A 59287-nucleotide genomic window follows, 5' to 3' on the forward strand; every position below is an offset into this window, starting at 1 on the left:
ACATTGGTCTATTTCTACTTCGTTACTATACAACACTGTCACCTACGAATACAAAAGATACTCATTAAATTAAAGGACCGTGACAACATGAAATAACACAATAATAGGCTAATATCAGGGAAGTCATACAAGCTACAAACAGACCTTATTAGGAGAAATCAATTCAAAGAATTCCCACACGGGTGACGACTTTCTCTTCCTAACTGGCTCCATATCTCAATCTCAAATAGTCTATACTACTAACAACAGCAAACAATCTAAATCTCCAACTACCGCTAAATCTCCGACCACGAACAACAAACCCACGAGTATGAAATGGGAATTGGTCTTATAGTCGAAGCGTCCCGCCAAAAGTGAACGAACGAACCACTTCGCGAAGCACTTGACTCAAATGAGGCTTCGGATGTCACCAGTGATACAAGCCTCGATACAAGCTCCGTCTGGAAGTGCTTCACTTTCGCGACACAAGCTTCGAGGCCTCGGAGTCATTTGTAACATCACTAGTTGTGGAGGCTATCCTATAAGCCTCAGTGTGGACGGCAAAGTGTTCCCAACGCGTAGCGAATGATCCTTGTCCAGGCATGAGCTCTCTTTGGGTGGTGTTCCCGTTTAATATAAAGATAAAAAGTTATACATAAAATTGGTCTTATCACCCAGTGGTGGTTGCTTATAAAACAAGATTCTGTCGGTGAAGTGGGTTTCACGGCTACGGTAAGAACCGTGTGTTCCCTGCCATCCACACATTTCCCTAATTGAGTAATCACACCTGTAGATATACCCAATTCCCAGTGACGTGCCACACCCAGTGCAATACTCCCCCAAGTGGCTAAAATAAGTAACACTAAAATAAACCTAACTAAAGGTGGATAGAAATGGCTCCTACACTAGTATTAGTTCTGGTACCACGCTCCCGCGCCGTCAGGTCCAGTGTTTTTGTGTTTTCCATAACTCCTAGGTCATTATAGTTTCATTTCTATTATCCCCAGTCGAACTTTTGAGTGTTATAGTTTTTGGACAGTATCCCCTGCATTATTACTTTCATGTTTTTTTCCCTGTGCCCCCGGTTCTGGCTGTTCTCAATAAACTTCATCTCCCTGCAATCTCTGTGTCGACTCCCGCTCCGTAACACCTCCCTTGCTTCAAAATCTCTCATCAGATTCCATTTTCTCCTGAGGTGACTTTTCTTGTATGATGCAGATCGCGTCCTTGTATGATGCAGATCACCTCCTTGTATGATGCAGATAATATCCTTGTGGCATTTGGAGGCTTTGTGGTCCTTGATAGCCTCTAAGTTTAAGTTTAGTGCCCACAATAAAGCTGTTTGTCTTGCTGTTGGTGAAGCCTCCACTCTTCCACGCTTCTCATTGAAAAATCACCTTTTAACTTTTGGTTCATGGACTTGAGTTGTCTCCTCTTGCGTAGGCCTACTGATATCAGCCTCTGTCTTTACACCTACGATAAAGCCACATTGATATTAAAATAGTCTGTTAGATTAGGCTATTCATCTTTAAATGAATGAACGTTTGACTGACAAGGAAGTGCGCTCTGGCTTTGAATATCATCCAATCAAATTGGCGGTTAGTCGCCCGAACCGTACTCTGATTGGTTGAGATGCAGGAGGAGAGATAACTTTTACCTAACAGATAGTAAGTAACAACACTATTTAGGTAGGCTGCCTGACAGCTGAGTTGATTCAATCGCTTCAATTATGTGTAGTTATTTTTTGGTCCAGGATGGACCACCCTGCAAAAATTTAAGAAAAGCTTTCGCAGCATGACATGGCCAACTATATTGTAAAGAGACACTAATTAGCATGCTAGCAAGATTTCCTCAGTGCCAACAGTGCTGTTTGTGTTTTAAAGAGTTTTGCATGCCTTTTAGGTTAGCTTGCTAGTTTACTTCTTACTGCTGCTTTAGCCTAATATTACATAATCTATATTCCCTAAAGAACTACAGCTGAGTAAATGAATGTGCCAATCATGTCCTTTTAATAATTGATGCAATAACTTATTTTCCATCAACTGCTTATCTAGTGTTCTTATAAAAATATTTGAATCTAAAATTGTCAATCCACCAAAAAACTGATCATCAGATAATTATTCCATTGGAAGATTCTGTTAAAAATAAAGATGATAAAGTATTTAAAAAAATAAACTTAGGAAACAGGCCATACACCAATCACTCAGCTACAGGGACAGGTCTCTTCACCTACTTGTACCTCTACCATTCCACATACTGTATGCTAAAAGAATGAAGGCTCTCTCTCTGAATAACAACCTGACTGATGACCAAATTCCAAAATAGTCAACAGAAGTTTCCCCAGATGGTCTGATGGTACCATTGTGACACACCTGTGTACAGAGTCCTTGTTGCCCCATGGGGAACAAGTTAATGTTGTGTGAAGTGTGATCTAACATCTCGTTCCATTATTCATCAAAGAACAAAACAATAACAATGTATTCATCTATTTAACCAGTAACACTGATGTCAAATACAACAACTCCACAACCAACTACGGCAACAACATTTCCAGAGACACCACCTGACACCCAACCTTCTCCAGGAGCAACAGAAAGCCCAACATCTTCAATTCTTTCAACAAGGGAAGCAACAACTTCAGTATCAACAGCAGTAACAGCAGCAACAGCAGCAGCATCTCCACCGACCACAACACCAACACCAGGTAAATCAACATTTACACCCAATGGCGTACATAGGCAAAATAGTAACTATGATTCCAAAACAGGTCCCTTGGTTGAGAATGCAAATGTATTATCTATTTGTAAATTTTTTACAAGTTATTTTAAGAAGCATTTAATACTGCTAGTTTTACTGCAACTTTGTTATTTATCACAGGCAGCTCTCGTGGTATAAAGTACAAACAATCTTTTATTTTGCTTATAAAATTGATCTAAATTAAAGTTCAGAATTTAAGTTCCACAGTAGTGCAAAATTGATGCAAGTCATCTATAGAAGATGATGTGCTGTAGGACTATGGATCTCTAACTTTCCACAACTCCTCCAGGTGTATTTTACCAGCGGGCAAGAGGGAAAGATACATAAAGTTTCATAGAAATGAAGCATACCTGTCATTTTGCTTAGGGATCAGTTTGGCACATTTCATAGTGATTTGTGTACTCCAGGGATACATGGCTTTCAGAAAAATAGTGAGCATCCCCCTCAGTGGCCACCCTATTTTGGGGCCCTTGGCACAAACACTGCTACCTAAAAATGGTAAACATGCATAATAGGTCTCTAAGATGGGAAAAAGGATTACAATTCTAAATTATAACACTGATCTTCATTCCACCTCTCAGCTTGAGATTTTCTTTTTTTAACAGAAACTTTATTAACATCATAGTTGCCATTTTAGTTAATATCTGTCTTTTCCTGCCTTTGGACTAATACCTCTAATTGGTTTAATATATTTAAACGATAAATTAAAAACATTTATTGAAATAATTATACATTTGATCAAAGTTTGGAGGGTAAAATTACACTTGTTAGCTATATGGCCATAAAATTCACACATGTTGAAGTGTAACCTACTGCGATATTATGGCACACAGGCACACCAAGCTCATAAAACACTATAATTGTAAATACATTTGTTTAGACATGATAAAGAATTATCAATTGAAAGCAACAGAATGCAACATTTTGCCATTTTATGAGGTATGTTTTTATAGACAATTAGTTTTGGTATCACCTTTAAATCAATTTTGTTGGTCTTTGATCAAGTGAGGGAAAGAGACACACCTGTCGTTCCCACCAGCCACCCAGGCTGTGCACTTTGTAGTTCTTAGGTCCAGGATGGACCACCCTGCAAAAATGTAAGAAAAGCTTTCACAGCAAGACATGTCCAACTATATTGTGAAAAGACACCAATTAGTGTGCTAGCAAGATTTCCCCAGTGCCAACAGTGTTGTTGTTTGTGTTTTAAAGGGTTTTGCCTTTTAGGTTAGCATGCTAGTTTACCTCTTACTGCTGCTTTAGCCTAATATTACATATTTTATGTAATATTTAAAAGAATGAAGGCTCTCTCTCTGAATAACAACCTGACTGATGACCAAATTCCAAAATAGTCAAATGAAGTTTCCCCAGATGATCTGATGGTAACGTGGTCACACACCTGTGTACAGAGTCCTTGTTGCCCAATGGGGAACAAGTTAATGTTGAGTGAAGTGTAATCTAACATGTAGTTCCATTATTCTTCAAGGAACAAAACAATAACAATGTATTCATCTATTTAACCAGTAACACTGATGTCAAATACAACAACTCCACAACCAACTACGGCACCAACATCTCCAGAGGGAACACCTGACACCCCAACTTCTCCAGGAGCAACAGAAAGTCCAACATCTTCAATTCTTTCAACAACTGAAGCAACAACTTCAGTATCAACAGCAGCAACAACTGCAGCATCTCCACCGACCACAACACCAACACCAACACCAGGTAAATCAACATTTACACCCAATGGCGTACATAGGCAAAATGGTAACTATGATTCCAAAACAGGTCCCTTGGTTGAGAATGCAAATGTATTCACATCTAGTTGTAAATGATTTACAAGTTATTTTAAGAAGCATTTAATACTGCTAGTTTTACTGCAACTTTGTTATTTATCACAGGCAGCTCTCGTGGTATAAAGTACAAACTATTTTTTATTTTGCTTATAAAATTGATCGGCCATTTCATAGGGATTTGTGTACTCCAGGGATACATGGTTTTCAGAAAAATACTGAGAATCCCCCTCAGTGGTAGTGACAACCCTATTTTGGGGCCCTTGGCCCAAACACTGCTACCTTAAAATGGTAAACATGCATAATATGTCTCTAAAATGGGAAAAAGGCTTACAATTTTAAATGATAACACTGATCTTCTTTCCACCTCTCAGTTTGAATTTTTATTTTTTTACAGAAACTTTATCAACATCATAGTTGCCATTTTTAGTTAATGTCTGTCGTTTCCTGCCTTTGGACTAATACCTCTAATTTATTTAATACATTCAAACAATAAATAAAAAAAACATTTTGGCACTTTGTGAGGTATGTTTTTATAGACAATCAGTTTTGGTATCGCCTTTGATTTCATTTTGTTGGTCTACGATCAAGTGAGGGACAGAGACACACCTGTCGTTCCCACTAGTCACCCAGGCTGTGCACTTTGTAGTCCAGGATGGACCACCCTGCAAAAATTTAAGAAAAGCTTTCACAGCACCACATGTCCAACTATATTGTAAAAAGACACCAGTTAGCGTGCTAGCAAGATTTTCGCAGTGCCAACAGTGCTGTTGTGTTAAAAATGCATGCCTTTTAAGTTAGGTTGCTAGTTTACTTCTTACAGCTGCTTTAGCCTAATATTACATATTCTATATTCCCTAAAGAACCACAGCTGAGTAAATGAATGTGCCAATCATGTCCTCTCAATAATTGTGGCAATAACTGCTTTTCATCGACTGCTTATCTGGACTTATTAAAAATGTGTTCATCTCATACATCTAAAGTTGTCAATCCACCCAAAAACTGATCAAAGAAAATCACATAGGACCTCTTCTCATTAAACAAAGTAAACATTCCACTGGAAGATTCTGTTAATTATAATGATGGAAAAAGTATTTTAAAAAACTAAAACAAACTGATGAATCAGGCCATACACCAATCACTCAGCTTCAGGGACAGGTCTTTTCACCTTCTTGTACCTCTACCATTCCACATATTGTATGTTAAAAGAATGAAGGCTTTCTCCCTGAATAACAACCTGACCCAGGACCATTAAAATTCCAAAATATTCAAATGAAGTTTCCCCAGATGAAGTGATGGTACCATAGTGACACACTTGTGTACAGAGTCCTTGTTGCCCCATGGGGAACATGTTAATTATGTGTGAAGTGTGATCTAACATCTCGTTCCATTATTCGTAACAAAACAATAACAATGTATTCATCTATTTAACCAGTAACACTGATGTCAAATACAAGAACTCCTGAACCATCTACGGCAACAACATCTCCAGAGGCACCAACTGACACCCAGCCTTCTCCAGAAGCAACAGGAGTACCAGCATTCCCAGATTCAACAACAACAGAGAGCCCAACATCTTCAATTCTTACAACAACTGAAGCAACAACTACAGTATCAACAGCAGCAACGACTGCAGCATCTTCACCGACCACAACACCAACAACAACACCAGCAAAATCAACATTTACACCCAATGGCGTATACAGGCAAACTGGTAACTATGATTCCAAAACAGGTCTTCCCTTGGTTGAGAATGCAAATGTATTCACATGTATTTGTATATGATTTACAAGTTATTTTAAGGAGCATTTAATACTGCTAGTTTTACTGCAACTTTGTTATTCATTACTGGCAGCTCTAGTGGTATAAAGTACAAACAAATCTTTCTTTTGCTTATAAAACTAATCTAAATTACTGGATATGAATATTTCAAACACAGGTTCTGTGGCTACCAGCCCTGCGTTTGACCCTTGTCACAGGTACTCTGTGCTAGATGACGCATGGAGGGCTGCCAACAACACAATCCATGACAACTACAACATCTTAAAGTGTGACACTAACGTCTACTGGCAAGGCTGGTACCGGATGTTTTACCAGGGAACAGATGCCCATATGCCAGAGTACTGCGTGAGAATGAACCGCTGTGGAGCCCATGCTCCTTTGTGGCTGAATGGAACACACCCGCGAGTGGGGGAGGGTATCGTGACGCGCCAGGTCTGTGGGCACTGGAAGTGGGGATCGTCCAATGCAGAGGACTGCTGCAACTTTGCAAACCCACCTGTTAGAATCAAAGCGTGCCCTGGAAACTACTATGTGTATGAGTTTGAGAGACCATTTTACTGCTATCTGGCCTACTGTACAGGTGAGTGAGTGAAGTCCTTAACCCTTGATGTAGTCAAAGTCTACATTTTACTAAGTCTACATACAAGTCATTTTTATTCAGATTTATGTTCAACTTTGACCTTTTCCAGATGTGGGTGATATTGCTTTTAACATGAAAGCCCCAGAACCAACTGATGGACCAACACCACAACCCAACATTGGAACGACAGCAAGTCTCCCTTCAAGTGAGTCACATTAAGTAACAGACAGTGTTGATAAGAGGTGGAAAAGTGGACACAAATTAATTATCCTATTAAGTTACAGAATATAAGTATATGATTTACAAGTTATTTTAAGGTTTATTTAATACTGCTAGTTTTACTGAAACTTTGTTATTTATCACTGGCAGCTCTAGTGGTATAAAGTACAAACAAATCTTTCTTTGTTTATAAAACTAATCTAAATGACAGAATTAAAGTTCCACACTACTGCAAAAGTGATGCAAGTCATCATGCATATCTGTACAAGATGATGTGCTGTAGGACTATGGATCAATAAGTTTCCATCTCTTCCAGGTGTATTTTACCCCTTCGGACCAGGGGATTCATATTCCAGTCGTGTCGATGATGGCTCGACATCCATTAACACAGCGCAATCATTTCGCTATTTCAGGCAGGCATTAACCCGGATATACGTAAGTAAATGTGTTCACTTATTACAACTCAGATTAGCAACTCCAGGAAAGAGCAGACCCAAAGAAATAATGAGTCTGTATGTGACAATTAAGGTGTCAATATCTGATGAAAATATCCAGAAAAGGCTATGGAAAAATCCAATAAACATTTACCATTTACAGACAACTTACAACTTTTCTATCTAGTACCTCATTTGAGTTTTCCTTCACAATGAGTCAATTGGTGTTGCAGGTTAACAACAACGGATTTCTCACTTTTGACAATGGATGGCGAGGATGGAGTCCATACCAGTTTCCTGCTTATGCACACCGCAACATCATTGCCCCGTTCTGGACAGACATTGACAATCGACGTAGAGGCACCATATCCTACCGCCAGTACACCAGTGGCAGTGTCCTCCAGCAAGCTTCAACAGACATCAACCAGTACTTCCCTGGAATAAGCTTCTCAGCCTCCTGGGTCTTTGTTGCAACATGGGACAAAGTGGAATATTACTCGCACTCAGGAACAGTAAATCATTTTTTTGCCCATATTATGGTTCTGAAGCTTCATCAGTGTAATCATTTAACTACTGTCTGGGACAGAAGAGACATAACTTGTAATGGAACTGGCTTTGACATTATTATTAAGTAGAACTATTCAATTTTACTCCAATCACTACTTTAACATCCTACTCTTGTCTCATTATCCAAGGAAACATCATTTCAAGTGGTCCTGATCTCAGGGGCTCAAGTCTCATTTGCACTGATGAATTATGGTGCCATTGGTGCGACACGCCATCATGTGCAGGTAAGCAGACCATACAGGCTAAATGTCATGAGGTTCTAAAACCCCCCCCATCAAGAATGAGAGATAAACTTTTATTAATCCCGTCAGGGAAATTCAGGTGTGGGCAAGACCTATAACATTACAGTATAGAAAGAAATGTATGTACTTTTCGATTCAACTCTCACATTCTTGTTTGGCAGGCTGGCTATGACACCATCAACTCAGCACATCATTTCTCAATCCCTGGCTCCTTCATGAGCAACATCGGCAATTTAAGGCACACTAGCAACGTCAACAGACCAGGTCGCTGGGCCTTCCGGGTTGATGATGGACCACAAGGCTGCCAATATAATGGTGATTTAAAAATCGATTATAGCACCCTTACATTCTTTATTCGACCAGTGTGGGAATTCACCAATTCAATAAAACGGTCATACCTTACTGCAAATATTACACCAAAGCTATAACTAAACAAAACTAATGCAGACAACACGCTTAGGTTTACCTGTGCAGGTTGGAGACTCTTTCTGGACAGATGCCACCTGTCAGCAAAGATGCACCTGCATCAGTGGAGGCCTCCTCCAGTGCCAGCAACAGTCCTGTACCTTTTCCCAGGTGTGTCGTCCAGCGGCCTTCCAGTACTCCTGCCAGAATATTCAGCGACGCACCTGCACCATCTCTGGTGACCCCCACTACTACACCTTTGACAGGAAAGTCTTTCATTTCCAGGGAACCTGCACGTACATACTCTCCGAGGTATGATTCAGTTATTACCTTTAAAAAGATGGGATAATTGGGTCTTAGTTTGGGAGCTTTAATTATTTTCACTTATACGTCTACCAGGCTTGTGGCAATGGACTGCCATACTATCGTATTGAAGGGAAGAATGAGCATCGGGGCAGCACACGTGTGTCGTGGACCCGTCTTGTAAGAGTGTGGGTTTACGGTGAGGAAATTGAGCTGGTCAAAGGCCATCATTACCAAGCATTGGTAAGTACAGTATACATACCAGATAACCTGAATACATATCAAACTTTTCCAGACACCAAATACACAAATTTAAGCTCAAACTGTTCTTCTCCATTTAGCCCAGTGTTAATGGTAGCATTCTCCTTCAGGTGAACGGTAGTTTTGTGACGACCCCATTTACCCTACGGAATGGGGCCATCCAGGTCTACCAATCAGGTTTCTCTGTGGCTGTCAGTACAGACTTTGGCCTGCTGGTCACCTACGATGCCTATCACTATGTCAGAATCTCAGTGCCCTACGAGTACCAGAACGCTACCTGTGGCCTGTGTGGCAACTTCAACCAACACCGTCATGATGACTTCCGAACCCGTGATGGGCAACTTGTGAGTTCAGACGTGGAGTTTGCCAACAGCTGGAAGGCCCCAGGGGACACTGACCCAGGCTGCCAGGACGTGCAATGTGCAGGGCTGGCTTGTGCTGCTTGCACCGATAACCAAAGGACTCTTTACGGAAACACTGCCCACTGTGGAATCCTCAGCAATAATGTCGGCCCGTTTGTTTCCTGTCACTCAATGCTGTCTCCACAGAGCTTTGTAGAAAACTGTGTGTATGATCTGTGTGTGGGTGACGGCTACCAGCCCATCCTCTGCCAAGCACTCAATGTGTATGCTGCCCAGTGTCAACAAGAGGGCATTCAGTTGGGTCAGTGGAGGAGAGAGGGATTCTGTGGTGAGTACTGCTTCTCTCAGGTACAATATGATGAATCCAGTAAACAAGTCAGTTTGGAAAAGTTGTCTGACACAAGCATTGAACACACCCATTTTTTCCTTCCGTAGAAATCCCCTGTCCAGCCAACAGCCACTTTGAGTCTCAAGGAACTGGATGCCCTGCAACCTGCAGCAACCCCAATGCTACCCAGAATTGCCCACTGCCCAACCTGGAGAGCTGCATCTGTAATGCTGGCTATGTCCTAAGCGGCGGGCAGTGTGTTCTGGAGAGTGACTGTGGTTGCACCTTTGAGGGGCGGTACTATACAGCTGGGGAGAAAGTGGTGCTAGACCAGGACTGTGGGAGGCGCTGCCACTGTACTCATGGGACAATGAGCTGCCAGACACACAGCTGCAGTGAGCTGGAGGTGTGTGGGGCCCAAGGTGGTGTGCGGAGCTGCAGACCTCTCAGCTACGCCACCTGCTGGGTGGAGGGTTACGGTTCGTATCGCACCTTTGATGGAAAGACCTTCCATTACCCAGGTGCCTGTAGTCTGACATTGGCGAGGGTCAGGGGACAATCAGAATTACCTCATTTTCAAGTAAGTGTCGAGAAAGTTCCCACAGGCCTAAGAGATTTTGCCAGACACCTGAAGTTTGAAGCAGAAGGAACACGAGTTTCTGTGGAGATGGGGGAGGGAGCCAGAACAAAGGTAAGTTGTTTACATACTTAGACACAGAGATGTCTAACTAGCGAGCCTAACACATAAGACAGTTCTCATTTTGAATACCGTGATACACATCTCTAAGCATAAACCTAATGTTCTCTCATTAGGTGGATGGGCAAACAGTGGGCATTCCTTTCAGTGTCAGCTCAGGTCATATTCACATCTACCACAGCAGTGTAAAAGGTGTTGTCATAGAGACCAACTTCGGAGTGATGGTGAGAGCTGACTGGCCTCATGTCATCCGCATTACCGCTCCTGGCAACTACAATGGCACTCTAGGAGGCCTGTGTGGAGATCTGAATGGAGACCTTCGTGACGACTTCCTCTCCCCCACTGGAGTTCCCCTCTACGACTCACAGCAGTTTGGGGACAGCTGGAGAGATGGCTCCCTGTCAGCATTCTGCGTGGAACCTCAGGTCTTAGAACCCGGACACTACCAGAACACAAGCCAGTTCAGGGAGCTGTGTGGCATCATGGGATGGGCACAGGGGCCTTTTAGCCAGTGCCAAGCAAGGCTGGACCCCCGGGGACGGATTGAAGACTGTGTCCAGGCTCTAGTGAGAACACATGGTACTCGAGAGGCACTGTGCGAGGCACTGCGTGGCTACACCCTTCTTTGCCAACAGAGTGGCATCACAGTAGGGGAATGGAGGAACATCACTAACTGTGGTAAGAGAACGACAGTTCTTTTCAATCACCTCTGTAAATCCTGACTTTGTAAATGACAATATGTAAATAGCAAAAGGAATCTTTTGAAATTGAACTGACCTTTGATTCCTCTTTATAGAGGTAACCTGCCCACCCAACAGCCATTATGAGCCATGTGGAACATCCTGCCCAGCTTCCTGCCCAAGCCTGTCTTTCCCCTTCCTGTGTACTCAGCAGTGTCAGGAGGGGTGCCAGTGTAATGACGGGTTCCTCCTGAGTGGGGATCGTTGTGTGCCACCCACGGGTTGTGGCTGCCACCATGGTGGGCGCTATAGACAGAGTGGAGAGCGCTACTGGTATGGTGAGGAGTGCCAGTTCCTGTGCCAGTGTAATGGCATCACCGGACAGTCGAATTGCATGGCCTCTTCTTGTGGTGCTCAGGACTCTTGTCGAGTCGTGGATGGACAGTACGGTTGCCATCCTAAACCTGAAGCCACCTGCTCGGCCTCTGGAGACCCACACTACACCTCCTTTGACAGACGCACCTTTGACTTCCAGGGTACATGTCGTTATGTCCTGGCATCAGTTTGCAATGGAACACAAGGCCTACCTCACTTTCAGGTGGAGGCCAGGAATGAGGCATGGAATGGTCTTCACGTCTCCATCACTGTGGCAGTTTACGTCAATGTGTCTGGACATCTGGTGTACATCTCAAAAGAAAATCGGGGGACTGTACAGGTAAAGGTTAAGTTCAAATTATTGTTGAAGTCATCTTCATTCTCATTCCATCATGGTGGAAGCAGTTTCTCATCCTGTCATCTTTTCTCAAATGACTGGTTACCATGCTTGAAGTCACTTTTAAAAGATCTGTCAAAAACTAGTTTGTTAAGCAATAAAAAAAAAAAAAGGATAAGTAATTATATTTCCTCACCCTTTATTATTTGTTGTGATAACATTAGTTATTAATGCTGAAGAAACATTAGTTAGTTATTAGATGAGATTAGACTCTGCTTGTCATATAATCCTATTCAAATGCAATTATACACAAACACATGAAATCCTCTCACAAAAAAGTAACTCTGACTTCAGGTGAATGGGGAGACAAGAAACCTGCCAGTCCTTCTTGATGGGGGCAGAGTGTCTGTCTATGCCAACGGACTGCACACGTTTGTGAAAACAGACTTTGGTCTGACTGTCAGTTATGATGGCCGGTGGGTGTTGGACATCACAGTGCCATCCAACTACAGTGGTGCCACATGTGGCCTGTGTGGAAACTTCAACGGCATCCAGGGTGATGACTTTACTGTCCAGGATGGGAGTTCTGGCTCTGTGGCCCTCTCTGCTTCTGATTTTGGAGACTACTGGAAGGTTGATGACGGCATGCCCTGTACTGGAGGATGTGGAAACTCCTGCCCAGTGTGCCAAGATGACTGGAGAGCCCGTGCCCAGTGTGAGCTACTCAGAGCTAGCAATGGACCACTGAGCTTCTGCCATGCCCACGTGGACCCCCAGCCATTCTTGAACGACTGTGTCTTTGACGTGTGTCTGTCTGGGGGCAGAAACGATGTCCTCTGCCGTGAGATGGAAGCATATGTCAGCGCATGCCAAACTGCAAATGTCATCATTTACCCTTGGCGGCAAAATAGCACCTGCCGTAAGTTTCCAGGACCTGGCTCAAACTCAAGGCACTTTTTGCTGTTTCAATCATTTGCATCTTACCAGAATCAATCAAAACAATGTATTTAAAATATCTATTCAAGCTACAGTCTGTGATTCTGGCAAAAATGGTTGTTGAGTTTATCATACTGAACCCCTCCCTTCCATGTACCTGACGCCACATGTTGATTAGTTGAAATGGTTTATTGCTTGGTCTGAGCCACTAGGTTTGTTCCCAGTTTACACAGTCAGGACTGTGTGTGAACTCCAGAGTTGTTTTGAGTGACACACCGAACGGCCTGGTAGAGGGCAGTGAGGAACAATATGCGGAATTTGACTCAATGTGAATTGGATATGAATCAGCTACTGCACCTTTCAGCTTTACTGCTGCAGTGTTGGTTAGAATCATGTACTTCACCTTTCAGCTTTAAAGCTGCAATGTTGATTATTATGTCAAAAAAGTAACAAAGTCATTACCCACGTCAACAGAAATGGAGTGTCCAGAAAATAGCCACTACGACCTGTGTGGCACAGAGTGTGGGCACACCTGTGCCAGCAGCATTGATGCCAGCTGTGACAGGACCTGTGCTGAGGGCTGTTTCTGTGATGATGGATTTGTGAGGAGCGGGGGGCGCTGTGTCCCTGTGGAACAGTGTGGCTGTCTTTATGACGGCTTCTACTTTGAGGTAATTACAAAATGACCAAGGGTCAAGGTCAAATTATGCAGTAATTTTAAGGAGCACATAACAATATAACATTATGTCTTCTAGCAAGTATTTTTCATGTCAGTGTTGCTCTCTTGTGTTGTCAGATCGGGGAACAGTTCTGGACACAAGCCTGCTCTCAGCGCTGTGAGTGTTTTGCCCAAAATGACCTCCGCTGCACCCAGTCCTTTTGCCCCCCAACTCAGGAGTGCTCTGTCAGAGATGGCCGCCGGGGTTGCTATGGTCATCTGTCGACCTGCACAGTCTGGGGAGACCCTCACTACATCACCTTCGATGGGGCTGTGGCTCACTTTCAGGTAGGATAGAGTAAAGAATTATAAATGTCAAACCGAAAGAGAGGTCCTAATTTTAAGAGACTTTTTTTTTCCAGATGAGTGTGTTTGAACTTCGTACATAATCATGCTTTTTCATTCCCATCTCCAGGGCACCTGTGCTTATGAGATTACCCACACCTGTGGCAACATGAGTGATGACGCATTGACCTTCCGTGTAGTAGCCGCTAATAGTCACCGTGGCAACTTAATTGTGTCTTTTGTGTCCACTGTGGATGTGTGGCTCTCTCATGGAGGAGTACAAAGCCACATCACTATTGGGCAGAACAGGAGAGTCAAGGTACCTCTCACAGAAGTGCACATGAAGGGTCTTCTGAACGAGGATGTTCTTGTAGTTCAGTACATAATGCAAACACTTCTGTCCCACCTCACTGTAGCCGTCTCCCGCTTTGTTTTCAGGTTGATGGTCAAGACAACAATGCAAACAGCATTCAGGTTGGCTCCCTGGCGCAGTTGACTCGAGAGTCTGGATTTGTGGTTGTGAATGCCTCAGGGGAGCTGGTGGTCCAGTTTGATGGTCGTAGTAGACTTCTAGTCAGACTGAGTCCAAATTATCATCAATCTGTGTGTGGGATGTGTGGGAATCACAATAACAACCCAGCAGACGACAAGGTTCTGCCCAATGGCACTCTGGCCCAGACTGACAGGCAATTTGGCCAAAGTTGGAAATCAGATGCAAGCAGTCCTGGGTGAGTATGATTTGTGTGAGAAGTTAAAAAATGTATTGGGCAAGACTTTCAAACTCGGGGATTAAATGGTAGACAATATGTAAACTGCATGCTCAAAAATATCCAGACTATATCAAAGACCATTCTATTTAGTTTTCCAGTTCACTATTAATTAAAAAGTGAAAAAATCCTAGTTATCAAATGAAAGTTATTGTGTCCTGACAACGCTGCCATTTGCACCTTTAACATTCCAACTTGCAACATGTCTGATACTGATTTCTTTCAGTATCTCCTGAACTGCATTGTGGATCATGTTCTTCTCCTGATCTTCCCTAGATGTGGAGCCAGTGACCGGATTGGAGACGGGATGTGTCTCTTCAGAGCAGAATACACAGATCTGTGCAGCCTCATCACCAACAGCAGCGGCCCGTTCCGGCAATGCCACCTGCATGTTGACCCACAGGCGTACTTCACCTCCTGCGTGTATGATCTCTGTGCCTACACACCAGCCAATGGCATGCTGTGCTCAGCGGTGGAGGCCTATGAGACAGCTTGCACTGTGCTGGGGCTCCAAACAACAGAATGGCGTTCTGCACTGCATTGCTGTGAGTACAGCAAGTGGACATTATTTTCATTGCCTGCCTTGCCTACCTCATTGATATTTTAATTTCCTACATTTTTGTTGGAACTTAAGAAATAAGAAAGAAATAGATGTGTGTCAATTAAATTAGTATCAGCCCCAGGAGGTCTTACAGCATGATAAAGCTGTGGAGGTACTATGGCAGGGGTACTCAATAGGCGGACCGCGAACCGGATCCGGACCCAGACGCAATCAAATTTGGACCGAAGCCAAAATCAGCATTCTAATTTAATCATGATCCAAGTGAGTTTTCATTGGTGCGTGAATTCGCGCTATATATTTTTTCCTACTCGATGTGGTTTTTATCTTCCGTGTCCAATTCAGAGGTCCAATCAGGAGCTGTAATAACAACATCACTATGACAACTCACTCACTCAATGTTGGCCGCGAGCTCTGTGGGTCACGCAGGTTGTGTGTGTCATTGGCAACAACGCGGGCAGATAGATTTGTGAACGGTATCTTTTTCTCAGCAAACGAAAATCATGGCGTGCTTTAAACCCGACAAAAACCGAAAAGTTGATTCCAAAAATCGCGAATTTAAGACAGAGTGGACTGACAAGTATGCATTTGTGCTGCCTGTGGGGAGCACAAAACCGATGTGTTTAATCTGCAACGAGACGGTTGCCCTTGTCAAAAGTGGTAACGTGGAACGTCACTATGAAACAAAGCATGCACACTTCGAACAAAAATACCCGCAGAACTCTGAGGTGAGGGGCAGAAAAATAAATCATCTGCAATCATACCAAGCAACATGCAGTGTAATAGTTAGACCAGCCACACAACAAGAGCGTGCATACCTCAACATACTGTTGTGAGTCTGCCTTTTTAACCATGAATATGGTGAAAAACAAATACAGGAGCACACTCACTAATGAACACTTACATCAGTGCCTCTGCCTGGCCTTCACACCTTTTTATGCCCAAGTTTAAACCACAAAAAAAGTGTCACCTTTCACACAAATAAGGCCACATCACCTTTTGTGCATAGTTCGATCGTTTTTGTTGGAGTTATGTTTTTGGATTTTGACCGTCACTGTCCCGGACCCTGGACTGAATGGAAATTTGGCGAGCGGACCTTTTGGGTTTCTAATTGAGTACCCCTGTACTATGGACACCTGCAGAGAGTGATGAATTACTAATGCCATTAATGTAAGCATTCATTAAGGCAGCATCATTTATTTCCTCTTCTGGGGCACTGAAAGTGGTAGCTACTTCACTTACACACTGTGATCTACATAATAGAATATAGTTAGAATATCTGCTATGAACCAATACATAGATTGCTGATAAGAAGTGCCATAATGCAAAGAAATAGTACAAAAAGGTTTGTGATTATTCTGCAAATTTCAGAAGAACCACGTATCGTTTCCAGTAGAAACAGTGGTGGTCTATAGGGCTGAACGATTTGGGAAAATAATCTAATTGTGATTTTTTTTTACCAAAATATTGCGATTGCGATTCGATATGCGATTTTTTTTTTTTTAATCCTTTTTTTCCCAACAAGACGTAATGAATGATTTAAATATGACCAACACAATATTAGATACATTCAGTGTAAAATATTCTTTCCCACATTTTACATTTTCATTTAACTGCTCATTACAGAAACAAGAACAACAAATCGGTGGCTTTGCCACTGTGCATTTAAGTAATTTAAAAAAAAAGTAATTTTAAGTATAAACACTAGGCATGCACTTTTTAAACACTGTGTGCAAAATGTACCATCTTAAAAAAAAAAAAAAAAATATTATTTAAATTATTATTATTTTTTTTTTTTTTTGTGACCACGTTTTTTAATCGCGAACGTTGCGGTTAGAAAATCGCGTTCTATCATATCGCGATTAAATCGCAAATGCATTTAATCGTTCAGCCCTAGTGGTCTATCTGTCTGGCGCTTACTGGTAGAAAACTGGTGGATGCATTAGCACAAGCTACCACATCCACTAAGTGTTTTATCGTACCACACGGGGGAGACAGACACTTATTTTACCGTTACAAACTACAGATCAGACGAAAGTGGAACAGATCTTCCTGATACCCCTCGCTCAGTGAACAACTATGGTCCAAGAAACGGTAGACAATAAAACAAAACGACAAAGCCCGAGCATCCAGTATTTTGGAGGCGGGGATTAAGGACATTTTTCAAAAAATATGCAGCGAACTATTCAAGCCCAACGTTTCTCACGAGGTCACAGACTCAATACAAGTTAACTAAATGGCCTACAGACAATCTGAATTCATAACGGAAAGTACAAACTTCAATATGGTACAAACCTAACTTTAGCATACTCGCCCAAACCAAAACACCACACATTTACCAAACCTATGACGTTGTAAGACCACTCCAGCAGTTAGCATATAGGCTAGTTACATTGAAACTTATGGAAATAATCACGGGTAAAGATAGCTAGCTATCAAAGTTTTTTTTTTTAAGTGTATATTTCTGGCTACCTACCCATGTTAGCGTGTAAAGAGTCAAAGTTTGTCATATTCAGCTAGTTATGAATTGACTGTTGTGCTTAGGAAATCATAGGCGGAGATCCTGGGGGGGACGTGTCCCCCCCTACCATAAAGTTGTCCCCCCCAACAATCATTGAATTTTTTTTTTAATTTTTTTAATTTTTTGAATACGACGACACAAGCGGTGCTAATTATAGATGTAAAACAATGTGTTTTTTAAGTGTTGAAAAAATCATGTTCCCCCTATTCCTCAAAGTGGTTTGGTTCACATGCTGTTTCCAACGGGCAGGGCTACCGGCAGCTCCGTGTTTCAGTTAATCAGCCCAGTAGCCTACACGGTCGGATTGTCAGACTGTTTCCTACTTTGTCCCCTGTCGCTGCCGCTATGATACACGATATGTAAAGAGATTTACCTCATTCTCGAACGCAGTAAGTTTTTTTTCTAAACTCCATTTACGAAGTTCCAATCGATATGCACAAGTATACATAAGTGTATTAATGGATTGGCATGACAACGTGAACGTTTGCCGATAACACACGCATGCCGGTAATTAACACAGTTAAGATAGCTAGCTAGACAGTCTAGGACACTGTCCTGTCAGGGGCAGGTTCATGCTAGTTAATAAACGTAGGTCTACATCTCAGTGCCTCTCCAGATTTGTTAAATTATCTGAAGTTAAATGAATGTCATCTTTTTCTGCGGTCCATCAACTATGCTGGTACTGTAATATGGAGTGACAGTGGCGCAGGAGGTAGAGAAGTCGTATTATAATCAAAAGGTTGCTAGTTCGATTCCCTGTCGAGCTGTTTTATAACTTATTTTGAGCATCAAGTTCTCTTGAACTTTGGACATTATTTGTCTGTGAATAGATATTTCGTGTTAGTACATTTAATGCTGTTTAGATAATTCTAAAATGACTTCGAATTTCTGTTTGTAAATGTGATAAGAGAATTCGGTATTTAGCAGTTTATGCTAGCTCTCGTGAAAGCAATTTTTTCATGCCCCCCCCCCCCCCCCCGGAATTACACTCTGAAATTTGACCATGTATTGTCCCCCCCTACAATGAAATGGGATCTCCGCCCCTGTAGGAAATACAAATCAAAATATATCTTACCTTAGTAGAGAAATTATGCCGTTAGATTTTGAATCAATGGTCAAACCTACCAAACCCTGCACGCGCAACAGCCTCGAGTTCTGTGACTGTCCAGCCGTGTTTGGAATCCTCTTTGATTTGTGACGGACAGACTTCTATGCAGAAAAACTTCCATGGCATCAGATGTCTGCAGTAGTTCAGCCAGCAAATAACGATGCAAATGTTGTGAATGCCTAATTTCATGGGTAGTCTTCGCAGGTAAACCACGTAGCAGATAGGAATATATATATTATTTTGTAATAAAGCAAGTGAAGGGAGCGCTTTGTATTGTGATGAAAACCAGTCATAAATCAAAATCTACCACAGAAAGTTACTGCACCAACTGTTTGCTTAGCCTGAGCCATAACAATATCTGCATGACCTGCAGTACAGTACTTTGTGCATATTAGGTTTATTCTGCCTATCAGATTGACTTTCCTACTTTAGTGTTACAATTAGTGGTCTACTGATACATCCAGGTTTGTTCTATGATCATATTTTACCCTGCTTGTTTCGGCCTATGCCTATTTGAATTCATTCTACTAATACGTCTGGATTTGTCATGTTTTTGAGCAGCTCTTGATGACCCCTGTGAAGAACTGGACTGCGCTGAGGACGAGTGGTGTGGCCAGAAAGATGGAGTCTACGGCTGCTTCTGCAATGAGGATCACCCGAGACCTCATGCTGAGTCCTTTGGTAAGGTCTAATATGACTACCGACATTGGCCCTCATTCTCGAACATTTTCTGAAGTTTCTTCTGAAATGTTTCTTACGGGCTTCGGAAAACCAACGTAAGCAAAAGACATCCGCCAAATTCATGCACGCTTGAAAATGTGGTCCTACGCAGCAGAAGTTTTCTGGGCTGTGCTCCCCTGGAAGAGTTTTCTTAAATTGAAAGCGCGTTCTCGTGCTCCTGAATTTGCATACATACACGCCCTGCCAGCTCCTTATAAGGGCACGCAACCGTAGTGACGTGTGCAGTCGGAATCGACCGAATCTACACGAAGGCAACAGCAGTGTTCGTGTACATTACATTTAGTCATTTAGCAGACATTTTTGTCCAAAGCGACGTACAAGGGATAGAACAGTCAAGCTACGAGCAATAGAGACCTAGTGTAACAATAAATACTACTTTACATAAGAAATAGAAAAACGAAATAGGAAATAAAAACGAAGTGCAGGAATGTAACTGCTATAAGTGCAAGTTAAGCACTAGTCGAAGTGCCAGTTAGGAAGGGAGGTGCTCTCTGAAGAGTTGGGTCTTCAAAAGCTTCTTAAAGGTAGAATGGGACGCGCCTGCTCTGGTAGTGCTAGGCAGTTCGTTCCACCAACGTGGAACTACTTGAAAATTCTGGATTGCCGTACTTGCACAGACGGCAGTGCCAAACGACGCTCGCAGCATTCCGGTGTAGTGCTTTTATTTATTTTATGACATTACGGTGCCTCGTAGAATCATGACTATAGGCCTACATGTGAAACGTAATTGTTAATGATACTTTAATCCGAGGATCTGTAGAGTTGATGTGAACGCAATCACCAACGATTTCTCACAAATTCATTAACACGGAGAGTTTTCTTAAATGCGATTCCTCAAAAAACCACAAGATGGCCAAATGTTGTCCTAAATCCAATTCAGAAGAAATTCCTCTTAAATTCTTCTTAAATTCTTCTTAACTGCGTTCGAGAATGAGGCCCATTGTTATTACTAATGGTACTGCTGCTAATATTAATAGATGTTGGATAGAAGTGTATTATATTCCTCCTTCTTTATTTTCCCATATCACTCTTCCCCTCACCTTATTCGACTCTTTCTACCTTTTTCTCTCCTCCCCTTTTTCTCAGACTCTGTGGAATACTGTTCCAGCAGCACAGGCACCATGTCTCTGTCTCGCTGCCAGCTGTTTGAAGCAGGCTTCTCGGCTGACACCCTCCACCTCAACGACCCCAGCTGCAACGGCACACTCCAAGATGGCAGAGTGGAGTTCCTCTTCGACAATGAGAATCACACTTGTGGAACCACTCTAAGGGTACAACAGCTTCTCCACCAAATATTTACAAAATAAGCTATTCTTTAGAGTACTATTGTCTTGAAGTGTTAATCTTTGAGCAAAGCCAAAATACCTGGCAAAAATGGCAAGGCACCCAACAGTTTAAATATGTTTACTCAGAATTCACAGCAGAATATGGATTAAGGGCCATTGCTCTGCCCTGGAAAAAAGGGGCAACACGTACATTTTTGTCCCCGCCGCCGCCACGCCCCCGTCCCCTGGACGCATATTTTGCCTCACTTGAAACTGTCACCAACCGCTGCCGCCACGCCCCCGTCCCCTGGACGCATATTTTGCCTATATCACTTGAAACTCTCACTAACCGCTGCCGCCACGCCCCCGTCCCCTGGACGCATATTTTGCCTATATCACTTGAAACTCTCACTAACCGCCGCTGCCACGCCCCCGTCCCCTGGATGCCTTTTCCGCGATTATTTTATCTAGGCCTACATGAAGTTCTGTAGCCGTAATACTGTTTAAAAAAAATATATATATTTCCTTCGGAGGGGCAACTTCGGTCGAGGAGGGCAAACGGGCAGTTGCCCGAGCAACCTTAGCCCCCTCCTGTGCACGTCCCTGGATGAAACCATTGTTGGTTTCTACCAAAGACATTGACCCCTGTATGTGCTGTCTGTTGCCCAACAGAGCAACAGCACCCACTTCATCTATGAGAACTTAATCCAGGGGGAGGCCAACTCAGCCGGTGGCCCCATCAGCAGAGAGAGACGGATACAACTGCTCTTTTGCTGTGTCTACCCTCTCACTCAGGCACTCTCCATGGACATGGACATCAATCCCCTGGAGAGGTTGGTTTTGCCATTATGTCCGCACTTTTGTCTCACTTTTTCTTGGTTAGTTTGCAGTGCCTTTCTCCAGTGACCAAACACAATAAATTGTGTATAAACCAGTGATTAGTTCATGGAGACTGAATTCTCCTATTCCTCACTCATTAAAAACAGTGCCCCCATCCAGATAGTAGTCTACTATTCCTCACTCATAAAACACAGTGCCCCCATCCGGATAGGAGTCTTTCACAATATTAAAAACAAAACACAATCACAGTTCATCAACTACTCCCCCCGAATAATGCCCCTCACAGAGGAACTATCACTCTCATCAAAGCCTTCTCATCAAAGATTTCTGCCTGTCTGAAAATGAACTGGAAAAAATATTTTGTGTTTATTTCTAGTGTTGTGACTAAGAAGTTACCAGGAGGTCAAGGAGCCTACCGTGTCCGAATGATTCCCTATGAAGATGCAGGATTCTCCCATGCCTTCTCTGGGAGGGTGACTGTGGCGGTGAACCAGCGGATGTACGTGGCTGTCCGCCTGGACGGAGTGGACAACCGCCAGATCGCCATGGTGATGGACTCCTGCTGGGCCACTCCTGTCAATCAGGCAGACTACCACATCCGATGGGACCTCATCAGAAACGAGTAATTTGTACCAACGCACCAATACACCCACTCTTCCCTCTTACATACCTTACTACCACACTATCACACATGCCTAAATGAATAAGGGACGTAGAGCTCCTACAACATATTAAACACATGCTATTTACCCTACCACACTATCACACATGCTTAACACCATCATAATTTGAGTCCTTATTTGTTCAACCTTTTTCTGTTGCTCATCTTGTGGGTTTATACCCTTCTTCATAAGTACCTATTGTCTTCACTGTCTCTTTTGCCATATGTTATTCCCCCTCTAGGTGCCCCAACCCCAATGACAACACAGTGGAGATGCTTCAGAATGGCGTCAGCACATCAGGTCGTTTCTCCTTCAGGATGTTCACCTTCACTGCAAACACCTCCAAGGTTTACCTGCACTGCAGCATCCACCTGTGCTTGGTGGCGGGCAGCGACTGCACCGCCGTAAGTTCACCACATCTAGTGCACACCTGACTAGCAGAGTAATGGCAAGGTTTGGCTATAGTTCTGGCCTATTATGTTTGTCACAGATGTTTTAATAAAATACAACTTTGCTGAATGTTTGTCAGATTAGGAGCAAATGTTAAAAAGAAAAATATCTTGTTCCTTTTCTCTTCCTGTTTACAGCACTGTTACCCAGGTTACCCCCAGAGGCAGCGCCGCTCTGTTGATTTCCATGACAGCGCCTCCATCTCACTGGGGCCTCTGGTTTGGGCCAGTGGCAGAGCAGGTAAACATGGATAATTCAACACTGACTACACACGGCTAGTTGTCAAATGTCTGTTTGTGTGTGCAGGCTATTTGATCCTTTGTATATATTTAGTGCTATTAGGGGTTGTTACCTACCTGACCCTAGATTGGAAATCTGCCCATCCCACATTCACTTGTTGTGGTCTGAAATTGTTCCCTTGAATCCAAATGAATTCTGTCATCTCATTTGTGTTTTTTTCCAGATGAGAGAGACATGATTGTCCCGAACCCTGTGAGGCCTCGGGTCTGACTGCATCTCTGATAGTCTTGTTCCTCTCTGCTCTCACTCTCACGCCTCTCATCTAGAACAGAAAACAGCTACACAATCACCTGGCTCTGAAACCAACATTCACAGCATTCATAGAACACAGCTACACAATCACCTGGCTCTGCCAAACCAACATTCACAGCATTCATAGAACACAGCTACACAATCACCTGGCTTTGACAAACCCACACAAAGCATTCATAGCACAGAACACAGCCAGACAATCACTGCAAAAAAAACTTCCAGCCATACTGGCTACATCTGAACCTATACTTGCAAATATGGCCTATTTCTATAAATATTAACTATTTGCCTCAATGACGGTCATCTCTGAGATGATCTGACAGTGCTGCACCATTTCCCTTCTGTGGTAACATACAGGAGAGCATGGTGTCCTGCTGATTGATATTCATGTGAGAACATAGCTAGACAATCACCTGGGTCTGGGAAAGACCTACATTAACTGTGTTCATATCAGAAAACACTTTTAGCCATACCAGCTACATCTGAAATGATCTGCACTTGCAAATATATTTCTTTAATATTAACAATGTTCCTTGCTGAGCTATAGAGGTATACTATTTCCTTGCTGAGCATGGTGTGTTGCTGATTGAAATGCATCCTTTTATGGTGTTTTGGGGGAAATTTCAAATAAATAAAGTGGAAAATAGAAAATGTTGCATGTCACGGATGTACATTATGGCTCTATGTGTGTAGAGAAAATATCATGTTTGATTCGACAGTTTTCTTACAGGAGACATGTGAAGTATGACCGCTTGGATTCAGTGTCTTTATGGCGTAATGTGGTGCGGGGCGACAGTGGTACAGGAGGTAGAGAAGTCGTTTAGTAATCAGAAGGTTGCTAGTTCGATTCCCTGTCGAAGCGTCCTTGAGCAAGACACTGAACCCCTAATTGCTCCTGATGTGCAGTGTGCCATCAGTGTAAATGTAAAATGTGTATACATTGTAAGTCGCTTTGGATGAAAGCGTCTGCTAAATGACTAAATGTAAATGTAATGTAGTGACACCCAGTGAAGTGTCATTAGGGTTGCAAAATTCCGGGAATATTCAAAGCTGGAAACTTTCCATGGGAATTAACGGGAATATACGAGGAATTAACAGGAATATATGGGAATTAACGGGAAATTTTGGAGTTATTTATACTAACTGTATTTACCTTGTCATATGGCAGACAATGGGCCTCATTCTCGAACATTTTCTTAAGTGTCTTCTGAAATATCTTCTTCGAAAGACCAACCTAAGATAAGATCTCCGCCGGATTCATGAACGCCTGGATTTTTTTTCTTAAACCGCCAGTGGTCTTATCAGTGCACTGATTCTTAAGTTAAACATATGTTCTCGTACACCTGAATTTGCATATATAAATGCCCTGCCAGCTCCTTATAAGGGCATAGCGACGTGTACAGAATCCACAGGCAACGAGAAAGAAACTTGGGACTGATCAAAATAATGTCAAAGCGGAAAGCGAACACCAGTCTGTTATGCTGTGTAGTGCATGATGGGTTTTGCGCGAACTTTACTGGAGCGACTTTCAACATGTAACCATCACGTCTACAGCTTGTATGCCTAGTGCATTCTGGGTAATGCAGTTCACTTAATCTTTACATAACAACACACGGTCCAGTGAACGCATACCTAAATTCAATGGTGCAGAGGTGGAGGTACTGTTGCAGAATATAGATGTGTCCATTCTATTCCACAATGGCTATATCCACGCGATTGAGTTTAGTCTTTATTTATTTATCCACTGCCATTTGCAGTGTTCGTGTAGTGATTTTATTTGACATCACAATGCTTCGTAGAATCATGACTATAAATGTGAAACGTAATTGATTATGATAAATGACCGAACGGTCGAGGTTAGTAAGTTGTTTATTTTATGGCATTTTTTGCTCCTTACATTTTGTAATTGAAAAGAAATGGTAATTGTGAATAGAAACATGTCGTTTTGTTCAGCTCTCAGTCTTCTCACGACGCAGTTTGTTTCAGACGTTGCCTAGCAACCAATTACTTGCTAACTTCAAGTTACAATGATAAATAGAAAACGGTTCGGCTAAAATTATTGAGTAGACTAGAGGAAGAATCTAGAGCAGGGGTACTCAATTAGAAACCCAAAAGGTCCGCTCGCCAAATTTCCATTCAGTCCAGGGTCCGGAACACTGACGGTCAAAATCCCAAAACATAACTCCAACAAAAACGATCGAACTATGCACAAAAGGTGATGTGGCCTTATTTGTGTGAAAGGTTACACTTTTTTTGTGGTTTAAACTTGGGCATAAAAGGTGTGAAGGCCAGGCAGAGGCACTGATGTAAGTGTTCATTAGTGAGTGTGCTCCTGTATTTGTTTTTCACCATATTCATGGTTAAAAAGGCAGACTCACAACAGTATGTTGAGGTATGCACGCTCTTGTTGTGTGGCTGGTCTAACTATTACACTGCATGTTGCTTGGTATGATTGCAGATGATTTATTTTTCTGCCCCTCACCTCAGAGTTCTGCGGGTATTTTTGTTCGAAGTGTGCATGCTTTGTTTCATAGTGACGTTCCACGTTACCACTTTTGACAAGGGCAACCGTCTCGTTGCAGATTAAACACATCGGTTTTGTGCTCCCCACAGGCAGCACAAATGCATACTTGTCAGTCCACTCTGTCTTAAATAAGCGATTTTTGGAATCAACTTTTCGGGTTTAAAGCACGCCATGATTTTCGTTTGCTGAGAAAAAGATACCGTTCACAAATCTATCTGCCCGCGTTGTTGCCAATGACACACACAACCTGCGTGACCCACAGAGCTCGCGGCCAACATTGAGTGAGTGAGTTGTCATAGTGATGTTGTTATTACAGCTCCTGATTGGACCTCTGGATTGGACACGGAAGATAGAAACCACATTGAGTAGGAAAAAATATATAGCGCGAATTCACGCACCAATGAAAACTCACTTGGATCATGATTAAATTAGAATGCTGATTTTGGCTTCGGTCCAAATTTGATTACGTCTGGGTCCGGATCCGGACCGCGGTCCGCCTATTGAGTACCCCTGATCTAGAGTCTAGAGGAAGAATGTTGCGCATAACCCCTATTTACAGTAAAGTAACAACACAAGTGATTCAAACTATAGTAGTCTAGTCTTCATCATCACTTTCAATAACATATTTTCGCTGCTTCTGAATTCCCTCATGGCTTTTGATGTCTTTTTTTTTATTATTTTTTTTTTTTTTTACATTTCCGCTGCCTCTGAATTTCCTTAGGCTTTTTTTTTATGTCTATCAATATCGCTAATTTTTAAAGATGACGTCAGAGGAGGGCAATAAGAATACTTATCAGACTGGCAGACCGGCGAGGAGGTCAATACGCGGCTGGCATGACTACCCATTAGCCAATCAGAATGCTCGTTCTGTCGTTGTTGCCATATAATAAATAGCATTATAGGCTAACTTTTGCATTTTTTTTTTTTTTTTTAAAATTTTCTAAATTCCCCGAGCTTAACTTCCCATGGAAATTTACCGGAAACTTTCCGCCCCTTTGCAACCCTAAGTGTCATTAATGGGAATAGTGGAAGGTCAGACGGATGGATGGACAGATAGAAAACCGGTCAGACCAGCTGACTGATTGGTTGGTTTATTTAATGAGACACATTATTCACACATTGTGAAATATGATTGCTGAGGGGTTTCTGCCTTTCTGAATTAAATAGATAAAAGGGGGATTTATTTCAAACTTTTAAAAATGGCTCCATTGGGATGATCTAATGTGGGAAAATCCAAAGGAAAAGGTGGGAAATAGCAGAGATGAGAAAGAGGCATAACACAGAGTAATAATGGGATGAACAATGGATAGACTGCAGAAGCACCAAATAACTACTTACCGAGTGCTCATGTAATGATTTCGTTAAGATGCTGTTGGCCGTGGGCCAGGTCAGGGGAAGAGCTGTCTCTATAATAAAAGAATGTGGATCTGTGTGTGGGTGATGGGAATTGCTGCAAAGCATCTGCCTCCTGCCATGAGACAAGTCGAGTTTCAAGTTCTTGGTATTATCAACTACAAATAAACAAGCAGCTGCTCACGTGACTTCAGGTAACTCAAAAAGGTGTGTTCAGTGACATTTTTTAAAAGTATTACTTTCAAAATGTAAAATCTTTGAGCTCAACTTTCTAAAAAGAATATGGATGTTTGTCATACAAAAGAACATGGCAATGATCAATGGCAATTTACAGGCCTGACATACATTACACATCTGCAGACAAGCATGGGGATTTGTGTCTTAAATGTGAGGGGGGGGCAATCATACCGTGAACTAAGTTTTAGATGTCTAATCCAGTGCAATGCCTTTAAGTGATTTAAAGTCCTGGTTGTGCACTATGCAGTGCCCTGAGAAACAGATCCACGAGAGGCTGGCTCACACTAGAATCATTCAGACTGCATAGCAGCTTCATAACTATAGATGTTTATATGTACCTTGCTACAGCTTGGTCTTCTCCAGCTAATCACAAGGGAGACAGCTGATATCCAGCTACAGACACAAAAGTACACCATAGATGTCCACTGAACCACCCCCTTATGTGCCCTTGTCGCCATTGTGCCCTAAGGGGGTTCAGGCCCTGGGCTCGTGTGCGTGGAGCAAAAGGTTTAGTGCAGATTAGAATACTGTGTGGGAAATCCCATTTCAAACAGAAATGTGACAGTGGAATGATGTTTGACTACTTTGCCACTACAGGTCGTATGCAACCTGATACACATACAGTTCATTCTGCAGATGACAGTACTAAGAACTTCTCACATAGGTTTTCAATGATTACCGCGTGTCACACACAGATCTGCAGTCACACCACATTTTTTCATGATGCAATAACAGCTTTACCTCTGTGACACTGCCACTCCTAAACCCAAAGCAAGGTTCAATAAATGTAGACCATTTCATTTCATTCATTATTTAGCCTATTAACGTATTTCCTCACAATCACCCTTGACATCTTCCACACCCTCAAAGTCTTTCTCTTGCTCGGGCAGCATGCCACTCACTGTAGGACACTTGCAAGTGGCAAAGAGCGGGCTTATGTTGGACGGCTTGAGTAGGCTTAATATGTTGACACATCGTGCAACAAACAAATCTGAAATAATCGTTATTTGTGTGTTTTTTTTCCGCTTTCAAGTTCATTAACATTGCAGGTCCTATGAGTTTAAAAGGCAGCAGTGATGTCACCTGATATTACTAAATTAGGGTATGTTTCAGCAGTGTGTACATGGACAGGGTTAGTTAAGTACTACTTAAGAGCAGTGTGTACATGAACAGTGTTAGTTAAGTACTACTTAAGAGCAGTGTGTACATGGACAGTGTTAGTTAAGTACTACTTAAGAGCAGTGTGTACATGGATAGTGTTAGTTAAGTACTACTTAAGAGCAGTGTGTACATGGACAGTGTTAGTTAAGTAGTAGTTAAGGGCAGTGCACATGAGTTTTAGAAGCGTGTGTAAGTTTCAGTGACACATGCCCTCTTCAGCACTCCCTGCAGCAGTCTTTCTCTGAGTGGAGAGCTGGGACTTGTGCCTGCGTCAGTCAGGCTTCACCTCATGGCCCTCCTCATCAACAGACTTCTGATTTCATGATTTCATAATTCATGGCACTCCTCATTAACAGATTTCTGCATTGCTCACTGCCATAATGCAGGTCAATCATACTGAAATGAGTCCTATGAAGGCAGGAGAAAGTGTCAAAATGTCTGCAACTTTCCGCATGTCATGGCATAATCAACCGCTTAATCAATCAGCAGTGTAATAGCCTTTATTATTGTCTGTGCACTGGTTCCAGGGCTTAATATGGTTATTCACAACTCTTGACACCTGTCAAAGCATCAAGGAAGAGATGTGAATATTTCATACGAGATTACGGGAAGCCGTACAATACAGTAAGAATGTTTTTTTTTGTTAACCGGTTTGTAGGTTACATACCTGAGCTAAGTGATTCCCCACCTCCAGGCTGTTTTCGGTACCAAGCCATCTATAAAAGAGATGGGGAGAATCGTACCTCAGAGATCCAGGGGAAACTCAGAGCGCTAGTCACATTCTGCACAACCTCAGCCTGAATACTGGTAAGGTGTATTTGAGCAAATTCTTTAATTATACATCTGATAACTATAGAGGTGAAATTGTTGGTGACAATATCTCATAATTTGAATGTGCTTATAATACTATAAATAGATAAGAATGCCTTAGCAAGTCAGCATCGAGTACTAAACAAATGGTTCATAAAGAGTTTTTATAGGAGTTGGAGGAGATAAAAGTAGAGATATATACAGAAAAAGAGCAGGAATACAGAGATAATTGATGCTTAGTTATACTAAAGTCTTTATGCTTACCTGGGTCTGCCAGTACTCTGTCAGTAAGTGGAATTATCTCATTATTTTACTTGAGCAAGAGACACTTGTTTACTTGCAGAGCATTTTAAATTGGCAACTGCCCAAAAGATTCAATAACAATAATATAACTATGCCACGCAGATAAGAAAAAGTAAATATAGCCTTTAGGGAACAAACTGTATACTAGTTCATGTGTATTTTAACACCTTGATAAATGCTTTGTTAGTTTAGACAATTCCACATGTTAATGTACATGCCTCCAAGCTAAGAGTGGGTCCTTGTTAGCGTTCCTAGCCTAAAGTAGTGTATGGCTACTCTAAGCATGCTTTTGTGTTTGTGGATGTGATGCTGCATGATGTTTAGAAATCAGCAGCTGAAAGGAGTGGGTCCTGTCCTGCTTGTGAGAGAGACCAGGTGCAGCAGTCACCATGAGCTTTGCCATCTGTGTGTGTGCGCTATCCGCAGCGATGCTGATGATGGGTAAGACCTCTTAAAGCCGGTTCAGGCAGATTCCTGCACACACACTGGATGTAATATCACGATCACTGCTTTGTGCCATTCTACTGAAACTAATATTCTATTCTTTTTCTTTGACAGGTGAATTCACAATGGCACAAGGTAGGCAATTTATTCAGAATTATTCAGCAATGAATGGAATGAAGCCACATCTTCAACTTTTTAATGTTTGCTGACTTAGGCCTAAGACATCAACCATGAACCATGCATTTTATAACAAATAATAATACAGTAAGTACATAGACATGTGAACAGTCTTGTAATCACTCTACACAGATAATGTTATCCTTTAAACTAGAAAGTATTTCGAAAGAACAATCTGATAGTGTGAAAACTCTATTGGCATTTCAGGGGTAATTTTCTTCTGACAGACTTCATTGCCCCTCCTCACAATCAGGAAAGGTAGTTTTAAATGAAGAAAAGTATCTCATATGAACTGGCCATCAATAATTCTTTCTAGATGAACTTGTATTGTGGGATAGATGCAGTCCAAACGGTAAACTGCCTTTGAAAGTGTTAATCATAAGTCACTGTTTGCTGCAAAATGATCTTGCACTGTGTGTCGCCTCCTTTGTTCTCTGAGGACAAACACAGAACAGAAATACTCACCTGCTGTGACTACGTTCACTATGAAGCCATACAGAGGGAGACAGGAAGCATGACCCGTGTTCAAATCTGATTAAGAAGTTGCACCTTTGGACACTAATACTGTTACAATATAATACTAATAGTGTCCTTAAATAGTTACAATAGAAGTTACAAATATTCACACGATAAAATGTCCATGTCGCCTTTCAATCGTTTCCTCTTTTAAAGGAACTAAACTGTAACATAACAAACACCATCATAATGTACACAAATCTGTAGTTTAGTTACGACTACCTGCTGAATAGTCTGGGCAGCTAGTCGGATTGACAGGTGTGTTTATCTGTCCTTCAGATGACCATGACCAGAGATGGAAATTAGTTTTTTATTTTCTAATTATTATAATCACACTTTTGTGTTTAAAAAATTATTATGTCACGTCTGAACTCAGCTCCGGTTACGCCCCCTTTCTTGACTTTGAACTCACACACCTCCGCTACAGCCAGTCACATTCACACACCTCCGCTACAGCCAGTCACATTCACACTCCCAGCTCCACTTCATCCACAATCACAATCAGCACTGATCCCACACACCTGGCACTCACCGTCCCAATCACCTGATTACTGATCCCACACACCTGTCACTCACTCAATATAACCTCCTCACTCCCTCCACTCCACTCCGGATCCCCGACCGCCACGCCTTTTAGTATTAGTTCTGGTCCGCGCTTCTGCGCCGTCAGGTCCAGTGTCAAAGGGTTCGCCACGACTTCAAGGTCGTTTAGAATTAGTTCTGGTCCTGCGCTCTCGCGCTGTCAGGTCCAGTGTTTTTGTGTTTTCCACGACTCCTAGGTCGTTATAGTTAAATTTGTATTATCCCCACTCAAACTTTTGAGTGTTCGACTGTATCCCCTGTGCGTTCCCCTTTGGAGTTTGTTGTCTCCTGTGCTTTTGTATCCTGCATTATTACTTTTGTGTTTTTTCCCCTGTGCCCCCGGTTCTGGCTGTTCTCAATAAACTCTACCTCCCTGCAATCTCTGTCGACCGCCGCTCCGTAAAACCTTCCTTGCTTCAAAATCCCTCCTCGTCAAAATCTGAATCAGATTATCTCCTGAGGTGACTTTCCTTGTATGATGCAGATCGCCTCCTTGTGACATTTGGAGGCTTTGTGGTCCTTGATAGCCTCCAAGTTTAAGTTTAGTGCCCACAATAAAGCTGTTTATCTTGCTGCTGGCGAAGCCTCCGCTGTTCCACGCTTCTCATTGAAAAATCACCTTTAAACTTTTGATTCATGAACTTGAGTTGTCTACTCTTGCGTAGGCCGACTGACTTTACACATATGATAAAGCCACATTGATATTAAAATAGTCTGTTAGATTAGGCTATTCATCTTTGTAAATGAATGAACGATCGACTGACAAGGAAGTGAACTCTGGCTTTGCATTTCATATCCAATCAAATTGGCGGTTAGTGGCCCGAACCTTACTCTGATTGGTTTAGATGCAGGAGCAGATGTAGCTAAATTTAACCTTACAGCTAGTAAGCAACAACACTATTTAGGTAGGCTGCCTGACGACTGAGTTGATGATTCAATTGCTTCAATTATGTTTGTTAAAGTGGCATCTAGTGGTGAGGTTGCTCAATTGCAACTAGCTGAATATCCTTACCTTTTCAAGCGTGTGCGAGTACCTGTGGGCAGACAAAGCGTAGACCCTAGACGATCGGCCTACCGGATGTAAATTCTTCAGTTTACTAATGGACTAACATGACAACGTGAACGTTTGCCGATAACACACGCTGTCCGATAATTAACACCGTTTATTTAAGCTAACCAATTAAATAACTTTCACACAAAAAATCCATCGATTATGTGTGTTTGTGATGTGTAACATATATCCTTTATCAATCACTCACGTTATTGACGTTTATGTTATTTATCGCTACAGAGAACACCTAGCCTGGATACCAGACCGAACTTAGCCCCGCCCACAAATATTTTGGTTGGGAAGTTCGGTCTGGCATTACTCCATTGAGGAGAAATTATCTGCGGACAGACATTGCCGTACCAATCAAATTGTCAAGGCGGGCTTTATACGATGATGGACAGATGATCAACCGTAACGTAATCAACCACGTCACCAAAGAGCTTTTGGGGTGAATTCGTTTTCAACAAACATGGCTGCCGTTGTAGAGCTGAAATGTGGTGATTCGAGTCTGTTTTAGAAGACATTGACAGCACATTCATTTTGAAAGAGGAACAGAGAAACGCGATCAAGGCATTTGTCGATCGAAAAGATGTTTTTGCCGTCCTTCCTACGGGATCCGGTAAAAGTTTAATGTATCAGCTGGCCCCATGGTCTACGTTATGGTCATACTACGTTGCTCTGATTGGTTCTAGATATATCCAATTGAGCGAAGAGGCATTTTTTTTCCTGGTTCGGTTGAAACACGCCCCATAATCACAGCCCATTGGAGCGGTATCAGACTCATATTCTGACTAGAATTATGAGTATGACATCGTCAGGCTAGAGAACACCTAACACAAGTGTAATTCAGTTGCTATTAATGTTGAACAGCAGCGTTAAACGTGACACCACATTAAAAGACAGGCAAACGACATTGTAGCTCAGCGAAAAAGTAAAGGTCCTGGTATTAGCCAATGGTGTTTTCCGTTCCTGCCTGGTAACTAATCTTAACCAATCAAACATTCTAGAATTACATCCAGTAGGCCGATCGTCTAGGGTCTACCCTTCGTCTAGCGACATTTTCCTGCCTTTCAACTAATTTGCACTATTTTTTCAAGACATGGCTCTGGTCAGTTTGGCACATTTCATAGGGTTTTCTGTACTTCGCATAGCTGACATTTTCCTGCCTTTCAACTAATGCCACTATTTTGTTTAATGCATTCATAATTAATTGAAATAATTATACATTTGATCCAAGTTATTGAAGATAAAATTACACCTGTTAGGTCTATGGCCATAAAATGGTCAGACATGTTGAGGTGTAGCTAACTGCAGTATTATGGTACACAGGCACACCAAGCTCATAAAACACTATAATAGTGAATACATTTGTAGCTTTCACAGCACGACATGTCCAACTATATTGTAAAAAGACACCAATTAGCATGCTTGCAAGATTTTCTCTGTGCCAACAGTGCTGTTTGTGTTTAAAAGGGTTTTGCATGCCTTTTAGGTTAGCTTGCTAGTTTACTTTTTACTGCTACTTTAGCCTAATATTACATATTCTATATTCCCTAAAGAACAACAGCTGAGTAAATGAATGTGCCAATCATGTTTCTCCAGATGAAGTGATGGTATCGTGGTGACACACTTGTGTACAGTCCTTGTTGCCCCATGGGGAACATGTTAATGTTGTGTGAAGTGTGATCTAACATGTAGTTCCATTATTCATCAAAGAACAAAACAATAACAATGTATTCATCTATTTAACCAGTAACAATGATGTCAAGTACAACAACTCTACAACACTCTACGGCAACAACATCTCCAGAGGCACCACCTGACACCCAACCTTCTCCAGGAGCAACAGAAAGTCCAACATCTTCAATTCTTGAACCAACTGAAGCAACAACTTCAGTATCAACAGCAGCAACAGCAGCAAAAGCAGCAACGACTGCAGCATATCCACCGAGTACACCAGATAAATCAACATTTATACCCAATGGTGCACATAGGCATACTGGTAACTATGATTCCAAACAGTTATTTAAAGGAGTATTAATACTGCTAGTTTTACTGCAACTTTGTTATTCATCACTGGCAGCTCTAGTGGTATAAAGTACAAACAAATCTTTCTTTTGCTTATAAAACTAATCTAAATTACTGGATATGAATATTTCAAACACAGGTTCTGTGGCTACCAGCCCTGCGTTTGACCCTTGTCACAGGTACTCTGTGCTAGATGACGCATGGAGGGCTGCCAACAACACAATCCATGACAACTACAACATCTTAAAGTGTGACACTAACGTCTACTGGCAAGGCTGGTACCGGATGTTTTACCAGGGAACAGATGCCCATATGCCAGAGTACTGCGTGAGAATGAACCGCTGTGGATCCCATGCTCCTTTGTGGCTGAACGGAACACACCCGCGAGTGGGGGAGGGTATCGTGACGCGTCAGGTCTGTGGGCACTGGAAGTGGGGATCGTCCAATGCAGAGGACTGCTGCAACTTTGCAAACCCACCTGTTAGAATCAAAGCGTGCCCTGGAAACTACTATGTGTATGAGTTTGAGAGACCATTTTACTGCTATCTGGCCTACTGTACAGGTGAGTGAGTGAAGTCCTTAACCCTTGATGTAGTCAAAGTCTGTTTATGACAATTCATTTTTATTCAGATTTATGTTCAACTTTGACCTTTTCCAGATGTGGGTGATATTGCTTTTAACATGAAAGCCCCAGAACCAACTGATGGACCAACACCACAACCCAACATTGGAACGACAGCAAGGCTCCCTTCAAGTGAGTCACATTAAGTAACAGACAGTGTTGATAACAGTGGTGGAAGAGTGGACACAAATTAATTATCCTACGAAATTACAGAATATAAGCATAAAGCATATGATTTACAAGTTATTTTAAGGAGTATTTAATACTGCTAGTTTTACTGGAACTTTGTTATTTATCACTGGCAACCTTAGTGGTATAAAGTACAAACAAATCTTACTTTAGCTTATAAAACTAATCTAAACTTTCCACATCTCCTCCAGGTGTATTTTACCCCTTCGGACCAGGGGATTCATATTCCAGTCGTGTCGATGATGGCTCGACATCCATTAACACAGCGCAATCATTTCGCTATTTCAGGCAGGCATTAACCCGGATATATGTAAGTAAATGTGTTCACTTATTACAACTCACATTAGCAACTCCTGGTAAAAATCCTTTCCTGGAAAGGGCAGACCCAAAGAAATAATGTGTCTGTATGTGACAATTAAGGTGTCAATATCTGATAAAAAAATCCAGAAAAGGCTTTGGAAAAATCCAATAAAAATGTACCATTCACAGACAACTTACAACTTTTCTATCTAGTACCTCATTTGAGTTTTCCTTCACAATGAGTCAATTGGTGTTGCAGGTTAACAACAACGGATTTCTCACTTTTGACAATGGATGGCGAGGATGGAGTCCATACCAGTTTCCTGCTTATGCACACCGCAACATCATTGCCCCGTTCTGGACAGACATTGACAATCGACGTAGAGGCACCATATCCTACCGCCAGTACACCAGTGGCAGTGTCCTCCAGCAAGCTTCAACAGACATCAACCAGTACTTCCCTGGAATAAGCTTCTCAGCCTCCTGGGTCTTTGTTGCAACATGGGACAAAGTGGAATATTACTCGCACTCAGGAACAGTAAATCATTTTTTTGCCCATATTATGGTTCTGAAGCTTCATCAGTGTAATCATGTCTGGGACAGAAGAGACATTACTTGTAATGGAACGGGCTTTGAAATTATTATTAAGTAAAACTGTTCAATTTTACTCCAATCACTACTTTAACATCCTACTTGTGTCTCATTATCCAAGGAAACATCATTCCAAGTGGTCCTGATCTCAGGGGCTCAAGTCGCATTTGTACTGATGAATTATGGTGCCATTGCTGCGACACGCCATCATGTGCAGGTAAGCAGACCATACAGGCTAAATGTCATGAGGTTCTAAAACCCCCCCCATCAAGAATGAGAGATAAACTTTTATTAATACCGTTAGGGAAATTCAGGTGTGGGCAAGACCTATAACATTACAGTATAGAAAGAAATGTATGTACTTTTCGTTTCAACTCTCACATTCTTGTTTGGCAGGCTGGCTATGACACCATCAACTCAGCACATCATTTCTCAATCCCTGGCTCCTTCATGAGCAACATCGGCAATTTAAGGCACACTAGCAACGTCAACAGACCAGGTCGCTGGGCCTTCCGGGTTGATGATGGACCACAAGGCTGCCAATATAATGGTGATTTAAAAATCGATTATAGCACCCTTACATTCTTTATTCGACCAGTGTGGGAATTCACCAATTCTATAAAATGGTCATACCTTACTGCAAATATTACACCAAAGCTATAACTAAACAAAACTAATGCAGACAACACGCTTAGGTTTACCTGTGCAGGTTGGAGACTCTTTCTGGACAGATGCCACCTGTCAGCAAAGATGCACCTGCGTCAGTGGAGGCCTCCTCCAGTGCCAGCAACAGCCCTGCACCTTTTCTCAGGTGTGTCGTCCAGCGGCCTTCCAGTACTCCTGCCAGAATATTCAGCGACGCACCTGCACCATCTCTGGAGACCCCCACTACTACACCTTTGACAGGAAAGTCTTTCATTTCCAGGGAACCTGCACGTACATACTCTCCGAGGTATGATTCAGTTATTGCCTTTTAAAAGATGGGATAATTGGGTCTTAGTTTGGGAGCTTTAATTATTTTCACTTGCCTTGCCTTCACAGGCTTGTGGCAATGGACTGCCATACTATCGTATTGAAGGGAAGAATGAGCATCGGGGCAGCACACGTGTGTCGTGGACCCGTCTTGTAAGAGTGTGGGTTTACGGTGAGGAAATTGAGCTGGTCAAAGGCCATCATTACCAAGCATTGGTAAGTACAGTATACATACCAGATAACATGAATACATATCAAACTTTTCCAGCCACCAAATATACAAATTTAAGCTCAAACTGTTCTTCTCCATTTAGCCTAGTGTTAATGGTAGCATTCTCCTTCAGGTGAACGGTAGTTTTGTGACGACCCCATTTACCCTACGGAATGGGGCCATCCAGGTCTACCAATCAGGTTTCTCTGTGGCTGTCAGTACAGACTTTGGCCTGCTGGTCACCTACGATGCTTATCACTATGTCAGAATCTCAGTGCCCTACGAGTACCAGAACGCTACCTGTGGCCTGTGTGGCAACTTCAACCAACACCGTCATGATGACTTCCGAACCCGTGATGGGCAACTTGTGAGTTCAGACGTGGAGTTTGCCAACAGCTGGAAGGCCCCAGGGGACACTGACCCAGGCTGCCAGGACGTGCAATGTGCAGGACTGGCTTGTGCTGCTTGCACCGATAACCAAAGGACTCTTTACGGAAACACTGCCCACTGTGGAATCCTCAGCAATAATGTTGGCCCGTTTGTTTCCTGTCACTCAATGCTGTCTCCACAGAGCTTTGTAGAAAACTGTGTGTATGATCTGTGTGTGGGTGACGGCTACCAGCCCATCCTCTGCCAAGCACTCAACGTGTATGCTGCCCAGTGTCAACAAGAGGGCATTCAGTTGGGCCAGTGGAGGAGAGAGGGATTCTGTGGTGAGTACTGCTTCTCTCAGGTACAATATGATGAATCCAGTAACCAAGTCAGTTTGGAAAAGTTGTCTGATACAAGCATTGAACACACCCATTTTTTCCTTCCGTAGAAATCCCCTGTCCAGCCAACAGCCACTTTGAGTCTCAAGGAACTGGATGCCCTGCAACCTGCAGCAACCCCAATGCTACCCAGAATTGCCCACTGCCCAACCTGGAGAGCTGCATCTGTAATGCTGGCTATGTCCTAAGCGGTGGGGAGTGTGTTCTGGAGAGTGACTGTGGCTGCACCTTTGAGGGGCGGTACTATACAGCTGGGGAGACAGTGGTGCTAGACCAGGACTGTGGGAGGCGCTGCCACTGTACTCATGGGACAATGAGCTGCCAGACACACAGCTGCAGTGAGCTGGAGGTGTGTGGGGCCCACGGTGGTGTGCGGAGCTGCAGACCTCTCAGCTACGCCACCTGCTGGGTGGAGGGTTACGGGTCGTATCGCACCTTTGATGGAAAGACCTTCCATTACCCAGGTGCCTGTAGTCTAACATTGGCGAGGGTCAGGGGACAATCAGAATTACCTCATTTTCAAGTAAATGTCGAGAAAGTTCCCACAGGCCTTAGAGATTTTGCCAGACACCTGAAGTTTGAAGCAGAAGGAACACAAGTTTCTGTGGAGATGGGGGAGGGAGCCAGAACAAAGGTAAGTTGTTTACATACATAGACACAGAGATGTCTAACTAGCGAGCCTAACACATAAGACAGTTCTCAATTTGAATACCGTGATACACATCTCTAAGCATAAACCTAATGTTCTCTTAGGTGGATGGGCAAACAGTGGGCATTCCTTTCAGTGTCAGCTCAGGTCATATTCACATCTACCACAGCAGTGTAAAAGGTGTTGTCATAGAGACCAACTTCGGAGTGATAGTGAGAGCTGACTGGCCTCATGTCATCCGCATTACCGCTCCTGGCAACTACAATGGCACTCTAGGAGGCCTGTGTGGAGATCTGAATGGAGACCTTCGCGACGACTTCCTCTCCCCCACTGGAGTTCCCCTCTACGACTCACAGCAGTTTGGGGACAGCTGGAGAGATGGCTCCCTGTCAGCATTCTGTGTGGACCCTCAGGTCTTGGAACCAGGACACTACCAGAACACTAGCCAGTTCAGGGAGCTCTGTGGCATCATGGGATGGGCACACGGGCCTTTTAGCCAGTGCCAAGCAAGGCTGGACCCCTGGGGACGGATTGAAGACTGTGTCCAGGCTCTAGCGAGAACACGTGGTACTCGAGAGGCACTGTGCGAGGCACTGCGTGGCTACACCCTTCTTTGCCAACAGAGTGGACTCACAGTAGGGGAATGGAGGAACATCACTAACTGTGGTAAGATCAATCACCTCTGTTAATCCTGACTTTGTAAAAGATGTAAATAGCAAAAGGAATCTTTTGAAATTGAACTGACCTTTGATTCATCTTTATAGAGGTAACCTGCCCACCCAACAGCCATTATGAGCCATGTGGAACATCCTGCCCAGCTTCCTGCCCAAGCCTGTCTTTCCCCTTCCTGTGTACTCAGCAGTGTCAGGAGGGGTGCCAGTGTAATGACGGGTTCCTCCTGAGTGGGGATCGTTGTGTGCCACCCATGGGTTGTGGCTGCCACCATGGCGGGCGCTATAGACAGAGTGGAGAGCGCTACTGGTATGGTGAGGAGTGCCAGTTCCTGTGCCAGTGTAATGGCATCACCGGACAGTCGAATTGCATGGCCTCTTCTTGTGGTGCTCAGGACTCTTGTCGAGTCGTGGATGGACAGTACGGTTGCCATCCTAAACCTGAAGCCACCTGCTCGGCCTCTGGAGACCCACACTACACCTCCTTTGACAGACGCACCTTTGACTTCCAGGGTACATGTCGTTATGTCCTGGCATCAGTTTGCAATGGAACACGAGGCCTACCTCACTTTCAGGTGGAGGCCAGGAATGAGGCATGGAATGGTCTTCACGTCTCCATCACTGTGGCAGTTTACGTCAATGTGTCTGGACATCTGGTGTACATCTCAAAAGAAAATCGGGGGACTGTACAGGTAAAGGTTAAGTTCAAATTATTGTTTAAGTCATCTTCATTCTCATTCCATCATGGTGGAAGCAGTTTCTCATCCTGTCATCTTTTCTCAAATGACTGGTTACCATGCTTGAAGTCACTTTTAAAAGATCTGTCAAAAACTAGTTTGTTAAGCAATTAAAAAAAAAAAAAGGATAAGTAATTATATTTCCTCACCCTTTATTATTTGTTGTGATAACATTAGTTATTAATGCTGAAGTAACATTAGTTAGTTATTAGATGAGATTAGTGTCTGCTTGTCATATAATCCTATTCAAATGCAATTATACACAAACACATGAAATCCTCTCACAAAAAAGTAACTCTGACTTCAGGTGAATGGGGAGACAAGAAACCTGCCAGTCCTTCTTGATGGGGGCAGAGTGTCTGTCTATGCGAACGGACTGCACACGTTTGTGAAAACAGACTTTGGTCTGACTGTCAGTTATGATGGCCGGTGGGTGTTGGACATCACAGTGCCATCCAACTACAGTGGTGCCACATGTGGCCTGTGTGGAAACTTCAACGGCATCCAGGGTGATGACTTTACTGTCCAGGAAGGGAGTTCTGGCTCTGTGGCCCTGTCTGCTTCTGATTTTGGAGACTACTGGAAGGTTGATGACGGCATGCCCTGTACTGGAGGATGTGGAAACTCCTGCCCAGTGTGCCAAGATGACTGGAGAGCCCGTGCCCAGTGTGAGCTACTCAGAGCTAGCATTGGGCCACTGAGCTTCTGCCATGCCCACGTGGACCCCCAGCCATTCTTTAACGACTGTGTCTTTGACGTGTGCCTGTCTGGGGGCAGAAACGATGTCCTCTGCCGTGAGATGGAAGCATATGTCAGCGCATGCCAAACTGCAAATGTCATAATTTACCCTTGGCGGCAAAATAGCACCTGCCGTAAGTTTCCAGGACCTGGCTCAAACTCAAGGCACTTTTTGCCGTTTCAATCATTTGCATCTTACCAGAAGCAATCAAAACAATGTATTTCAAATATCTATTCAAGCTACAGTCTGTGATTCTGGCAAAAATGGTTGTTGAGTTTATCATACTGAACCCCTCCCTTCCATGTACCTGACGCCACATGTTGATTAGTTGAAATGGTTCATTGCTTGGTCTGAGCCACTAGGTTTGTTCCCAGTTTACACAGTCAGGACTGTGTGTGAACTCCAGAGTTGTTTTGAGTGACACACCGAACAGCCTGGTAGAGGGCAGTGAGGAACAATATGCGGAATTTGACAAAATGTGAATTGGATATGAATCAGCTACTGCACCTTTCAGCTTTACTGCTGCAGTGTTGGTTAGAATCATGTACAGTACTTGAACTTTCAGCTGCAGAGTTGATTAAAATAAAAAAAAAGTAACAAAGTCATTACCCACGTCAACAGAAATGGAGTGTCCAGAAAATAGCCACTACGACCTGTGTGGCACAGAGTGTGGGCACACCTGTGCCAGCAGCATTGATGCCAGCTGTGACAGGACCTGTGCTGAGGGCTGTTTCTGTGATGATGGATTTGTGAGGAGCGGGGGGCGCTGTGTCTCTGTGGAACAGTGTGGCTGTCTTTATGACGGCTTCTACTTTGAGGTAATTACAAAATGACCAAGGGTCAAGGTCAAATTATGCAGTAATTTTAAGGAGCACATAACAATATAACATTATGTCTTCTAGCAAGTATTTTTCACGTCAGTGTTGCTCTCTTGTGTTGTCAGATCGGGGAACAGTTCTGGACACAAGCCTGCTCTCAGCGCTGTGAGTGTTTTGCCCAAAATGACCTCCGCTGCACCCAGTCCTTTTGCCCCCCAACTCAGGAGTGCTCTGTCAGAGATGGCCGCCGGGGTTGCTATGGTCATCTGTCGACCTGCACAGTCTGGGGAGACCCTCACTACATCACCTTCGATGGGGCTGTGGCTCACTTTCAGGTAGGATAGAGAGTAAAGAAATCTAAAAATCAAACCGAAAGTGAGGTCCTAATTTGAAGAGAATTTTTTTCCAGATGAGTGTGTTTGAACTTCGTACATAATCATGCTTTTTCATTCCCATCTCCAGGGCACCTGTGCTTATGAGATTACCCACACCTGTGGCAACATGAGTGATGGCGCATTGACCTTCCGTGTAGTAGCCGCTAATAGTCACCGTGGCAACTTAATTGTGTCTTTTGTGTCCACTGTGGATGTGTGGCTCTCTCATGGAGGAGTACAAAGCCACATCACTATTGGGCAGAACAGGAGAGTCAAGGTACCTCTCACAGAAGTGCACATGAAGGGTCTTCTGAACGAGGATGTTCTTGTAGTTCAGTACATAATGCAAACACTTCTGTCCCACCTCACTGTAGCCGTCTCCCGCTTTGTTTTCAGGTTGATGGTCAAGACAACAATGCAAACAGCATTCAGGTTGGCTCCCTGGCGCAGTTGACTCGAGAGTCTGGATTTGTGGTTGTGAATGCCTCAGGGGAGCTGGTGGTCCAGTTTGATGGTCATAGTAGACTTCTAGTCAGACTGAGTCCAAATTATCATCAATCTGTGTGTGGGATGTGTGGGAATCACAATAACAACCCAGCAGACGACAAGGTTCTGCCCAATGGCACTCTGGCCCAGACTGACAGGCAATTTGGCCAAAGTTGGAAATCAGATGCAAGCAGTCCTGGGTGAGTATGATTTGTGTGAGAAGTTAAAAAATGTATTGGGCAAGACTTTCAAACTCGGGGATTAAATGGTAGACAATATGTAAACTGCATGCTCAAAAATATCCAGACTATATCAAAGACCATTCTATTTAGTTTTCAGTTCACTATTAATTAAAAAGTGAAAAATCCTAGTTATCAAATGAAAGTTATTGTGTCCTGACAACGCTGCCATTTGCACCTTTAACATTCCAACTTGCAACATGTCTGATACTGATTTCTTTCAGTATCTCCCGAACTGCATTGTGGATCATGTTCTTCTCCTGATCTTCCCTAGATGTGGAGCCAGTGACCGGATTGGAGACGGGATGTGTCTCTTCAGAGCAGAATACACAGATCTGTGCAGCATCATCACCAACAGCAGCGGCCCGTTCCAGCAGTGCCACCTGCATGTTGACCCACAGGCGTACTTCACCTCCTGCGTGTATGATCTCTGTGCCTACACACCAGCCAATGGCATGCTGTGCTCAGCGGTGGAGGCCTATGAGACAGCTTGCACTGTGCTGGGGCTCCAAACAACAGAATGGCGTTCTGCACTGCATTGCTGTGAGTACAGCAAGTGGACATCATTTTCATTGCCTGCCTTGTCTTCCTCATTGATATATTAATTGCCTACATTTTTGTTGGAACTTAAGAAATAAGAAAGAAATAGATGTGTGTCAATTAAATTATTATCAGCCCCAAGAGGTCTAACAGCATGATAAAGCTGTGGAGGTACTATGGACACCTGCAGAGAGTGATGAATTACTAATGCCATTATTGTAAGCATTCATTAAGGCAGCATAAGTTATTTCCTCTTCTGAAAGTGGTAGCTACTTCACTTACACACCATGACTCCTGTGATGTACATAATAGAATATAGTTAGAATATCTGCTATGAACCAATACATAGATTGCTGATAAGAAGTGCCATAATGCAAATAAATAGTACACATAGGTTTGTGATTATTCTGCAAATTTCAGAAGAACCACGTATCGTTTCCAGTAGAAACAGTGGTGGTCTGTCTGTCTGGCGCTTACTGGTAGAGCCTGCCTTTATGGATGCATTAGCACAAGCTTCCACTTCCACTAAGTGTTTCATCGTACCACACGGGGGAGACAGACACTTATTTTACCGTTACAAACTACAGATCAGACGAAAGTGGAACAGATCTTCCTGATACGCCTCGCTCAGTGAACAACTATGGTCCAAGAAACGGTAGACAATAAAACCAAACGACAAAGCGCGAGCATCCAGTATTTTGGATGTGCAGCGAACTATCAGGGGCGGAGATCCCATTTCATTGTAGGGGGGGACAATACATGGTAACATTTCAGAGAGTAATTCCTGGGGGGGGACATGAAAAAATTGCTGTCACGAGAGCTAGCATAACTTAGCTGCTAAATACCGAATTCTAATAACATTTACAAACAGAAATTCGACGTCATTTTTAAATTCTCTAAACGGCATTAAATGTACTAACACAAAATATCTACTCACAGACAAATAATGTCCAAAGTTCAAACGCAAACGAAGGCTCTTCAAGGAGGAATTCAGCTGCATGAACGTCTTCTCCTGTGGTAGATCAGTTCAACAATAAAAAGTAAACTAAACAGCGTCTTCTATCGCATCTACTGTCCACAAGGTGGCAGTGTTTATCTAGCTACAGCTACTAAAGCTAATACATTTAAGCAGAGCATTTCTAACGCTCCTTTGCAACTTGGCTCTGGCTCTATGTTAATCGCTGCTAGACGCTCACTGTTCTTGTGCTCCCACAGCTCATTCACTTTGAAATACTGAAACGAAATCTAAATGATCGAAATAGTGCTTCTTTAACTACTAATAATTGACCATCATTGAGAAAAACGGATCAGAATCTGCAAATCATACAAATCAAACTACTGACAGAGATGGCAAATGTAAACAACCATCAAAACACCTGCTTTCTATATTTTTTATAGCAGTAAAATGCACACATTCAAATATACAAATGTTTGTACATATACACAATTTGAAATATGCATGACCAAGACCATGCACGTTTTCTTTGCCCTCCGTTCTCGTACCTTCGTGTGCTGCATATCAGAAATAGCCAACAGAAAAGCGAATTATTCTGAGACAGCTCCTGTTACCATGGAAACAACAAACGAAGCTAGCTTTAGTATCTATATAGCTACTGCATATCAGAAATGGCTAACAGAAAAGTTTTGTGAAATTACAGTTTTTGAAAAGGAAACATATAATTGTCAATTTCACTGTTAAATCATATGTTTCTCAATACAATATTTCAAACTAAATATAGAGAGCAGACTGACTGCCAGTGTCTCACTATTTGATTTGTATGCTATAGAATGTAGAATTGATGTGAACGCAATCACCAACGATTTCTCACAAATTCAGCCCTTAAGAACATGGGAGCAGTCCAATCTGGCTGATTTATGACTGATATTTAGCGTTCTTAAATTCTGTTCAAAGTTAAGAACGAATCCCAGATGAGAAAACTTTCATGATTGCCAGAATTGTCCCAGGAACTTCGAAAATGGAGTTTAGAAAAAAAAAATCTTCTTTACATGTTCTTAACTGCGTTCGAGAATGAGGTCAATCTCTTTACATATCGTGTATCATAGCGGCAATGACAGGGGAGAGAGGAGGAAACAATCTCACAATCTGACCCTGTACTGGGCTGATTGACTGAAACACGGAGCTGCCGGCAGGGGCGGAGATCCCATTTCATTGTAGGGGGGGACAATACATGGTCAAATTTCAGAGTGTAATTCCGGGGGGGGGGGGGGACATGAAAAAATTGCTTTCACGGGAGCTAGCATAAACTGCTAAATACCGAATTCTCTTATCACATTTACAAACAGAAATTCGAAGTCATTTTAGAATTATCTAAACAGCATTAAATGTACTAACACGAAATATCTATTCACAGACAAATAATGTCCAAAGTTCAAGAGAAATTGATGCTCAAAATAAGTTATAAAACAGCTCAACAGGGAATTGAACTAGCAATCTTTCGACTACAATACAACTACTCTACCTCCTACGCCACTGTCACTCCATATTACAATACCAGCATAGTTGATGGACCGCAGAAAAAGATGACATTAATTTAACTTCAGATAATTTAACAAATCTGGAGAGGCACTGAGATGTAGACCTACGTTTATTAACTAGCATGAACCTGCCCTGACAGGACAGTGTCCTAGACTGTCTAGCTAGCTATTTTAACTGTGATAATTACCGGCATGCGTGTGTTATCGGCAAACGTTCACGTTGTCATGCCAATCCATTAATAAGCTTATGTATACTTGTGCATATCGATTGGAACTTCGTAAATGGAGTTTAGAAAAAAACTTCTTCTTTACATGTTCTTACTGCGTTCGAGAATGAGGTAAATCTCTTTACATATCGTGTATCATAGCGGCAGCGACAGGGGACAGAGGAGGAAACAGTCTGACAATCTGACCGTGTAGGCTACTGGGCTGATTAACTGAAACACGGAGCTGCCGGTAGCCCTGCCCGTTGGAAACAGCATGTGAACCAAACCACTTTGAGGAATAGGGGGAACATGATTTTTCAACACTTAAAAAACACATTTGTTTACGTCTATAATTAGCACCGCTTGTGTCGTCGTATTTTTATTTAAAAAAAATAAAATACATTTTTTTTAGTTTTCAATGATTGTTGGGGGGGGGGACAACTTTATGGTAGGGGGGGACACGTCCCCCCCCGTCCCCCCCGGGATCTCCGCCTATGCGAACTATTCAAGCCCACAGACTCAATACAAGTTAACTAAATGGCCTACAGACAATCTGAATTCATAACGGAAAGTAGGCTACAAACTTCAATATGGTACAAACCTAACTTTAGCATACTCGCCCAAACCAAAACACCACACATTTACCAAACCTATGACGTTGTAAGACCACTCCAGCAGTTAGCATATAGGCTAGCAACATCGAAACTTATTGAAATAATCACGGGTAAAGATAGCTAGCTATCGAAGTTAATTTTTTTTAAAGTGTATATTTCTGGCTACCTACCCATGTTAGCGTGTAAAGAGTCAAACTTTGTCATATTCAGCTAGTTATGAATTGACTATTGTGCTTAGGAAATACAAATACAAATATATCTTACCTTAGTAGAGAAATTATACCTTTAGATTTTAAATCAATGGTCAAACCCCGCACGCGCAACAGCCTCGAGTTCTGTGACTGTACAGTGTCGCTACACAATGGTAGTCCTTTGGGGGATCGTAGTCCCTCACATTGCGCATGCGTCATTTTGCGACACTGTCGACTACTGTCGACAGCGAAGCCGCGCGCGCGCATGCGTCACAACGACAGATCCGTTTTCAATCATGGAGAAAAGCGACGAAAGCCAGTTTTTTGAAAACATGACCATTTATTTAAAAACAAAGAAGATGTCACAGTGGACAAAACAGATGAGGTGGAGGATCAAAAAGTCTCTCCCCAGTTTCGTTTCATATGTTGACGTAGAGCCTTATGCTGTTAGCCGTTTACAACATAATTAAATATAACATTAAATATACCCACATTATGCATTAAGACAAGCCCCATATGTTGACGTTTATACCGTTTACAACATTATTAAATATTACGTTAAATAAACCTACATGCGTTAAGACAAGCCAGATATGTTGATGTTGATGTTGAGCCTTATGCCGTAAACCGGTGTCTGAGCATGCGCAATGTGAGGGACTACGATCCCCCAAAGGACTACCATTGTGTAGCGACATACAGTCGTGTTTGGAATCCTCTTTGATTTGTGATGGACAGACTTCTATGCAGAAAAACTTCCATGGCATCAGATGTATGCAGTAGTTCAGCCAGCAAATAACGATGCAAATGTTGTGAATGCCTAATTTCATGGGTAGTCTTTGCAGGTAAACCACGTAGCAGATAGGAATACATATATATTCTTTTGTAATAAAGCAAGTGAAGGAAGTGCTTTTGTATTGTGATGAAAACCAGTCATACATCAAAATCTACCACAGAAAGTTTCTGCACTGACTGTTTGCTTAGCCTGAGCCATAACAATATCTGCATGACCTGCAGTACAGTACTTAGTGCATATTAGTTTTATTCTGCCTATCAGATTGACTTTCCTACTTTAGTGTTACAATTAGTGGTCTACTGATACATCCAGGTTTGTTCTATGATCTTATTTTACCCTGCTTGTTTCGGCCTATGCCTATTTGAATTAATTCTACTAATACGTCTGGATTTGTCATGTTTTTGAGCAGCTCTTGATGACCCCTGTGAAGAACTGGACTGCGCTGAGGACGAGTGGTGTGGCCAGAAAGATGGAGTCTACGGCTGCTTCTGCAATGAGGATCACCCGAGACCTCATGCTGAGTCCTTTGGTAAGGTCTAATTTGACTACCAACATTGTTATTACTAATGGTACTACTGCTATTAATATTAATAGATGTTGGATAGAAGTGTATTATATTCCTCCTTCTTTATTTTCCCATATCACTCTTCCCCTCACCTTATTCAACTCTTTCTACCTTTTTCTCTCCTCCCCTCTTTCTCAGACTCTGTGGAATACTGTTCCAGCAGCACAGGCACCATGTCTCTGTCTCGCTGCCAGCTGTTTGAAGCAGGCTTCTCGGCTGACACCCTCCACCTCAACGACCCCAGCTGCAACGGCACACTCCAAGATGGCAGAGTGGAGTTCCTCTTCGACAATGAGAATCATACTTGTGGAACCACTCTAAGGGTACAACAGCTTCTCCACCAAAGATTTACAAAATAAGCTATTCTTTAGAGTACTATTGTCTTGAAGTGTTAATCTTTGAGCAAAGCCAAAATACCTGGCAAAAATGGCAAAGCACCCAACAGTTTAAATATGTTTACTCAGAATTCACAGCAGAATATGGATGAAGGGCCATTTTTGTCCCCGCCGCCGCCACGCCCCCGTCCCCTGGACGCATATTTTGCCTCACTTGAAACTGTCACTAACCGCCGCCACCACGCCCCCGTCCCCTGGATGCAAATTTTGCCTATATCACTTGAAACTCTCACTGACCGCCGCCGCCACGCCCCCGTCCCCTGGACGCATATTTTGCCTATATCACTGTCACTAACCGCCGCCACCACGCCCCCGTCCCCTGGACGCTTATTCCGCCATTATTTTATCTAGGCCTACATGAAGTTCTGCAGCCGTAATACTGTTTCAAAAAAAAATATATATTTCCTTCGGAGGGGCAACTTCAGTCGAGGAGGGCAAACGGGCAGTTGCCGGAGCAACCTTAGCCCCCTCCTGTGCACGTCCCTGGATGAAACCATTGTTGGTTTCTACCAAAGACATTGACCCCTGTATGTGCTGTCTGTTGCCCAACAGAGCAACAGCACCCACTTCATCTATGAGAACTTAATCCAGGGGGAGGCCAACTCAGCCGGTGGCCCCATCAGCAGAGAGAGACGGATACAACTGCTCTTTTGCTGTGTCTACCCTCTCACTCAGGCACTCTCCATGGACATGGACATCAATCCCCTGGAGAGGTTGGTTTTGCCATTATGTCCGCACTTTTGTCTCACTTTTTCTTGGTTAGTTTGCAGTGCCTTTCTCCAGTGACCAAACACAATAAATTGTGTATAAACCAGTGATTAGTTCATGGAGACTGAATTCTCCTATTCCTCACTCATTAAAAACAGTGCCCCCATCCAGATAGTAGTCTACTATTCCTCACTCATAAAACACAGTGCCCCCATCCGGATAGGAGTCTTTCACAATATTAAAAACAAAACACAATCACAGTTCATCAACTACTCCCCCCGAATAATGCCCCTCACAGAGGAACTATCACTCTCATCAAAGCCTAAGATTTCTGCCTGTCTGAAAATGAACTGGAAAAAATATTTTGTGTTTATTTCTAGTGTTGTGACTAAGAAGTTACCAGGAGGTCAAGGAGCCTACCGTGTCCGAATGATTCCCTATGAAGATGCAGGATTCTCCCATGCGTTCTCTGGGAATGTGACTGTGGCGGTGAACCAGCGGATGTACGTGGCTGTCCGCCTGGACGGAGTGGACAGCCGCCAGATCGCCATGGTGATGGACTCCTGCTGGGCCACTCCTGTCAATCAGGCAGACTACCACATCCGATGGGACCTCATCAGAAACGAGTAATTTGTACCAATGCACCAATACACCAACTCTTCCCTCTTACATACCTTACTACCACACTATCACACATGCCTAAATGAATAAGGGACGTAGAGCTCCTACAACATATTAAACACATGATATTTACCCTACCACACTATCACACATGCTTAACACCATCATAATTTGAGTCCTTATTTGTTCAACCTTTTTCTGTTGCTCATCTTGTGGGTTTTTTACCCTTCTTCATAAGTACCTATTGTCTTCACTGTCTCTTTTGCCATATGTTATTCCCCCTCTAGGTGCCCCAACCCCAATGACAACACAGTGGAGATGCTTCAGAATGGCGTCAGCACATCAGGTCGTTTCTCCTTCAGGATGTTCACCTTCACTGCAAACACCTCCAAGGTTTACCTGCACTGCAGCATCCACCTGTGCTTGGTGGCGAGCAGCGACTGCACAGCCGTAAGTTCACCACATCTAGTGCACACCTGACTAGCAGAGTAATGGCAAGGTTTGGCTATAGTTCTGGCCTATTATGTTTGTCACAGATGTTTTAATAAAATACAACTTTGCTGAATGTTTGTCAGATTAGGAGCAAATGTTAAAAAGAAAAATATCTTGTTCCTTTTCTCTTCCTGTTTACAGCACTGTTACCCAGGTTACCCCCAGAGGCAGCGTCGCTCTGTTGATTTCCATGACAGCGCCTCCATCTCACTGGGGCCTCTGGTTTGGGCCAGTGGCAGAGCAGGTAAACATGGATAATTCAACACTGACTACACTCAGCTAGTTGTCAAATGTCTGTTTGTGTGTGCAGGCTATTTGATCCTTTGTATATATTTAGTGCTATTAGGGGTTGTTACCTACCTGACCCTAGATTAGAAATCTGCCCATCCCACATTCACTTATTGTGGTCTGAAATTGTTCCCTTGAATCCAAATGAATTCTGTCATCTCATTTGTGTTTTTTTCCAGATGAGAGAGACATGATTGTTCCCCGAACCCTGTGAAGCCTCGGGTCTGACTGCATCTCTGATAGTCTTGTTCCTCTCTGCTCTCACTCTCACGCCTCTCATCTAGAACAGAAAACAGCTACACAATCACCTGGCTCTGAAACCAACATGCACAGCATTCATAGAACACAGTTACACAATCACCTGGCTCTGCCAAACCAACATTCACAGCATTCATAGAACTCAGCTACACAATCACCTGGCTTTGACAAACCCACACAAAGCATTCATAGCACAGAACACAGCCAGACAATCACTGCAAAAAAAACTTCCAGCCATACTGGCTACATCTGAACCTATACTTGCAAATATGGCCTATTTCTATAAATATTAACTATTTGCCTCAATGACGGTCATCTCTGAGATGATCTGACAGTGCTGCACCATTTCCCTTCTGTGGTAACATACAGGAGAGCACGGTGTCCTGCTGATTGATATTCATGTGAGAACATACCTAGACAATCACCTGGGTCTTGGAAAGACCTACATTAACTGTGTTCATATCAGAAAACACTTTTAGCCATACCAGCTACATCTGAAATGATCTGCACTTGCAAATATATTTATTTAATATTAACAATGTTCCTTGCTGAGCTATAGAGCTATACTATTTCCTTGCTGATCATGGTGTATTACTGATTGAAATGCATCCTTTTATGGTGTTTTGGGGGAAATTTCAAATAAATAAAGTGGAAAATAGAAAATGTTGCATGTCACGGATGTACATTATGGCTCTATGTGTGTAGAGAAAATATCATGTTTGATTCGACAGTTTTCTTAAAAGAGACATGTGAAGTATGACCGGTTGGATTCAGTGTCTTGATGGCGTAATGTAGTGACACCCAGTGAAGTGTCATTAGGGTTGCAAAATTCCGGGAAAATTCAAAGCTGGAAACTTTCCATGGGAATTAACGGGAATATACGAGGAATTAACAGGAATATATGGGAATTAACGGGACATTTTGGAGTTATTTATACTAACTGTATTTACCTTGTCATATGGCAGACAATGGGCCTCATTCTCGAACATTTTCTTAAGTGTCTTCTGAAATATCTTCTTCGAAAGACCAACCTAAGATAAGATCTCGGCCGGATTCATGAACGCCTGGAATTTTTTTCTTAAACCGCCAGTGGTCTTATCAGTGCACTGATTCTTAAGTTAAACATATGTTCTCGTACACCTGAATTTGCATATATAAATGCCCTGCCAGCTCCTTATAAGCATGGCCGGATTAACCATATGGGCAACTGGGCAACTGCCCAGGGGCACCAGGACTCCAGGGGCACCAAGCAACCGATGTATTTTTTATTAAAAAAAAAATATGTTTCATTCTGACCCCACATTAGCACAATTTGACGTTCCAAACACCATGCACAAACTCAGCGAAAGAGGGACCAACAGAACGAGCAGCAATTTAGCGGTAATGCAAAACGACAGTTAAAAGAGTGTAGAAATGCGGCCACTTTAAAAAAAAAAAAAAATGCGCTTGCTAAGGTTTGAACAGTGTAAATCTGTGTTTTTCAGAAGGCAAAGTGTGTGTGTGCTGTCTGCTCCAAATGGTTCTGAAATGATAGTTCGTTAGTAGACTCACTGCGCTTGCAAAGGTTTGAACAGTGTACGTGTGTGTCACTAAATGCATAACCTCGCCGATGTTTTTGAAAGCCGTCATCACTTCTTGTTAGCTATTTAAGTTTTGGAAAGCTTTGTGAACTGCAATGCTTATTTGCGGTGCTGTGAGTTTAATGATAACTGAATCCAACTAACGTTGGATTGCTTTTTGTAATGTCAGATTTCATTGTTTGGTGTGCTATAATTGCAATGAAGATTGATAATGATAACTATACTATGCATTGTTAAGAAAGTGCTATTAATGTCGCCATATACTGGTTGAAAGACGTAGGCTACTTGGCAGGCTTCTGCCTTGTTTTTGGGCGAGTTCGATTAAATAAATAAAGCTTGATTTGTTTTGTAGCCTACATGTGCTCATGTTCTCATTTTCTGTGTAGATTATAGCAGATTTAAGTCTGTATATCCTACTTAGATACCAAAAGTAAAAGTATAAACTCTCTTATGATTTAGACGAATAATATACCTGTTGAGATTAGTAATGATATTTCATTATGGTCAACAAAAGATAAAACAATAGTTCTGCGCTGTATTAAGTTATGATTTCTAATAACATAAGTTCACATTAAACATAATTTACAGCATATGCATTAATTACTTTGGCAAGTTTGCTGTGATATAAGCGGGATAATGGACTGGGAGCAAGTGAGTTATGGACAATAACCGCACTTCAGGGGGGTAAACGGTAGCATCCCCCTGTCGAACGGTTATTTTCTTATAACTGACTTGCTCCCAGTGCATTATTCCTTACATAGGTTACATCAATGTATGGAAAATGTAGTGGAGCAGTATTAAGCAAAAAGTATGTATAAAAAAACAATCAAGTAAAGTACAGATACTCAGAAATAATACTTGAGTACAGTAAGAAAGTATTTCTACTCAAGGACCAATACACCCCGGTGGATAGGTATGGTTTGTGTTCTGCGGGGTGGGGGTAGGTGGGCACCAGAGAGTCACTGTTGCCCAGGGGCACCATGAAGTCTTAATACGGCCATGCTTATAAGGGCATAGCGACGTGTGCAGAATCCACAGAATCCACAGGCAACGAGAAAGAAACTTGGGACTGATCAAAATAATGTCAAAGCGGAAAGCGAACACCAGTCTGTTATGCTGTGTAGTGCATGATGGGTTTTGCGCGAACTTTACTGGAGCGACTTTCAACATGTAACCATCACGTCTACAGCTTGTATGCCTAGTGCATTCTGGGTAATGCAGTTCACTTAATCTTTACATAACAACACACGGTCCAGTGAACGCATACCTAAATTCAATGGTGCAGAGGTGGAGGTACTGTTGCAGAATATAGATGTGTCCATTCTATTCCACAATGGCTATATCCACGCGATTGAGTTTAGTCTTTATTTATTTATCCACTGCCATTTGCAGTGTTCGTGTAGTGATTTTATTTGACATCACAATGCTTCGTAGAATCATGACTATAAATGTGAAACGTAATTGATTATGATAAATGACCGAACGGTCGAGGTTAGTAAGTTGTTTATTTTATGGCATTTTTTGCTCCTTACATTTTGTAATTGAAAAGAAATGGTAATTGTGAATAGAAACATGTCGTTTTGTTCAGCTCTCAGTCTTCTCACGACGCAGTTTGTTTCAGACGTTGCCTAGCAACCAATTACTTGCTAACTTCAAGTTACAATGATAAATAGAAAACGGTTCGGCTAAAATTATTGAGTCTAGACTAGAGGAAGAATCTAGAGCAGGGGTACTCAATTAGAAACCCAAAAGGTCCGCTCGCCAAATTTCCATTCAGTCCAGGGTCCGGAACAGTGACGGTCAAAATCCAAAAACATAACTCCAACAAAAACGATCGAACTATGCACAAAAGGTGATGTGGCCTTATTTGTGTGAAAGGTGACACTTTTTTTGTGGTTTAAACTTGGGCATAAAAGGTGTGAAGGCCAGGCAGAGGCACTGATGTAAGTGTTCATTAGTGAGTGTGCTCCTGTATTTGTTTTTCACCATATTCATGGTTAAAAAGGCAGACTCACAACAGTATGTTGAGGTATGCACGCTCTTGTTGTGTGGCTGGTCTAACTATTACACTGCATGTTGCTTGGTATGATTGCAGATGATTTATTTTTCTGCCCCTCACCTCAGAGTTCTGCGGGTATTTTTGTTCGAAGTGTGCATGCTTTGTTTCATAGTGACTGTTGTGTTGTCCAATAAAGAAACTGGTTGTCATTAACTTCTTTTATTGTCAACTCTGTTCGTCTAACATACATGTGACTTATCTCTGTACTTTCGCGGTCTCCTCTCCTGGCTTCCGTAGTTCGCGTTTCCTTAACTATACTACATATTCCTCCCTTTGTAGATTTATTCTATCTTTATCAAATACATTTTAAATCTATCCTGGTATAACATAACATTTCAACATGTAGACCTAGTCTCCAATTCTTAAAGTAAATTATATCTCATATTCTTAATTTCAAAGTTTTAAATCAAACAGTTCCTTAACTCTAACTCAAAAGAGTACATTCTTTGTCTTTTTTTTTTTTTTTTTTTACAATCATGTTCTGAAACGGGCTGGTTTCCTGATAGCCCTCCCTGATCTGGTGGTTTCTTCTGGTGGTTTAGGTTCTGGCACATTGACAGTCTCTTGAGGGGTTTCTACAGCAGGCTGATGCTGTGGATGTGGTGTATCCTCAGGTACTCTCATGTCCATGTTCGGTGTCGCTGGTTCGGGAATGTTAAACTCCAATGGGAAAGGTGCATGTCGGAGGTGTTTGACATTCCTTATCACCAGAGTTCCATTTTCTGTATTGACCAGTTCAAAAGAAGTGTCAGAAGTGCTTCTTAATATGACATAACGAATGTTCTTGTATTTTGCATCTAATTTGCTGTTTTCCAGATTTGCAATGTATACAATGTCTCCAATTTTGAAAGTGTGTTCTTTTGCTCCATGTTTCTTATCTGCATACTCTTTCATTTTGTTTTTGTATTCGTCATGATGTTTTCTGATCCCGCATTCTTCTTCTTCTTCCTTCTCCAAGTTTGGTAGTTTTGTGCGCATATCCCTTCCAAAGATAAGGTAGGCTGGAGTTTCACCTGATGCTCTGTGAGGGGTGGTACGGTATGCCATGAGAATCTTTGGCAATTCCGCCGTCCAGTTCTTTCCTTCACATTTGGCTGATCTGAAGGCCTTTTTCAGATAACGATGGAAACGTTCTATCTTACCATTACTCTTGGGGTAATAGGGTGACGCCCTAATGTGCTTGATTCCACAAGTTTTGAGAAAATCTTCGAAGAGATGAGCTACAAATTGTCTGCCATTATCAGTCACTACCTCTAGGGGGTATCCAAAGCGTGCAAAGATTTTCATCAGTTCTCCAATCACTGACTGTGATGATATATCTGATAACACTATAGCTTCTGGGTAAGACGTGTAGTAATCAATGACTGTCAGTATGTGTAGATTTCCTATTGGACCAACTAAATCTATGCCTAACTTTGTCCATGGCCTTGGAGGTAACTCTAGTGGTTGGAGTGGCTGATCTTCATGTAGTGGTTGGTTCAGAACGCAAGCATTGCAGTTCCTAATCATTCTCTCAATATCAATGTCCATATTAGGCCAATAAAACTTATGTCTCAGAAATTGTTTTGTTCTCACTACTCCTTGATGTGTTTCATGTGCTATATGCATTGCTTGTCTGATTTTACCTTTTGGCAGCACGATCCGGTGCGCTCTCAGGATCAATCCAGTGTGCGTTGATAATTCATCTGCGCATCTTTTATATGGTTGCATTTCCTCAGCAATCTGAGTCGGCCATTGTCCTGTTTGTATGATTGGAACGAGTTGCTGTAGTACGTCGTCCTCCTGTGTGTCTTTTCTGATGTCATCAAGCGTAATGGCAGGCACTTCATTTGTGATGATGGAAAGTACTCTCTCCATGTAATCGTCAACATATTCGTTGTCTTCTGTTACAGCCAAAGGAAGTCTTGAGAGAGAATCTGCAACATTACACTTCCCTGCTATGTGTTCAATTGTGTATTCAAAAGGGTGCAGTCTCATCCCAAGTCTCTGGATTCGTGGTGGTAGCATTGTTGCTTTTTCTGGATTAAACATATAGATCAAAGGTTTGTGATCTGTTTGTAAAACAAACTTGCTTCCCCATAAGTATGTTCTGAAGTGTTCTACAGCCCAGACACATCCTAGAGCCTCACGTTCTATTTGAGAATAGCGTCTCTCGGTGGCGGTCAGTGAGCGACTTCCATAAGCTACTGGTTTGTTTTGTCCGTTAGACTGTTTCTGAAGTAGTACAGCTCCTAATCCTATTGGACTGGCATCTGAAATCACAGTAGTCTGTGCGTCAAGCTTGAAGTATGCCAGACATGGTTGGCTTACCATTGCTCTTTTCATGTCATTAAATGACTTTTCAGTCTCACTGTTCCATTGCCATTCTTGACCTTTTCTTGTCAATCGTCTTAGTGGCTCTGATATGTTGGCGTAGTTTGGAATGAACTTCATCAAAAATCCACATTTGCCTAAGAAAGAACGGAGTAATGTCACATTCTCAGGTCTTGGTGCTTTGTTAATGGCTTCAACTTTCTTTGGGTCAGGTTTTATTCCTTCTCCTGAGATCACATGTCCAAGTATTTCAATTTGTTTCAGTCCCAGCACACATTTGTCTTTGTTAAGTGTTAATCCTCTTTCTTGAAATCTCTTGAACACTTTCCTCAGCCTTTCTTCCAGCTGGTCTTCATCATCTGCATACAGAACCATATCATCCATGTAGCATACAATTCCAGGCATTCCACTTATCAATAAATCCATAGCCTTCTGGTAGGCCTCAGGTGCTGATGATAATCCAAACGGGACTTTTTTGTATCTGTAGCAGCCTCTGTGTGATATAAATGTTGTCAATTTCCTTGATTCTGGGTCTAATTCAATTTGCCAAAAGCCTTTCCTGGCATCGAGTTTTGCATAGACTTTAGAACCCTGAACTGCTTGCAATATACTATCAACAGTTGGTACGGGATGCCTTTCTCTGATGACAGCTTTGTTCGCTTCTCTGAGGTCTACGCATAGTCTCATCTCAGCTGTATCTTTCTTCGGTGTGAGCAGTAGGTTTGACACCCATTCAGATCCTTCATTGACTTCCTCTATGATATCCTGCTCAAGCATTTTGTCTAATTCCTGATTCACTGCTTCCTTCATGTGATATGGAATTTGTCTCAGTTTCTGTGCTACTGGTGGTACTGATGGATCTACTGTCACTTTGTGCGTGTAGCCGTTCACTTTTCCTAGTCCTTTGAAAAGTTCTGCATATTCTTCAAACAAGTTCTGAAATCTTTCTGCTGAATGTTGTACTGTGTTGATTGTCTCTTTCTTGTTCAGAATTTTCATTGAGAAGCTAGATGTTCTTCCTAACAGTGCTTCAACATCTCCTCTGATAACATAGACATCATCCTTTATCTTGCTGTCCTTCCAGCAAAGCTCAGCTTCAAAAAATCCAATACACGGCAAGGGTGTTTTCTGTCCATATGCATAAAACTTCTTGGTTGTCTGTCTCAACTTTGTATTTCTTTTAAACAGTCTATTGTAAAGACCATCTCCTATGAAGTTTCTGCTGCTTCCTGTATCAATTACCATCTTCACTTTTTGTGCATTAATTTGGATTGTTTCTTTGCCTTCTGGATCTACTGAATAAATACATTCATCAGAATCATCTGAATTCTGCTCATTTACAATCCTAATAGGCTTTTCTGATTTTCTTTGTTTTGAATCATTTTTTCCTTTGATTTCTATTTCTCCTGTCGAGCTGTTCTTTTTCCTACAAACTCGAGCATAATGACCCACCTTCTTACAGTAGAGGCATTTAGCAGTTCTAGCTCCGCAGTCATCTGCTGTGTGGTTAGACATTCCACATCTATGACACGCAGTACCGTTGTCATGATCGTCTCTGTCTTTTCCGAATCCTTTCGTTCTTTTCTCGTGCCCTGCGCTTGCTCTGTGTCCACTCCTATTGAAGTTCACATGGCTATCTTTCTGATTACTGTCGTCCGACAGTGCTCTTGCTTCAGCCTGTGCAGCTTCAAAAACTCTTGATACTCTTAATGTTCTTTCCAATCTGAGCCCTTCCTCTTGCAGCAATTTGTCACGTAGTCTTTTGTTCACGCATTTCTCCACAATCTGATCTCTTATCATGTCCGATTCGAGTGTTCCGAAGTCACACGATCTAGCTAGTTCTCCGAGTGCATTCACGAACGCATCAATAGTCTCGTCTTGAGTCTGAGTTCTTTGTCTGAATTTATGCCTTTCTAGAACAACATTTCCCCGAGGTATAAAGTAGGTAGTCAGAGCAGTCTTAGCTTCTTCAAACGTTACTTTCAGACCAGGCAGATTAGCAAAAATTCGTTGCACTGGTGTGCCTATACAGTGTAGCAAAGTAGCTCTTCTCACCTCATCTGGATTGTGTATGGATCCACTGGCTATCTCAAAAATTTGACTCCATCC

At 42.4% G+C, this 59287-nt stretch overlaps 3 protein-coding genes and 1 long non-coding RNA gene across 4 annotated transcripts; all 4 read left to right on the plus strand.

The window, feature by feature from the left end:
* The first annotated feature begins 5920 nt into the window (after nt 1-5920).
* Nucleotides 5921-24259, plus strand: LOC116220672 (alpha-tectorin-like). Its single transcript, XM_031568601.2, has 26 exons — nt 5921-6243; nt 6469-6891; nt 7001-7096; nt 7427-7545; nt 7778-8056; nt 8240-8335; nt 8515-8668; nt 8814-9070; nt 9158-9304; nt 9433-10012; nt 10120-10703; nt 10826-11387; nt 11506-12104; nt 12456-13020; nt 13512-13708; nt 13834-14043; nt 14171-14359; nt 14479-14768; nt 15084-15352; nt 19557-19676; nt 20823-21007; nt 21674-21834; nt 22218-22463; nt 22745-22907; nt 23091-23193; nt 23417-24259. The coding sequence occupies exons 1-26, from the start codon at nt 5973-5975 to the stop codon at nt 23461-23463; spliced, it is 6912 nt and encodes a 2303-aa protein (XP_031424461.1). The 5' UTR covers nt 5921-5972; the 3' UTR covers nt 23464-24259.
* Nucleotides 24260-29857: 5598 nt separating this feature from the next.
* On the plus strand, nt 29858-34647 carry LOC122132872. The gene is made up of 3 exons (XR_006152388.1): nt 29858-30334; nt 30452-30472; nt 34417-34647. It is a non-coding gene; the product is annotated as an uncharacterized LOC122132872 (long non-coding RNA).
* A 164-nt stretch (nt 34648-34811) lies between these two features.
* LOC116220036 (oncoprotein-induced transcript 3 protein-like) lies at nt 34812-36027 on the plus strand. The gene is made up of 4 exons (XM_031565178.1): nt 34812-35253; nt 35350-35445; nt 35694-35812; nt 36016-36027. The coding sequence occupies exons 1-4, from the start codon at nt 34812-34814 to the stop codon at nt 36025-36027; spliced, it is 669 nt and encodes a 222-aa protein (XP_031421038.1).
* A 13-nt stretch (nt 36028-36040) lies between these two features.
* On the plus strand, nt 36041-50683 carry LOC105909091 (alpha-tectorin-like). The gene is made up of 20 exons (XM_042703941.1): nt 36041-36340; nt 36515-36634; nt 36790-36943; nt 37089-37345; nt 37435-37581; nt 37710-38289; nt 38397-38980; nt 39100-39661; nt 39760-40358; nt 40711-41275; nt 41764-41960; nt 42086-42295; nt 42423-42611; nt 42731-43020; nt 43334-43602; nt 48309-48428; nt 48603-48787; nt 49412-49572; nt 49948-50193; nt 50476-50683. Exons 1-20 carry the CDS (start codon nt 36041-36043, stop codon nt 50666-50668), a joined length of 5928 nt encoding a protein of 1975 aa, XP_042559875.1. The 3' UTR covers nt 50669-50683.
* The last annotated feature ends 8604 nt before the right edge of the window (nt 50684-59287 follow it).

This window comes from Clupea harengus, chromosome 1 (assembly GCF_900700415.2).
Source record: "Clupea harengus chromosome 1, Ch_v2.0.2, whole genome shotgun sequence".
Classification (NCBI taxonomy): Eukaryota; Metazoa; Chordata; class Actinopteri; order Clupeiformes; family Clupeidae; genus Clupea; species Clupea harengus.

Excerpts from the sequence above, each read along its gene's own strand:
- LOC116220672 (XM_031568601.2), top strand. The coding sequence starts at position 5,973 with ATGTCAAATACAAGAACTCCTGAACCATCTACGGCAACAACATCTCCA. Across the intron at positions 12,105-12,455 it reads AAAATCGGGGGACTGTACAG|GTGAATGGGGAGACAAGAAA; the intron begins GTAAAGGTTAAG and ends CTCTGACTTCAG. Across the intron at positions 22,464-22,744 it reads TGGGACCTCATCAGAAACGA|GTGCCCCAACCCCAATGACA; the intron begins GTAATTTGTACC and ends TTCCCCCTCTAG.
- LOC116220036 (XM_031565178.1), top strand. The coding sequence starts at position 34,812 with ATGAATATTTCAAACACAGGTTCTGTGGCTACCAGCCCTGCGTTTGAC. Across the intron at positions 35,254-35,349 it reads CTATCTGGCCTACTGTACAG|ATGTGGGTGATATTGCTTTT; the intron begins GTGAGTGAGTGA and ends GACCTTTTCCAG. Across the intron at positions 35,446-35,693 it reads GACAGCAAGGCTCCCTTCAA|GTGTATTTTACCCCTTCGGA; the intron begins GTGAGTCACATT and ends CATCTCCTCCAG.
- LOC105909091 (XM_042703941.1), top strand. The coding sequence starts at position 36,041 with ATGAGTCAATTGGTGTTGCAGGTTAACAACAACGGATTTCTCACTTTT. Across the intron at positions 38,981-39,099 it reads GGGAGGGAGCCAGAACAAAG|GTGGATGGGCAAACAGTGGG; the intron begins GTAAGTTGTTTA and ends ATGTTCTCTTAG. Across the intron at positions 41,961-42,085 it reads ATGACGGCTTCTACTTTGAG|ATCGGGGAACAGTTCTGGAC; the intron begins GTAATTACAAAA and ends TTGTGTTGTCAG.